Here is a 72,089-nt window from a genome sequence, read left to right on the forward strand (position 1 = left end):
GGTGGGCCAATACTCTATCAGGAGTATGCCCATTTGCCAGAAACCGCATTCAGAGCTTGTGAAGTAAATATATGACGATTTCAAGCTTTGGAACTCTAGTTTCTTAGGAGTTGAATATGAGCATATCTTCAAGACAGAATACACTAGCTGCTTCCAAATGAAATATGTATGATGGTGAGTGGTTCCATATCATATATCCCAAAGGTAGCCATCTGCTCCTTTAGGAGCTTTAGATATAGGCTTTATGAAACCTTTACCTTTTCCCCCATTCAGAAACAAAGTTTTTCAGAGTGCGCATTTTTTGAAAGTCAACACTCAAATTTCATCCAAAAGCAAAAGGTTTGATGGTGGGCCGATACTCTATCAGGGGTATGCCCATATACCAGAAACCGCATTCAGAGCTTGTGAAATAGATATATGACGATTTCAAGCTTTGGAACTCTAAGTTTCCTAGGAGTTGAATATGAGCATATCTTCAAGAGAGAATACACTAGCTGCTTCCAAATGAAATATGTATGATGGTGAGTGGTTCCATATCATATATCCCAAAGGTAGCCATGTGCTCCTTTAGGAGCTTTAGATATAGGCCTTATAAAAACTTTAACTTTTCCCGCATTCAGAAACAAAGTTTTTCAGAGTGCGCATTTTTTGAAAGTCAACACTCAAATTTCATCCAAAAGATAAGGTTTGATGGTGGGCCAATACTCTATCAGGAGTATGCCCATTTGCCAGAAACCGCATTCAGAGCTTGTGAAATAGATATATGACGATTTCAAGTTTTGGAACTCTAAGTTTCTTTGGAGTTGAATATGAGCATATCTTCAAGACAGAATACACTAGCTGCTTCCAAATGAAATATGTATGATGGTGAGTGGTTCCATATCATATATCCCAAAGGTAGCCATCTGCTCCTTTAGGAGCTTTAGATATAGGCTTTATGAAACCTTTATCTTTTCCCGCATTCAGAAACAAAGTTTTTCAAACTGTGCGTTTCTTGAAAGTCAACACTCAAATTTCATCCAAAAGGAAAAGGTTTGATGGTGGGCCGATACTCTATCAGGGGTATGCCCATATACCAGAAACCGCATTCAGAGCTTGTGAAATAGATATATGACGATTTCAAGCTTTGGAACTCTAAGTTTCTTAGGAGTTGAATATGAGCATATCTTCAAGAGAGAATACACTAGCTGCTTCCAAATGAAATATGTATGATGGTGAGTGGTTCCATATCATATATCCCAAAGGTAGCCATCTGCTCCTTTAGGAGCTTTAGATATAGGCTTTATGAAACCTTTATCTTTTCCCGCATTCAGAAACAAAGTTTTTCAAACTGTGCGTTTCTTGAAAATCAACACTCAAATTTCATCCAAAAGGAATAGGTTTGATGGTGGGCCGATACTTTATCAGGGGTATGCCCATATACCAGAAACCGCATTCAGAGCTTGTGAAATAGATATATGACGATTTCAAGCTTTGGAACTCTAAGTTTCTTTGGAGTTGAATATGAGCATATCTTCAAGACAGAATACACTAGCTGTTTCCAAATGAAATATGTATGATGGTGAGTGGTTCCATATCATATATCCCAAAGGTAGCCATGTGCTCCTTTAGGAGCTTTAGATATAGGCCTTATAAAAACTTTAACTTTTCCCGCATTCAGAAACAAAGTTTTTCAGAGAGCGCATTTTTTGAAAGTCAACACTCAAATTTCATCCAAAAGGAAAAGGTTTGATGGTGGGCCAATACTCTATCAGGAGTATGCCCATTTGCCAGAAACCGCATTCAGAGCTTGTGAAATAGATATATGACGATTTCAAGCTTTGGAACTCTAAGTTTCTTAGGAGTTGAATATGAGCATATCTTCAAGAGAGAATACACTAGCTGCTTCCAAATGAAATATGTATGATGGTGAGTGGTTCCATATCATATATCCCAAAGGTAGCCATGTGCTCCTTTAGGAGCTTTAGATATAGGCCTTATAAAAACTTTAACTTTTCCCGCATTCAGAAACAAAGTTTTTCAGAGTGCGCATTTTTTGAAAGTCAACACTCAAATTTCATCCAAAAGCAAAAGGTTTGATGGTGGGCCAATACTCTATCAGGAGTATGCCCATTTGCCAGAAACCGCATTCAGAGCTTGTGAAATAGATATATGACGATTTCAAGCTTTGGAACTCCTAGTTTCCTAGGAGTTGAATATGAGCATATCTTCAAGAGAGAATACACTAGCTGCTTCCAAATGAAATATGTATGATGGTGAGTGGTTCCATATCATATATCCCAAAGGTAGCCATGTGCTCCTTTAGGAGCTTTAGATATAGGCCTTATAAAAACTTTTACTTTTCCCGCATTCAGAAACAAAGTTTTTCAGAGTGCGCATTTTTTGAAAGTCAACACTCAAATTTCATCCAAAAGGAAAAGGTTTGATGGTGGGCCAATACTCTATCAGGAGTATGCCCATTTGCCAGAAACCGCATTCAGAGCTTGTGAAATAGATATATGACGATTTCAAGCTTTGGAACTCTAAGTTTCTTAGGAGTTGAATATGAGCATATCTTCAAGAGAGAATACACTAGCTGCTTCCAAATGAAATATGTATGATGGTGAGTGGTTCCATATCATATATCCCAAAGGTAGCCATGTGCTCCTTTAGGAGCTTTAGATATAGGCCTTATAAAAACTTTAACTTTTCCCGCATTCAGAAACAAAGTTTTTCAGAGTGCGCATTTTTTGAAAGTCAACACTCAAATTTCATCCAAAAGCAAAAGGTTTGATGGTGGGCCAATACTCTATCAGGAGTATGCCCATTTGCCAGAAACCGCATTCAGAGCTTGTGAAGTAAATATATGACGATTTCAAGCTTTGGAACTCTAAGTTTCTTAGGAGTTGAATATGAGCATATCTTCAAGAGAGAATACACTAGCTGCTTCCAAATGAAATATGTATGATGGTGAGTGGTTCCATATCATATATCCCAAAGGTAGCCATCTGCTCCTTTAGGAGCTTTAGATATAGGCTTTATGAAACCTTTATCTTTTCCCGCATCCAGAAACAAAGTTTTTCAAACTGTGCGTTTCTTGAAAGTCAACACTCAAATTTCATCCAAAAGGAAAAGGTTTGATGGTGGGCCGAAACTCTATCAGGGGTATGCCCATATACCAGAAACCGCATTCAGAGCTTGTGAAGTAAATATATGACGATTTCAAGCTTTGGAACTCTAAGTTTCTTAGGAGTTGAATATGAGCATATCTTCAAGAGAGAATACACTAGCTGCTCCCAAATGAAATATGTATGATGGTGAGTGGTTCCATATCATATATCCCAAAGGTAGCCATGTGCTCCATTAGGAGCTTTAGATATAGGCCTTATAAAAACTTTAACTTTTCCCGCATTCAGAAACAAAGTTTTTCAGAGTGCGCATTTTTTGAAAGTCAACACTCAAATTTCATCCAAAAGCAAAAGGTTTGATGGTGGGCCAATACTCTATCAGGAGTATGCCCATTTGCCAGAAACCGCATTCAGAGCTTGTGAAATAGATATATGACGATTTCAAGCTTTGGAACTCTAAGTTTCCTAGGAGTTGAATATGAGCATATCTTCAAGAGAGAATACACTAGCTGCTTCCAAATGAAATATGTATGATGGTGAGTGGTTCCATATCATATATCCCAAAGGTAGCCATGTGCTCCTTTAGGAGCTTTAGATATAGGCCTTATAAAAACTTTAACTTTTCCCGCATTCAGAAACAAAGTTTTTCAGAGTGCGCATTTTTTGAAAATCAACACTCAAATTTCATCCAAAAGCAAAAGGTTTGATGGTGGGCCAATACTCTATCAGGAGTATGCCCATTTGCCAGAAACCGCATTCAGAGCTTGTGAAATAGATATATGACGATTTCAAGCTTTGGAACTCTAAGTTTCTTAGGAGTTGAATATGAGCATATCTTCAAGAGAGAATACACTAGCTGCTTCCAAATGAAATGTGTATGATGGTGAGTGGTTCCATATCATATATCCCAAAGGTAGCCATGTGCTCCTTTAGGAGCTTTAGATATAGGCTTTATGAAACCTTTATCTTTTCCCGCATCCAGAAACAAAGTTTTTCAAACTGTGCGTTTCTTGAAAGTCAACACTCAAATTTCATCCAAAAGGAAAAGGTTTGATGGTGGGCCGAAACTCTATCAGGGGAATGCCCATATACCAGAAACCGCATTCAGAGCTTGTGAAGTAAATATATGACGATTTCAAGCTTTGGAACTCTAAGTTTCTTAGGAGTTGAATATGAGCATATCTTCAAGAGAGAATACACTAGCTGCTCCCAAATGAAATATGTATGATGGTGAGTGGTTCCATATCATATATCCCAAAGGTAGCCATGTGCTCCTTTAGGAGCTTTAGATATAGGCCTTATAAAAACTTTAACTTTTCCCGCATTCGGAAACAAAGTTTTTCAGAGTGCGCATTTTTTGAAAGTCAACACTCAAATTTCATCCAAAAGCAAAAGGTTTGATGGGGGGCCAATACTCTATCAGGAGTATGCCCATTTGCCAGAAACCGCATTCAGAGCTTGTGAAATAGATATATGACGATTTCAAGCTTTGGAACTCTAAGTTTCTTAGGAGTTGAATATGAGCATATCTTCAAGAGAGAATACACTAGCTGCTTCCAAATGAAATATGTATGATGGTGAGTGGTTCCATATCATATATCCCAAAGGTAGCCATGTGCTCCTTTAGGAGCTTTAGATATAGGCTTTATGAAACCTTTACCTATTCCCGCATTCAGAAACAAAGTTTTTCAGAGTGCGCATTTTTTGAAAGTCAACACTCAAATTTCATCCAAAAGCAAAAGGTTTGATGGTGGGCCAATACTCTATCAGGAGTATGCCCATTTGCCAGAAACCGCATTCAGAGCTTGTGAAATAGATATATGACGATTTCAAGCTTTGGAACTCTAAGTTTCTTAGGAGTTGAATATGAGCATATCTTCAAGAGAGAATACACTAGCTGCTTCCAAATGAAATATGTATGATGGTGAGTGGTTCCATATCATATATCCCAAAGGTAGCCATGTGCTCATTTAGGAGCTTTAGATATAGGCCTTATAAAAACTTTAACTTTTCCCGCATTCAGAAACAAAGTTTTTCAGAGTGCGCATTTTTTGAAAGTCAACACTCAAATTTCATCCAAAAGCAAAAGGTTTGATGGTGGGCCAATACTCTATCAGGAGTATGCCCATTTGCCAGAAACCGCATTCAGAGCTTGTGAAGTAAATATATGACGATTTCAAGCTTTGGAACTCTAAGTTTCTTAGGAGTTGAATATGAGCATATCTTCAAGAGAGAATACAGTAGCTGCTCCCAAATGAAATATGTATGATGGTGAGTGGTTCCATATCATATATCCCAAAGGTAGCCATCTGCTCCTTTAGGAGCTTTAGATATAGGCTTTATGAAACCTTTATCTTTTCCCGCATCCAGAAATAAAGTTTTTCAAACTGTGCGTTTCTTGAAAGTCAACACTCAAATTTCATCCAAAAGGAAAAGGTTTGATGGTGGGCCGAAACTCTATCAGGGGTATGCCCATATACCAGAAACCGCATTCAGAGCTTGTGAAGTAAATATATGACGATTTCAAGCTTTGGAACTCTAAGTTTCTTAGGAGTTGAATATGAGCATATCTTCAAGAGAGAATACACTAGCTGCTTCCAAATGAAATATGTATGATGGTGAGTGGTTCCATATCATATATCCCAAAGGTAGCCATGTGCTCCTTTAGGAGCTTTAGATATAGGCCTTATAAAAACTTTAACTTTTCCCGCATTCAGAAACAAAGTTTTTCAGAGTGCGCATTTTTTGAAAGTCAACACTCAAATTTCATCCAAAAGCAAAAGGTTTGATGGTGGGCCAATACTCTATCAGGAGTATGCCCATTTGACAGAAACCGCATTCAGAGCTTGTGAAGTAAATATATGACGATTTCAAGCTTTGGAACTCTAAGTTTCTTAGGAGTTGAATATGAGCATATCTTCAAGAGAGAATACACTAGCTGCTCCCAAATGAAATATGTATGATGGTGAGTGGTTCCATATCATATATCAGCAAAGGTAGCCATGTGCTCCTTTAGGAGCTTTAGATATAAGCCTAATAAAAACTTTAACTTTTCCCGCATTCAGAAACAAAGTTTTTCAGAGTGCGCATTTTTTGAAAGTCAACACTCAAATTTCATCCAAAAGCAAAAGGTTTGATGGTGGGCCAATACTCTATCAGGAGTATGCCCATTTGCCAGAAACCGCATTCAGAGCTTGTGAAGTAAATATATGACGATTTCAAGCTTTGGAACTCTAAGTTTCTTAGGAGTTGAATATGAGCATATCTTCAAGAGAGAATACACTAGCTGCTTCCAAATGAAATATGTATGATGGTGAGTGGTTCCATATCATATATCCCAAAGGTAGCCATCTGCTCCTTTAGGAGCTTTAGATATAGGCCTTATAAAAACTTTAACTTTTCCCGCATTCAGAAACAAAGTTTTTCAGAGTGCGCATTTTTGAAAGTCAACACTCAAATTTCATCCAAAAGGAAAAGGTTTGATGGTGGGCCAATACTCTATCAGGAGTATGCCCATTTGCCAGAAACCGCATTCAGAGCTTGTGAAGTAAATATATGACGATTTCAAGCTTTGGAACTCTAAGTTTCTTAGGAGTTGAATATGAGCATATCTTCAAGAGAGAATACACTAGCTGCTCCCAAATGAAATATGTATGATGGTGAGTGGTTCCATATCATATATCCCAAAGGTAGCCATGTGCTCCTTTAGGAGCTTTAGATATAGGCCTTATAAAAACTTTAACTTTTCCCGCATTCAGAAACAAAGTTTTTCAGAGTGCGCATTTTTTGAAAGTCAACACTCAAATTTCATCCAAAAGCAAAAGGTTTGATGGTGGGCCAATACTCTATCAGGAGTATGCCCATTTGCCAGAAACCGCATTCAGAGCTTGTGAAGTAAATATATGACGATTTCAAGCTTTGGAACTCTAAGTTTCTTAGGAGTTGAATATGAGCATATCTTCAAGAGAGAATACACTAGCTGCTTCCAAATGAAATATGTATGATGGTGAGTGGTTCCATATCATATTTCCCAAAGGTAGCCATCTGCTCCTTTAGGAGCTTTAGATATAGGCTTTATGAAACCTTTATCTTTTCCCGCATTCAGAAACAAAGTTTTTCAAACTGTGCGTTTCTTGAAAGTCAACACTCAAATTTCATCCAAAAGGAAAAGGTTTGATGGTGGGCCGATACTCTATCAGGGGTATGCCCATATACCAGAAACCGCATTCAGAGCTTGTGAAATAGATATATGACGATTTCAAGCTTTGGAACTCTAAGTTTCTTAGGAGTTGAATATGAGCATATCTTCAAGAGAGAATACACTAGCTGCTCCCAAATGAAATATGTATGATGGTGAGTGGTTCCATATCATATATCCCAAAGGTAGCCATGTGCTCCTTTAGGAGCTTTAGATATAGGCCTTATAAAAACTTTAACTTTTCCCGCATTCAGAAACAAAGTTTTTCAGAGTGCGCATTTTTTGAAAGTCAACACTCAAATTTCATCCAAAAGCAAAAGGTTTGATGGTGGGCCGATACTCTATCAGGGTTATGCCCATTTGCCAGAAACCGCATTCAGAGCTTGTGAAGTAAATATATGACGATTTCAAGCTTTGGAACTCTAAGTTTCTTAGGAGTTGAATATGAGCATATCTTCAAGAGAGAATACACTAGCTGCTCCCAAATGAAATATGTATGATGGTGAGTGGTTCCATATCATATATCCCAAAGGTAGCCATGTGCTCCTTTAGGAGCTTTAGATATAGGCCTTATGAAAACTTTAACTGTTCCCGCATTCAGAAACAAAGTTTTTCAGAGTGCGCATTTTTTGAAAGTCAACACTCAAATTTCATCCAAAAGCAAAAGGTTTGATGGTGGGCCAATACTCTATCAGGAGTATGCCCATTTGCCAGAAACCGCATTCAGAGCTTGTGAAGTAAATATATGACGATTTCAAGCTTTGGAACTCTAAGTTTCTTAGGAGTTGAATATGAGCATATCTTCAAGAGAGAATACACTAGCTGCTCCCAAATGAAATATGTATGATGGTGAGTGGTTCCATATCATATATCCCAAAGGTAGCCATGTGCTCCTTTAGGAGCTTTAGATATAGGCCTTATAAAAACTTTAACTTTTCCCGCATTCAGAAACAAAGTTTTTCAGAGTGCGCATTTTTTGAAAGTCAACACTCAAATTTCATCCAAAAGAAAAGGTTTGATGGTGGGCCAATACTCTATCAGGAGTATGCCCATTTGCCAGAAACCGCATTCAGAGCTTGTGAAGTAAAAATATGACGATTTCAAGCTTTGGAACTCTAAGTTTCTTAGGAGTTGAATATGAGCATATCTTCAAGAGAGAATACACTAGCTGCTTCCAAATGAAATATGTATGATGGTGAGTGGTTCCATATCACATATCCCAAAGGTAGCCATGTGCTCCTTTAGGAGCTTTAGATATAGGCTTTATGAAACCTTTACCTATTCCCGCATTCAGAAACAAAGTTTTTCAGAGTTCGCATTTTTTGAAAGTCAACACTCAAATTTCATCCAAAAGGAAAAGGTTTGATGGTGGGCCAATACTCTATCAGGAGTATGCCCATTTGCCAGAAACCGCATTCAGAGCTTGTGAAGTAAATATATGACGATTTCAAGCTTTGGAACTCTAAGTTTCTTAGGAGTTGAATATGAGCATATCTTCAAGACAGAATACACTAGCTGCTTCCAAATGAAATATGTATGATGGTGAGTGGTTCCATATCATATATCCCAAAGGTAGCCATCTGCTCCTTTAGGAGCTTTAGATATAGCCTTTATGAAACCTTTACCTTTTCCCCCATTCAGAAACAAAGTTTTTCAGAGTGCGCATTTTTTGAAAGTCAACACTCAAATTTCATCCAAAAGCAAAAGGTTTGATGGTGGGCCAATACTCTATCAGGAGTATGCCCATTTGCCAGAAACCGCATTCAGAGCTTGTGAAGTAAATATATGACGATTTCAAGCTTTGGAACTCTAGTTTCTTAGGAGTTGAATATGAGCATATCTTCAAGACAGAATACACTAGCTGCTTCCAAATGAAATATGTATGATGGTGAGTGGTTCCATATCATATATCCCAAAGGTAGCCATCTGCTCCTTTAGGAGCTTTAGATATAGGCTTTATGAAACCTTTACCTTTTCCCCCATTCAGAAACAAAGTTTTTCAGAGTGCGCATTTTTTGAAAGTCAACACTCAAATTTCATCCAAAAGCAAAAGGTTTGATGGTGGGCCGATACTCTATCAGGGGTATGCCCATATACCAGAAACCGCATTCAGAGCTTGTGAAATAGATATATGACGATTTCAAGCTTTGGAACTCTAAGTTTCCTAGGAGTTGAATATGAGCATATCTTCAAGAGAGAATACACTAGCTGCTTCCAAATGAAATATGTATGATGGTGAGTGGTTCCATATCATATATCCCAAAGGTAGCCATGTGCTCCTTTAGGAGCTTTAGATATAGGCCTTATAAAAACTTTAACTTTTCCCGCATTCAGAAACAAAGTTTTTCAGAGTGCGCATTTTTTGAAAGTCAACACTCAAATTTCATCCAAAAGAAAAGGTTTGATGGTGGGCCAATACTCTATCAGGAGTATGCCCATTTGCCAGAAACCGCATTCAGAGCTTGTGAAATAGATATATGACGATTTCAAGTTTTGGAACTCTAAGTTTCTTTGGAGTTGAATATGAGCATATCTTCAAGACAGAATACACTAGCTGCTTCCAAATGAAATATGTATGATGGTGAGTGGTTCCATATCATATATCCCAAAGGTAGCCATCTGCTCCTTTAGGAGCTTTAGATATAGGCTTTATGAAACCTTTATCTTTTCCCGCATTCAGAAACAAAGTTTTTCAAACTGTGCGTTTCTTGAAAGTCAACACTCAAATTTCATCCAAAAGGAAAAGGTTTGATGGTGGGCCGATACTCTATCAGGGGTATGCCCATATACCAGAAACCGCATTCAGAGCTTGTGAAATAGATATATGACGATTTCAAGCTTTGGAACTCTAAGTTTCTTAGGAGTTGAATATGAGCATATCTTCAAGAGAGAATACACTAGCTGCTTCCAAATGAAATATGTATGATGGTGAGTGGTTCCATATCATATATCCCAAAGGTAGCCATCTGCTCCTTTAGGAGCTTTAGATATAGGCTTTATGAAACCTTTATCTTTTCCCGCATTCAGAAACAAAGTTTTTCAAACTGTGCGTTTCTTGAAAATCAACACTCAAATTTCATCCAAAAGGAATAGGTTTGATGGTGGGCCGATACTTTATCAGGGGTATGCCCATATACCAGAAACCGCATTCAGAGCTTGTGAAATAGATATATGACGATTTCAAGCTTTGGAACTCTAAGTTTCTTTGGAGTTGAATATGAGCATATCTTCAAGACAGAATACACTAGCTGTTTCCAAATGAAATATGTATGATGGTGAGTGGTTCCATATCATATATCCCAAAGGTAGCCATGTGCTCCTTTAGGAGCTTTAGATATAGGCCTTATAAAAACTTTAACTTTTCCCGCATTCAGAAACAAAGTTTTTCAGAGAGCGCATTTTTTGAAAGTCAACACTCAAATTTCATCCAAAAGGAAAAGGTTTGATGGTGGGCCAATACTCTATCAGGAGTATGCCCATTTGCCAGAAACCGCATTCAGAGCTTGTGAAATAGATATATGACGATTTCAAGCTTTGGAACTCTAAGTTTCTTAGGAGTTGAATATGAGCATATCTTCAAGAGAGAATACACTAGCTGCTTCCAAATGAAATATGTATGATGGTGAGTGGTTCCATATCATATATCCCAAAGGTAGCCATGTGCTCCTTTAGGAGCTTTAGATATAGGCCTTATAAAAACTTTAACTTTTCCCGCATTCAGAAACAAAGTTTTTCAGAGTGCGCATTTTTTGAAAGTCAACACTCAAATTTCATCCAAAAGCAAAAGGTTTGATGGTGGGCCAATACTCTATCAGGAGTATGCCCATTTGCCAGAAACCGCATTCAGAGCTTGTGAAATAGATATATGACGATTTCAAGCTTTGGAACTCCTAGTTTCCTAGGAGTTGAATATGAGCATATCTTCAAGAGAGAATACACTAGCTGCTTCCAAATGAAATATGTATGATGGTGAGTGGTTCCATATCATATATCCCAAAGGTAGCCATGTGCTCCTTTAGGAGCTTTAGATATAGGCCTTATAAAAACTTTTACTTTTCCCGCATTCAGAAACAAAGTTTTTCAGAGTGCGCATTTTTTGAAAGTCAACACTCAAATTTCATCCAAAAGGAAAAGGTTTGATGGTGGGCCAATACTCTATCAGGAGTATGCCCATTTGCCAGAAACCGCATTCAGAGCTTGTGAAATAGATATATGACGATTTCAAGCTTTGGAACTCTAAGTTTCTTAGGAGTTGAATATGAGCATATCTTCAAGAGAGAATACACTAGCTGCTTCCAAATGAAATATGTATGATGGTGAGTGGTTCCATATCATATATCCCAAAGGTAGCCATGTGCTCCTTTAGGAGCTTTAGATATAGGCCTTATAAAAACTTTAACTTTTCCCGCATTCAGAAACAAAGTTTTTCAGAGTGCGCATTTTTTGAAAGTCAACACTCAAATTTCATCCAAAAGCAAAAGGTTTGATGGTGGGCCAATACTCTATCAGGAGTATGCCCATTTGCCAGAAACCGCATTCAGAGCTTGTGAAGTAAATATATGACGATTTCAAGCTTTGGAACTCTAAGTTTCTTAGGAGTTGAATATGAGCATATCTTCAAGAGAGAATACACTAGCTGCTTCCAAATGAAATATGTATGATGGTGAGTGGTTCCATATCATATATCCCAAAGGTAGCCATCTGCTCCTTTAGGAGCTTTAGATATAGGCTTTATGAAACCTTTATCTTTTCCCGCATCCAGAAACAAAGTTTTTCAAACTGTGCGTTTCTTGAAAGTCAACACTCAAATTTCATCCAAAAGGAAAAGGTTTGATGGTGGGCCGAAACTCTATCAGGGGTATGCCCATATACCAGAAACCGCATTCAGAGCTTGTGAAGTAAATATATGACGATTTCAAGCTTTGGAACTCTAAGTTTCTTAGGAGTTGAATATGAGCATATCTTCAAGAGAGAATACACTAGCTGCTCCCAAATGAAATATGTATGATGGTGAGTGGTTCCATATCATATATCCCAAAGGTAGCCATGTGCTCCATTAGGAGCTTTAGATATAGGCCTTATAAAAACTTTAACTTTTCCCGCATTCAGAAACAAAGTTTTTCAGAGTGCGCATTTTTTGAAAGTCAACACTCAAATTTCATCCAAAAGCAAAAGGTTTGATGGTGGGCCAATACTCTATCAGGAGTATGCCCATTTGCCAGAAACCGCATTCAGAGCTTGTGAAATAGATATATGACGATTTCAAGCTTTGGAACTCTAAGTTTCCTAGGAGTTGAATATGAGCATATCTTCAAGAGAGAATACACTAGCTGCTTCCAAATGAAATATGTATGATGGTGAGTGGTTCCATATCATATATCCCAAAGGTAGCCATGTGCTCCTTTAGGAGCTTTAGATATAGGCCTTATAAAAACTTTTACTTTTCCCGCATTCAGAAACAAAGTTTTTCAGAGTGCGCATTTTTTGAAAGTCAACACTCAAATTTCATCCAAAAGGAAAAGGTTTGATGGTGGGCCAATACTCTATCAGGAGTATGCCCATTTGCCAGAAACCGCATTCAGAGCTTGTGAAATAGATATATGACGATTTCAAGCTTTGGAACTCTAAGTTTCTTAGGAGTTGAATATGAGCATATCTTCAAGAGAGAATACACTAGCTGCTTCCAAATGAAATATGTATGATGGTGAGTGGTTCCATATCATATATCCCAAAGGTAGCCATGTGCTCCTTTAGGAGCTTTAGATATAGGCCTTATAAAAACTTTAACTTTTCCCGCATTCAGAAACAAAGTTTTTCAGAGTGCGCATTTTTTGAAAGTCAACACTCAAATTTCATCCAAAAGCAAAAGGTTTGATGGTGGGCCAATACTCTATCAGGAGTATGCCCATTTGCCAGAAACCGCATTCAGAGCTTGTGAAGTAAATATATGACGATTTCAAGCTTTGGAACTCTAAGTTTCTTAGGAGTTGAATATGAGCATATCTTCAAGAGAGAATACACTAGCTGCTTCCAAATGAAATATGTATGATGGTGAGTGGTTCCATATCATATATCCCAAAGGTAGCCATCTGCTCCTTTAGGAGCTTTAGATATAGGCTTTATGAAACCTTTATCTTTTCCCGCATCCAGAAACAAAGTTTTTCAAACTGTGCGTTTCTTGAAAGTCAACACTCAAATTTCATCCAAAAGGAAAAGGTTTGATGGTGGGCCGAAACTCTATCAGGGGTATGCCCATATACCAGAAACCGCATTCAGAGCTTGTGAAGTAAATATATGACGATTTCAAGCTTTGGAACTCTAAGTTTCTTAGGAGTTGAATATGAGCATATCTTCAAGAGAGAATACACTAGCTGCTCCCAAATGAAATATGTATGATGGTGAGTGGTTCCATATCATATATCCCAAAGGTAGCCATGTGCTCCATTAGGAGCTTTAGATATAGGCCTTATAAAAACTTTAACTTTTCCCGCATTCAGAAACAAAGTTTTTCAGAGTGCGCATTTTTTGAAAGTCAACACTCAAATTTCATCCAAAAGCAAAAGGTTTGATGGTGGGCCAATACTCTATCAGGAGTATGCCCATTTGCCAGAAACCGCATTCAGAGCTTGTGAAATAGATATATGACGATTTCAAGCTTTGGAACTCTAAGTTTCCTAGGAGTTGAATATGAGCATATCTTCAAGAGAGAATACACTAGCTGCTTCCAAATGAAATATGTATGATGGTGAGTGGTTCCATATCATATATCCCAAAGGTAGCCATGTGCTCCTTTAGGAGCTTTAGATATAGGCCTTATAAAAACTTTAACTTTTCCCGCATTCAGAAACAAAGTTTTTCAGAGTGCGCATTTTTTGAAAATCAACACTCAAATTTCATCCAAAAGCAAAAGGTTTGATGGTGGGCCAATACTCTATCAGGAGTATGCCCATTTGCCAGAAACCGCATTCAGAGCTTGTGAAATAGATATATGACGATTTCAAGCTTTGGAACTCTAAGTTTCTTAGGAGTTGAATATGAGCATATCTTCAAGAGAGAATACACTAGCTGCTTCCAAATGAAATGTGTATGATGGTGAGTGGTTCCATATCATATATCCCAAAGGTAGCCATGTGCTCCTTTAGGAGCTTTAGATATAGGCTTTATGAAACCTTTATCTTTTCCCGCATCCAGAAACAAAGTTTTTCAAACTGTGCGTTTCTTGAAAGTCAACACTCAAATTTCATCCAAAAGGAAAAGGTTTGATGGTGGGCCGAAACTCTATCAGGGGAATGCCCATATACCAGAAACCGCATTCAGAGCTTGTGAAGTAAATATATGACGATTTCAAGCTTTGGAACTCTAAGTTTCTTAGGAGTTGAATATGAGCATATCTTCAAGAGAGAATACACTAGCTGCTCCCAAATGAAATATGTATGATGGTGAGTGGTTCCATATCATATATCCCAAAGGTAGCCATGTGCTCCTTTAGGAGCTTTAGATATAGGCCTTATAAAAACTTTAACTTTTCCCGCATTCGGAAACAAAGTTTTTCAGAGTGCGCATTTTTTGAAAGTCAACACTCAAATTTCATCCAAAAGCAAAAGGTTTGATGGGGGGCCAATACTCTATCAGGAGTATGCCCATTTGCCAGAAACCGCATTCAGAGCTTGTGAAATAGATATATGACGATTTCAAGCTTTGGAACTCTAAGTTTCTTAGGAGTTGAATATGAGCATATCTTCAAGAGAGAATACACTAGCTGCTTCCAAATGAAATATGTATGATGGTGAGTGGTTCCATATCATATATCCCAAAGGTAGCCATGTGCTCCTTTAGGAGCTTTAGATATAGGCTTTATGAAACCTTTACCTATTCCCGCATTCAGAAACAAAGTTTTTCAGAGTGCGCATTTTTTGAAAGTCAACACTCAAATTTCATCCAAAAGCAAAAGGTTTGATGGTGGGCCAATACTCTATCAGGAGTATGCCCATTTGCCAGAAACCGCATTCAGAGCTTGTGAAATAGATATATGACGATTTCAAGCTTTGGAACTCTAAGTTTCTTAGGAGTTGAATATGAGCATATCTTCAAGAGAGAATACACTAGCTGCTTCCAAATGAAATATGTATGATGGTGAGTGGTTCCATATCATATATCCCAAAGGTAGCCATGTGCTCCTTTAGGAGCTTTAGATATAGGCCTTATAAAAACTTTAACTTTTCCCGCATTCAGAAACAAAGTTTTTCAGAGTGCGCATTTTTTGAAAGTCAACACTCAAATTTCATCCAAAAGCAAAAGGTTTGATGGTGGGCCAATACTCTATCAGGAGTATGCCCATTTGCCAGAAACCGCATTCAGAGCTTGTGAAGTAAATATATGACGATTTCAAGCTTTGGAACTCTAAGTTTCTTAGGAGTTGAATATGAGCATATCTTCAAGAGAGAATACAGTAGCTGCTCCCAAATGAAATATGTATGATGGTGAGTGGTTCCATATCATATATCCCAAAGGTAGCCATCTGCTCCTTTAGGAGCTTTAGATATAGGCTTTATGAAACCTTTATCTTTTCCCGCATCCAGAAATAAAGTTTTTCAAACTGTGCGTTTCTTGAAAGTCAACACTCAAATTTCATCCAAAAGGAAAAGGTTTGATGGTGGGCCGAAACTCTATCAGGGGTATGCCCATATACCAGAAACCGCATTCAGAGCTTGTGAAGTAAATATATGACGATTTCAAGCTTTGGAACTCTAAGTTTCTTAGGAGTTGAATATGAGCATATCTTCAAGAGAGAATACACTAGCTGCTTCCAAATGAAATATGTATGATGGTGAGTGGTTCCATATCATATATCCCAAAGGTAGCCATGTGCTCCTTTAGGAGCTTTAGATATAGGCCTTATAAAAACTTTAACTTTTCCCGCATTCAGAAACAAAGTTTTTCAGAGTGCGCATTTTTTGAAAGTCAACACTCAAATTTCATCCAAAAGCAAAAGGTTTGATGGTGGGCCAATACTCTATCAGGAGTATGCCCATTTGACAGAAACCGCATTCAGAGCTTGTGAAGTAAATATATGACGATTTCAAGCTTTGGAACTCTAAGTTTCTTAGGAGTTGAATATGAGCATATCTTCAAGAGAGAATACACTAGCTGCTCCCAAATGAAATATGTATGATGGTGAGTGGTTCCATATCATATATCAGCAAAGGTAGCCATGTGCTCCTTTAGGAGCTTTAGATATAAGCCTAATAAAAACTTTAACTTTTCCCGCATTCAGAAACAAAGTTTTTCAGAGTGCGCATTTTTTGAAAGTCAACACTCAAATTTCATCCAAAAGCAAAAGGTTTGATGGTGGGCCAATACTCTATCAGGAGTATGCCCATTTGCCAGAAACCGCATTCAGAGCTTGTGAAGTAAATATATGACGATTTCAAGCTTTGGAACTCTAAGTTTCTTAGGAGTTGAATATGAGCATATCTTCAAGAGAGAATACACTAGCTGCTTCCAAATGAAATATGTATGATGGTGAGTGGTTCCATATCATATATCCCAAAGGTAGCCATCTGCTCCTTTAGGAGCTTTAGATATAGGCCTTATAAAAACTTTAACTTTTCCCGCATTCAGAAACAAAGTTTTTCAGAGTGCGCATTTTTGAAAGTCAACACTCAAATTTCATCCAAAAGGAAAAGGTTTGATGGTGGGCCAATACTCTATCAGGAGTATGCCCATTTGCCAGAAACCGCATTCAGAGCTTGTGAAGTAAATATATGACGATTTCAAGCTTTGGAACTCTAAGTTTCTTAGGAGTTGAATATGAGCATATCTTCAAGAGAGAATACACTAGCTGCTCCCAAATGAAATATGTATGATGGTGAGTGGTTCCATATCATATATCCCAAAGGTAGCCATGTGCTCCTTTAGGAGCTTTAGATATAGGCCTTATAAAAACTTTAACTTTTCCCGCATTCAGAAACAAAGTTTTTCAGAGTGCGCATTTGTTGAAAGTCAACACTCAAATTTCATCCAAAAGCAAAAGGTTTGATGGTGGGCCAATACTCTATCAGGAGTATGCCCATTTGCCAGAAACCGCATTCAGAGCTTGTGAAGTAAATATATGACGATTTCAAGCTTTGGAACTCTAAGTTTCTTAGGAGTTGAATATGAGCATATCTTCAAGAGAGAATACACTAGCTGCTTCCAAATGAAATATGTATGATGGTGAGTGGTTCCATATCATATATCCCAAAGGTAGCCATCTGCTCCTTTAGGAGCTTTAGATATGGAGCTTTATGAAACCTTTACCTATTCCCGCATTCAGAAACAAAGTTTTTCAGAGTGCGCATTTTTTGAAAGTCAACACTCAAATTTCATCCAAAAGCAAAAGGGTTGATGGTGGGCCAATACTCTATCAGGAGTATGCCCATTTGCCAGAAACCGCATTCAGAGCTTGTGAAGTAAATATATGACGATTTCAAGCTTTGGAACTCTAAGTTTCTTAGGAGTTGAATATGAGCATATCTTCAAGAGAGAATACACTAGCTGCTCCCAAATGAAATATGTATGATGGTGAGTGGTTCCATATCATATATCCCAAAGGTAGCCATCTGCTCCTTTAGGAGCTTTAGATATAGGCTTTATGAAACCTTTATCTTTTCCCGCATCCAGAAATAAAGTTTTTCAAACTGTGCGTTTCTTGAAAGTCAACACTCAAATTTCATCCAAAAGGAAAAGGTTTGATGGTGGGCCGAAACTCTATCAGGGGTATGCCCATATACCAGAAACCGCATTCAGAGCTTGTGAAGTAAATATATGACGATTTCAAGCTTTGGAACTCTAAGTTTCTTAGGAGTTGAATATGAGCATATCTTCAAGAGAGAATACACTAGCTGCTCCCAAATGAAATATGTATGATGGTGAGTGGTTCCATATCATATATCCCAAAGGTAGCCATGTGCTCCTTTAGGAGCTTTAGATATAAGCCTTATAAAAACTTTAACTTTTCCCGCATTCAGAAACAAAGTTTTTCAGAGTGCGCATTTTTTGAAAGTCAACACTCAAATTTCATCCAAAAGCAAAAGGTTTGATGGTGGGCCAATACTCTATCAGGAGTATGCCCATTTGCCAGAAACCGCATTCAGAGCTTGTGAAGTAAATATATGACGATTTCAAGCTTTGGAACTCTAAGTTTCTTAGGAGTTGAATATGAGCATATCTTCAAGAGAGAATACACTAGCTGCTTCCAAATGAAATATGTATGATGGTGAGTGGTTCCATATCATATATCCCAAAGGTAGCCATCTGCTCCTTTAGGAGCTTTAGATATGGAGCTTTATGAAACCTTTACCTATTCCCGCATTCAGAAACAAAGTTTTTCAGAGTGCGCATTTTTTGAAAGTCAACACTCAAATTTCATCCAAAAGCAAAAGGGTTGATGGTGGGCCAATACTCTATCAGGAGTATGCCCATTTGCCAGAAACCGCATTCAGAGCTTGTGAAGTAAATATATGACGATTTCAAGCTTTGGAACTCTAAGTTTCTTAGGAGTTGAATATGAGCATATCTTCAAGAGAGAATACACTAGCTGCTCCCAAATGAAATATGTATGATGGTGAGTGGTTCCATATCATATATCCCAAAGGTAGCCATCTGCTCCTTTAGGAGCTTTAGATATAGGCTTTATGAAACCTTTATCTTTTCTCGCATCCAGAAATAAAGTTTTTCAAACTGTGCGTTTCTTGAAAGTCAACACTCAAATTTCATCCAAAAGGAAAAGGTTTGATGGTGGGCCGAAACTCTATCAGGGGTATGCCCATATACCAGAAACCGCATTCAGAGCTTGTGAAGTAAATATATGACGATTTCAAGCTTTGGAACTCTAAGTTTCTTAGGAGTTGAATATGAGCATATCTTCAAGAGAGAATACACTAGCTGCTCCCAAATGAAATATGTATGATGGTGAGTGGTTCCATATCATATATCCCAAAGGTAGCCATGTGCTCCTTTAGGAGCTTTAGATATAAGCCTTATAAAAACTTTAACTTTTCCCGCATTCAGAAACAAAGTTTTTCAGAGTGCGCATTTTTTGAAAGTCAACACTCAAATTTCATCCAAAAGCAAAAGGTTTGATGGTGGGCCAATACTCTATCAGGAGTATGCCCATTTGCCAGAAACCGCATTCAGAGCTTGTGAAGTAAATATATGACGATTTCAAGCTTTGGAACTCTAAGTTTCTTAGGAGTTGAATATGAGCATATCTTCAAGAGAGAATACACTAGCTGCTTCCAAATGAAATATGTATGATGGTGAGTGGTTCCATATCATATATCCCAAAGGTAGCCATCTGCTCCTTTAGGAGCTTTAGATATAGGCCTTATAAAAACTTTAACTTTTCCCGCATTCAGAAACAAAGTTTTTCAGAGTGCGCATTTTTGAAAGTCAACACTCAAATTTCATCCAAAAGGAAAAGGTTTGATGGTGGGCCAATACTCTATCAGGAGTATGCCCATTTGCCAGAAACCGCATTCAGAGCTTGTGAAGTAAATATATGACGATTTCAAGCTTTGGAACTCTAAGTTTCTTAGGAGTTGAATATGAGCATATCTTCAAGAGAGAATACACTACCTGCTCCCAAATGAAATATGTATGATGGTGAGTGGTTCCATATCATATATCCCAAAGGTAGCCATGTGCTCCTTTAGGAGCTTTAGATATAGGCCTTATAAAAACTTTAACTTTTCCCGCATTCAGAAACAAAGTTTTTCAGAGTGCGCATTTTTTGAAAGTCAACACTCAAATTTCATCCAAAAGCAAAAGGTTTGATGGTGGGCCAATACTCTATCAGGAGTATGCCCATTTGCCAGAAACCGCATTCAGAGCTTGTGAAGTAAATATATGACGATTTCAAGCTTTGGAACTCTAAGTTTCTTAGGAGTTGAATATGAGCATATCTTCAAGAGAGAATACACTAGCTGCTTCCAAATGAAATATGTATGATGGTGAGTGGTTCCATATCATATATCCCAAAGGTAGCCATCTGCTCCTTTAGGAGCTTTAGATATGGAGCTTTATGAAACCTTTACCTATTCCCGCATTCAGAAACAAAGTTTTTCAGAGTGCGCATTTTTTGAAAGTCAACACTCAAATTTCATCCAAAAGCAAAAGGTTTGATGGTGGGCCAATACTCTATCAGGAGTATGCCCATTTGCCAGAAACCGCATTCAGAGCTTGTGAAGTAAATATATGACGATTTCAAGCTTTGGAACTCTAAGTTTCTTAGGAGTTGAATATGAGCATATCTTCAAGACAGAATACACTAGCTGCTTCCAAATGAAATATGTATGATGGTGAGTGGTTCCATATCATATATCCCAAAGGTAGCCATCTGCTCCTTTAGGAGCTTTAGATATAGGCCTTATAAAAACTTTAACTTTTCCCGCATTCAGAAACAAAGTTTTTCAGAGTGCGCATTTTTTGAAAGTCAACACTCAAATTTCATCCAAAAGCAAAAGGTTTGATGGTGGGCCAATACTCTATCAGGAGTATGCCCATTTGCCAGAAACCGCATTCAGAGCTTGTGAAGTAAATATATGACGATTTCAAGCTTTGGAACTCTAAGTTTCTTAGGAGTTGAATATGAGCATATCTTCAAGAGAGAATACACTAGCTGCTCCAGAATGAAATATGTATGATGGTGAGTGGTTCCATATCATATATCCCAAAGGTAGCCATGTGCTCCTTTAGGAGCTTTAGATATAGGCCTTATAAAAACTTTAACTTTTCCCGCATTCAGAAACAAAGTTTTTCAGAGTGCGCATTTTTTGAAAGTCAACACTCAAATTTCATCCAAAAGCAAAAGGTTTGATGGTGGGCCAATACTCTATCAGGAGTATGCCCATTTGCCAGAAACCGCATTCAGAGCTTGTGAAGTAAATATATGACGATTTCAAGCTTTGGAACTCTAAGTTTCTTAGGAGTTGAATATGAGCATATCTTCAAGAGAGAATACACTAGCTGCTTCCAAATGAAATATGTATGATGGTGAGTGGTTCCATATCATATATCCCAAAGGTAGCCATCTGCTCCTTTAGGAGCTTTAGATATAGGCTTTATGAAACCTTTATCTTTTCCCGCATTCAGAAACAAAGTTTTTCAAACTGTGCGTTTCTTGAAAGTCAACACTCAAATTTCATCCAAAAGGAAAAGGTTTGATGGTGGGCCGATACTCTATCAGGGTATGCCCATATATCAGAAACCGCATTCAGAGCTTGTGAAATAGATATATGACGATTTCAAGCTTTGGAACTCTAAGTTTCTTAGGAGTTGAATATGAGCATATCTTCAAGAGAGAATACACTAGCTGCTCCCAAATGAAATATGTATGATGGTGAGTGGTTCCATATCATATATCCCAAAGGTAGCCATGTGCTCCTTTAGGAGATTTAGATATAGGCCTTATAAAAACTTTAACTTTTCCCGCATTCAGAAACAAAGTTTTTCAGAGTGCGCATTTTTTGAAAGTCAACACTCAAATTTCATCCAAAAGCAAAAGGTTTGATGGTGGGCCAATACTCTATCAGGAGTATGCCCATTTGCCAGAAACCGCATTCAGAGCTTGTGAAGTAAATATATGACGATTTCAAGCTTTGGAACTCTAAGTTTCTTAGGAGTTGAATATGAGCATATCTTCAAGAGAGAATACACTAGCTGCTCCCAAATGAAATATGTATGATGGTGAGTGGTTCCATATCATATATCCCAAAGGTAGCCATGTGCTCCTTTAGGAGCTTTAGATATAGGCCTTATAAAAACTTTAACTTTTCCCGCATTCAGAAACAAAGTTTTTCAGAGTGCGCATTTTTTGAAAGTCAACACTCAAATTTCATCCAAAAGGAAAAGGTTTGATGGTGGGCCAATACTCTATCAGGAGTATGCCCATTTGCCAGAAACCGCATTCAGAGCTTGTGAAGTAAATATATGACGATTTCAAGCTTTAGAACTCTAAGTTTCTTAGGAGTTGAATATGAGCATATCTTCAAGACAGAATACACTAGCTGCTTCCAAATGAAATATGTATGATGGTGAGTGGTTCCATATCATATATCCCAAAGGAAGCCATCTGCTCCTTTAGGAGCTTTAGATATAGGCTTTATGAAACCTTTATCTTTTCCCGCATTCAGAAACAAAGTTTTTCAAACTGTGCGTTTCTTGAAAGTCAACACTCAAATTTCATCCAAAAGCAAAAGGTTTGATGGTGGGCCGATACTCTATCAGGAGTATGCCCATTTGCCAGAAACCGCATTCAGAGCTTGTGAAATAGATATATGACGATTTCAAGCTTTGGAACTCTAAGTTTCCTAGGAGTTGAATATGAGCATATCTTCAAGAGAGAATACACTAGCTGCTTCCAAATGAAATATGTATGATGGTGAGTGGTTCCATATCATATATCCCAAAGGTAGCCATGTGCTCATTTAGGAGCTTTAGATATAGGCCTTATAAAAACTTTAACTTTTCCCGCATTCAGAAACAAAGTTTTTCAGAGTGCGCATTTTTTGAAAGTCAACACTCAAATTTCATCCAAAAGCAAAAGGTTTGATGGTGGGCCGATACTCTATCAGGAGTATGCCCATTTGTCAGAAACCGCATTCAGAGCTTGTGAAATAGATATATGACGATTTCAAGCTTTGGAACTCTAAGTTTCTTAGGAGTTGAATATGAGCATATCTTCAAGAGAGAATACACTAGCTGCTTCCAAATGAAATATGTATGATGGTGAGTGGTTCCATATCATATATCCCAAAGGTAGCCATGTGCTCCTTTAGGAGCTTTAGATATAGGCCTTATAAAAACTTTAACTTTTCCCGCATTCAGAAACAAAGTTTTTCAGAGTGCGCATTTTTTGAAAGTCAACACTCAAATTTCATCCAAAAGCAAAAGGTTTGATGGTGGGCCAATACTCTATCAGGAGTATGCCCATTTGCCAGAAACCGCATTCAGAGCTTGTGAAGTAAATATATGACGATTTCAAGCTTTGGAACTCTAAGTTTCTTAGGAGTTGAATATGAGCATATCTTCAAGAGAGAATACACTAGCTGCTTCCAAATGAAATATGTATGATGGTGAGTGGTTCCATATCACATATTCCAAAGGTAGCCATGTGCTCCTTTAGGAGCTTTAGATATAGGCTTTATGAAACCTTTACCTATTCCCGCATTCAGAATCAAAGTTTTTCAGAGTGCGCATTTTTTGAAAGTCAACACTCAAATTTCATCCAAAAGCAAATGGTTTGATGGTGGGCCAATACTCTATCAGGAGTATGCCCATTTGCCAGAAACCGCATTCAGAGCTTGTGAAGTAAATATATGACGATTTCAAGCTTTGGAACTCTAAGTTTCTTAGGAGTTGAATATGAGCATATCTTCAAGAGAGAATACACTAGCTGCTCCCAAATGAAATATGTATGATGGTGAGTGGTTCCATATCATATATCCCAAAGGTAGCCATGTGCTCCTTTAGGAGCTTTAGATATAGGCCTTATAAAAACTTTAACTTTTCCCGCATTCAGAAACAAAGTTTTTCAGAGTGCGCATTTTTTGAAAGTCAACACTCAAATTTCATCCAAAAGCAAAAGGTTTGATGGTGGGCCAATACTCTATCAGGAGTATGCCCATTTGCCAGAAACCGCATTCAGAGCTTGTGAAGTAAATATATGACGATTTCAAGCTTTGGAACTCTAAGTTTCTTAGGAGTTGAATATGAGCATATCTTCAAGACAGAATACACTAGCTGCTTCCAAATGAAATATGTATGATGGTGAGTGGTTCCATATCATATATCCCAAAGGTAGCCATCTGCTCCTTTAGGAGCTTTAGATATAGGCCTTATAAAAACTTTAACTTTTCCCGCATTCAGAAACAAAGTTTTTCAGAGTGCGCATTTTTTGAAAGTCAACACTCAAATTTCATCCAAAAGCAAAAGGTTTGATGGTGGGCCAATACTCTATCAGGAGTATGCCCATTAGCCAGAAACCGCATTCAGAGCTTGTGAAGTAAATATATGACGATTTCAAGCTTTGGAACTCTAAGTTTCTTAGGAGTTGAATATGAGCATATCTTCAAGAGAGAATACACTAGCTGCTCCCAAATGAAATATGTATGATGGTGAGTGGTTCCATATCATATATCCCAAAGGTAGCCATGTGCTCCTTTAGGAGCTTTAGATATAGGCCTTATAAAAACTTTAACTTTTCCCGCATTCAGAAACAAAGTTTTTCAGAGTGCGCATTTTTTGAAAGTCAACACTCAAATTTCATCCAAAAGCAAAAGGTTTGATGGTGGGCCAATACTCTATCAGGAGTATGCCCATTTGCCAGAAACCGCATTCAGAGCTTGTGAAGTAAATATATGACGATTTCAAGCTTTGGAACTCTAAGTTTCTTAGGAGTTGAATATGAGCATATCTTCAAGAGAGAATACACTAGCTGCTTCCAAATGAAATATGTATGATGGTGAGTGGTTCCATATCACATATTCCAAAGGTAGCCATGTGCTCCTTTAGGAGCTTTAGATATAGGCTTTATGAAACCTTTACCTATTCCCGCATTCAGAATCAAAGTTTTTCAGAGTTCGCATTTTTTGAAAGTCAACACTCAAATTTCATCCAAAAGCAAAAGGTTTGATGGTGGGCCAATACTCTATCAGGAGTATGCCCATTTGCCAGAAACCGCATTCAGAGCTTGTGAAGTAAATATATGACGATTTCAAGCTTTGGAACTCTAAGTTTCTTAGGAGTTGAATATGAGCATATCTTCAAGAGAGAATACACTAGCTGCTCCCAAATGAAATATGTATGATGGTGAGTGGTTCCATATCATATATCCCAAAGGTAGCCATGTGCTCCTTTAGGAGCTTTAGATATAGGCCTTATAAAAACTTTAACTTTTCCCGCATTCAGAAACAAAGTTTTTCAGAGTGCGCATTTTTTGAAAGTCAACACTCAAATTTCATCCAAAAGCAAAAGGTTTGATGGTGGGCCAATACTCTATCAGGAGTATGCCCATTTGCCAGAAACCGCATTCAGAGCTTGTGAAGTAAATATATGACGATTTCAAGCTTTGGAACTCTAAGTTTCTTAGGAGTTGAATATGAGCATATCTTCAAGAGAGAATACACTAGCTGCTTCCAAATGAAATATGTATGATGGTGAGTGGTTCCATATCACATATTCCAAAGGTAGCCATGTGCTCCTTTAGGAGCTTTAGATATAGGCTTTATGAAACCTTTACCTATTCCCGCATTCAGAATCAAAGTTTTTCAGAGTGCGCATTTTTTGAAAGTCAACACTCAAATTTCATCCAAAAGCAAATGGTTTGATGGTGGGCCAATACTCTATCAGGAGTATGCCCATTTGCCAGAAACCGCATTCAGAGCTTGTGAAGTAAATATATGACGATTTCAAGCTTTGGAACTCTAAGTTTCTTAGGAGTTGAATATGAGCATATCTTCAAGAGAGAATACACTAGCTGCTCCCAAATGAAATATGTATGATGGTGAGTGGTTCCATATCATATATCCCAAAGGTAGCCATGTGCTCCTTTAGGAGCTTTAGATATAGGCCTTATAAAAACTTTAACTTTTCCCGCATTCAGAAACAAAGTTTTTCAGAGTGCGCATTTTTTGAAAGTCAACACTCAAATTTCATCCAAAAGCAAAAGGTTTGATGGTGGGCCAATACTCTATCAGGAGTATGCCCATTTGCCAGAAACCGCATTCAGAGCTTGTGAAGTAAATATATGACGATTTCAAGCTTTGGAACTCTAAGTTTCTTAGGAGTTGAATATGAGCATATCTTCAAGACAGAATACACTAGCTGCTTCCAAATGAAATATGTATGATGGTGAGTGGTTCCATATCATATATCCCAAAGGTAGCCATCTGCTCCTTTAGGAGCTTTAGATATAGGCCTTATAAAAACTTTAACTTTTCCCGCATTCAGAAACAAAGTTTTTCAGAGTGCGCATTTTTTGAAAGTCAACACTCAAATTTCATCCAAAAGCAAAAGGTTTGATGGTGGGCCAATACTCTATCAGGAGTATGCCCATTAGCCAGAAACCGCATTCAGAGCTTGTGAAGTAAATATATGACGATTTCAAGCTTTGGAACTCTAAGTTTCTTAGGAGTTGAATATGAGCATATCTTCAAGAGAGAATACACTAGCTGCTCCCAAATGAAATATGTATGATGGTGAGTGGTTCCATATCATATATCCCAAAGGTAGCCATGTGCTCCTTTAGGAGCTTTAGATATAGGCCTTATAAAAACTTTAACTTTTCCCGCATTCAGAAACAAAGTTTTTCAGAGTGCGCATTTTTTGAAAGTCAACACTCAAATTTCATCCAAAAGCAAAAGGTTTGATGGTGGGCCAATACTCTATCAGGAGTATGCCCATTTGCCAGAAACCGCATTCAGAGCTTGTGAAGTAAATATATGACGATTTCAAGCTTTGGAACTCTAAGTTTCTTAGGAGTTGAATATGAGCATATCTTCAAGAGAGAATACACTAGCTGCTTCCAAATGAAATATGTATGATGGTGAGTGGTTCCATATCACATATTCCAAAGGTAGCCATGTGCTCCTTTAGGAGCTTTAGATATAGGCTTTATGAAACCTTTACCTATTCCCGCATTCAGAATCAAAGTTTTTCAGAGTTCGCATTTTTTGAAAGTCAACACTCAAATTTCATCCAAAAGCAAAAGGTTTGATGGTGGGCCAATACTCTATCAGGAGTATGCCCATTTGCCAGAAACCGCATTCAGAGCTTGTGAAGTAAATATATGACGATTTCAAGCTTTGGAACTCTAAGTTTCTTAGGAGTTGAATATGAGCATATCTTCAAGAGAGAATACACTAGCTGCTCCCAAATGAAATATGTATGATGGTGAGTGGTTCCATATCATATATCCCAAAGGTAGCCATGTGCTCCTTTAGGAGCTTTAGATATAGGCCTTATAAAAACTTTAACTTTTCCCGCATTCAGAAACAAAGTTTTTCAGAGTGCGCATTTTTTGAAAGTCAACACTCAAATTTCATCCAAAAGCAAAAGGTTTGATGGTGGGCCAATACTCTATCAGGAGTATGCCCATTTGCCAGAAACCGCATTCAGAGCTTGTGAAGTAAATATATGACGATTTCAAGCTTTGGAACTCTAAGTTTCTTAGGAGTTGAATATGAGCATATCTTCAAGACAGAATACACTAGCTGCTTCCAAATGAAATATGTATGATGGTGAGTGGTTCCATATCATATAACCCAAAGGTAGCCATCTGCTCCTTTAGGAGCTTTAGATATAGGCCTTATAAAAACTTTAACTTTTCCCGCATTCAGAAACAAAGTTTTTCAGAGTGCGCATTTTTTGAAAGTCAACACTCAAATTTCATCCAAAAGCAAAAGGTTTGATGGTGGGCCAATACTCTATCAGGAGTATGCCCATTTGCCAGAAACCGCATTCAGAGCTTGTGAAGTAAATATATGACGATTTCAAGCTTTGGAACTCTAAGTTTCTTAGGAGTTGAATATGAGCATATCTTCAAGACAGAATACACTAGCTGCTTCCAAATGAAATATGTATGATGGTGAGTGGTTCCATATCATATATCCCAAAGGAAGCCATCTGCTCCTTTAGGAGCTTTAGATATAGGCTTTATGAAACCTTTATCTTTTCCCGCATTCAGAAACAAAGTTTTTCAAACTGTGCGTTTCTTGAAAGTCAACACTCAAATTTCATCCAAAAGCAAAAGGTTTGATGGTGGGCCGATACTCTATCAGGAGTATGCCCATTTGCCAGAAACCGCATTCAGAGCTTGTGAAATAGATATATGACGATTTCAAGCTTTGGAACTCTAAGTTTCCAAGGAGTTGAATATGAGCATATCTTCAAGAGAGAATACACTAGCTGCTTCCAAATGAAATATGTATGATGGTGAGTGGTTCCATATCATATATCCCAAAGGTAGCCATGTGCTCCTTTAGGAGCTTTAGATATAGGCCTTATAAAAACTTTAACTTTTCCCGCATTCAGAAACAAAGTTTTTCAGAGTGCGCATTTTTTGAAAGTCAACACTCAAATTTCATCCAAAAGCAAAAGGTTTGATGGTGGGCCGATACTCTATCAGGAGTATGCCCATTTGTCAGAAACCGCATTCAGAGCTTGTGAAATAGATATATGACGATTTCAAGCTTTGGAACTCTAAGTTTCTTAGGAGTTGAATATGAGCATATCTTCAAGAGAGAATACACTAGCTGCTTCCAAATGAAATATGTATGATGGTGAGTGGTTCCATATCATATATCCCAAAGGTAGCCATGTGCTCCTTTAGGAGCTTTAGATATAGGCCTTATAAAAACTTTAACTTTTCCCGCATTCAGAAACAAAGTTTTTCAGAGTGCGCATTTTTTGAAAGTCAACACTCAAATTTCATCCAAAAGCAAAAGGTTTGATGGTGGGCCAATACTCTATCAGGAGTATGCCCATTTGCCAGAAACCGCATTCAGAGCTTGTGAAGTAAATATATGACGATTTCAAGCTTTGGAACTCTAAGTTTCTTAGGAGTTGAATATGAGCATATCTTCAAGAGAGAATACACTAGCTGCTTCCAAATGAAATATGTATGATGGTGAGTGGTTCCATATCACATATTCCAAAGGTAGCCATGTGCTCCTTTAGGAGCTTTAGATATAGGCTTTATGAAACCTTTACCTATTCCCGCATTCAGAATCAAAGTTTTTCAGAGTGCGCATTTTTTGAAAGTCAACACTCAAATTTCATCCAAAAGCAAATGGTTTGATGGTGGGCCAATACTCTATCAGGAGTATGCCCATTTGCCAGAAACCGCATTCAGAGCTTGTGAAGTAAATATATGACGATTTCAAGCTTTGGAACTCTAAGTTTCTTAGGAGTTGAATATGAGCATATCTTCAAGAGAGAATACACTAGCTGCTCCCAAATGAAATATGTATGATGGTGAGTGGTTCCATATCATATATCCCAAAGGTAGCCATGTGCTCCTTTAGGAGCTTTAGATATAGGCCTTATAAAAACTTTAACTTTTCCCGCATTCAGAAACAAAGTTTTTCAGAGTGCGCATTTTTTGAAAGTCAACACTCAAATTTCATCCAAAAGCAAAAGGTTTGATGGTGGGCCAATACTCTATCAGGAGTATGCCCATTTGCCAGAAACCGCATTCAGAGCTTGTGAAGTAAATATATGACGATTTCAAGCTTTGGAACTCTAAGTTTCTTAGGAGTTGAATATGAGCATATCTTCAAGACAGAATACACTAGCTGCTTCCAAATGAAATATGTATGATGGTGAGTGGTTCCATATCATATATCCCAAAGGTAGCCATCTGCTCCTTTAGGAGCTTTAGATATAGGCCTTATAAAAACTTTAACTTTTCCCGCATTCAGAAACAAAGTTTTTCAGAGTGCGCATTTTTTGAAAGTCAACACTCAAATTTCATCCAAAAGCAAAAGGTTTGATGGTGGGCCAATACTCTATCAGGAGTATGCCCATTAGCCAGAAACCGCATTCAGAGCTTGTGAAGTAAATATATGACGATTTCAAGCTTTGGAACTCTAAGTTTCTTAGGAGTTGAATATGAGCATATCTTCAAGAGAGAATACACTAGCTGCTCCCAAATGAAATATGTATGATGGTGAGTGGTTCCATATCATATATCCCAAAGGTAGCCATGTGCTCCTTTAGGAGCTTTAGATATAGGCCTTATAAAAACTTTAACTTTTCCCGCATTCAGAAACAAAGTTTTTCAGAGTGCGCATTTTTTGAAAGTCAACACTCAAATTTCATCCAAAAGCAAAAGGTTTGATGGTGGGCCAATACTCTATCAGGAGTATGCCCATTTGCCAGAAACCGCATTCAGAGCTTGTGAAGTAAATATATGACGATTTCAAGCTTTGGAACTCTAAGTTTCTTAGGAGTTGAATATGAGCATATCTTCAAGAGAGAATACACTAGCTGCTTCCAAATGAAATATGTATGATGGTGAGTGGTTCCATATCACATATTCCAAAGGTAGCCATGTGCTCCTTTAGGAGCTTTAGATATAGGCTTTATGAAACCTTTACCTATTCCCGCATTCAGAATCAAAGTTTTTCAGAGTTCGCATTTTTTGAAAGTCAACACTCAAATTTCATCCAAAAGCAAAAGGTTTGATGGTGGGCCAATACTCTATCAGGAGTATGCCCATTTGCCAGAAACCGCATTCAGAGCTTGTGAAGTAAATATATGACGATTTCAAGCTTTGGAACTCTAAGTTTCTTAGGAGTTGAATATGAGCATATCTTCAAGAGAGAATACACTAGCTGCTCCCAAATGAAATATGTATGATGGTGAGTGGTTCCATATCATATATCCCAAAGGTAGCCATGTGCTCCTTTAGGAGCTTTAGATATAGGCCTTATAAAAACTTTAACTTTTCCCGCATTCAGAAACAAAGTTTTTCAGAGTGCGCATTTTTTGAAAGTCAACACTCAAATTTCATCCAAAAGCAAAAGGTTTGATGGTGGGCCAATACTCTATCAGGAGTATGCCCATTTGCCAGAAACCGCATTCAGAGCTTGTGAAGTAAATATATGACGATTTCAAGCTTTGGAACTCTAAGTTTCTTAGGAGTTGAATATGAGCATATCTTCAAGACAGAATACACTAGCTGCTTCCAAATGAAATATGTATGATGGTGAGTGGTTCCATATCATATAACCCAAAGGTAGCCATCTGCTCCTTTAGGAGCTTTAGATATAGGCCTTATAAAAACTTTAACTTTTCCCGCATTCAGAAACAAAGTTTTTCAGAGTGCGCATTTTTTGAAAGTCAACACTCAAATTTCATCCAAAAGCAAAAGGTTTGATGGTGGGCCAATACTCTATCAGGAGTATGCCCATTTGCCAGAAACCGCATTCAGAGCTTGTGAAGTAAATATATGACGATTTCAAGCTTTGGAACTCTAAGTTTCTTAGGAGTTGAATATGAGCATATCTTCAAGAGAGAATACACTAGCTGCTCCCAAATGAAATATGTATGATGGTGAGTGGTTCCATATCATATATCCCAAAGGTAGCCATGTGCTCCTTTAGGAGCTTTAGATATAGGCCTTATAAAAACTTTAACTTTTCCCGCATTCAGAAACAAAGTTTTTCAGAGTGCGCATTTTTTGAAAGTCAACACTCAAATTTCATCCAAAAGCAAAAGGTTTGAGGGTGGGCCAATACTCTATCAGGAGTATGCCCATTTGCCAGAAACCGCATTCAGAGCTTGTGAAGTAAATATATGACGATTTCAAGCTTTGGAACTCTAAGTTTCTTAGGAGTTGAATATGAGCATATCTTCAAGAGAGAATACACTAGCTGCTTCCAAATGAAATATGTATGATGGTGAGTGGTTCCATATCATATATCCCAAAGGTAGCCATCTGCTCCTTTAGGAGCTTTAGATATAGGCTTTATGAAACCTTTATCTTTTCCCGCATTCAGAAACAAAGTTTTTCAAACTGTGCGTTTCTTGAAAGTCAACACTCAAATTTCATCCAAAAGGAAAAGGTTTGATGGTGGGCCGATACTCTATCAGGGGTATGCCCATATACCAGAAACCGCATTCAGAGCTTGTGAAATAGATATATGACGATTTCAAGCTTTGGAACTCTAAGTTTCTTAGGAGTTGAATATGAGCATATCTTCAAGAGAGAATACACTAGCTGCTCCCAAATGAAATATGTAAGATGGTGAGTGGTTCCATATCATATATCCCAAAGGTAGCCATGTGCTCCTTTAGGAGCTTTAGATATAGGCCTTATAAAAACTTTAACTTTTCCCGCATTCAGAAACAAAGTTTTTCAGAGTGCGCATTTTTTGAAAGTCAACACTCAAATTTCATCCAAAAGCAAAAGGTTTGATGGTGGGCCAATACTCTATCAGGAGTATGCCCATTTGCCAGAAACCGCATTCAGAGCTTGTGAAGTAAATATATGACGATTTCAAGCTTTGGAACTCTAAGTTTCTTAGGAGTTGAATATGAGCATATCTTCAAGAGAGAATACACTAGCTGCTTCCAAATGAAATATGTATGATGGTGAGTGGTTCCATATCATATATCCCAAAGGTAGCCATCTGCTCCTTTAGGAGCTTTAGATATAGGCTTTATGAAACCTTTATCTTTTCCCGCATTCAGAAACAAAGTTTTTCAAACTGTGCGTTTCTTGAAAGTCAACACTCAAATTTCATCCAAAAGGAAAAGGTTTGATGGTGGGCCGATACTCTATCAGGGGTATGCCCATATACCAGAAACCGCATTCAGAGCTTGTGAAATAGATATATGACGATTTCAAGCTTTGGAACTCTAAGTTTCTTAGGAGTTGAATATGAGCATATCTTCAAGAGAGAATACACTAGCTGCTCCCAAATGAAATATGTATGATGGTGAGTGGTTCCATATCATATATCCCAAAGGTAGCCATGTGCTCCTTTAGGAGCTTTAGATATAGGCCTTATAAAAACTTTAACTTTTCCCGCATTCAGAAACAAAGTTTTTCAGAGTGCGCATTTTTTGAAAGTCAACACTCAAATTTCATCCAAAAGCAAAAGGTTTGATGGTGGGCCAATACTCTATCAGGAGTATGCCCATTTGCCAGAAACCGCATTCAGAGCTTGTGAAGTAAATATATGACGATTTCAAGCTTTGGAACTCTAAGTTTCTTAGGAGTTGAATATGAGCATATCTTCAAGAGAGAATACACTAGCTGCTCCCAAATGAAATATGTATGATGGTGAGTGGTTCCATATCATGTATCCCAAAGGTAGCCATGTGCTCCTTTAGGAGCTTTAGATATAGGCCTTATAAAAACTTTAACTTTTCCCGCATTCAGAAACAAAGTTTTTCAGAGTGCGCATTTTTTGAAAGTCAACACTCAAATTTCATCCAAAAGCAAAAGGTTTGATGGTGGGCCAATACTCTATCAGGAGTATGCCCATTTGCCAGAAACCGCATTCAGAGCTTGTGAAGTAAATATATGACGATTTCAAGCTTTAGAACTCTAAGTTTCTTAGGAGTTGAATATGAGCATATCTTCAAGACAGAATACACTAGCTGCTTCCAAATGAAATATGTATGATGGTGAGTGGTTCCATATCATATATCCCAAAGGAAGCCATCTGCTCCTTTAGGAGCTTTAGATATAGGCTTTATGAAACCTTTACCTTTTCCCCCATTCAGAAACAAAGTTTTTCAGAGTGCGCATTTTTTGAAAGTCAACACTCAAATTTCATCCAAAAGCAAAAGGTTTGATGGTGGGCCAATACTCTATCAGGAGTATGCCCATTTGCCAGAAACCGCATTCAGAGCTTGTGAAGTAAATATATGACGATTTCAAGCTTTGGAACTCTAAGTTTCTTAGGAGTTGAATATGAGCATATCTTCAAGAGAGAATACACTAGCTGCTTCCAAATGAAATATGTATGATGGTGAGTGGTTCCATATCATATTTCCCAAAGGTAGCCATCTGCTCCTTTAGGAGCTTTAGATATAGGCTTTATGAAACCTTTATCTTTTCCCGCATTCAGAAACAAAGTTTTTCAAACTGTGCGTTTCTTGAAAGTCAACACTCAAATTTCATCCAAAAGCAAAAGGTTTGATGGTGGGCCGATACTCTATCAGGAGTATGCCCATTTGCCAGAAACCGCATTCAGAGCTTGTGAAATAGATATATGACGATTTCAAGCTTTGGAACTCTAAGTTTCCTAGGAGTTGAATATGAGCATATCTTCAAGAGAGAATACACTAGCTGCTTCCAAATGAAATATGTATGATGGTGAGTGGTTCCATATCATATATCCCAAAGGTAGCCATGTGCTCCTTTAGGAGCTTTAGATATAGGCCTTATAAAAACTTTAACTTTTCCCGCATTCAGAAACAAAGTTTTTCAGAGTGCGCATTTTTTGAAAGTCAACACTCAAATTTCATCCAAAAGCAAAAGGTTTGATGGTGGGCCGATACTCTATCAGGAGTATGCCCATTTGCCAGAAACCGCATTCAGAGCTTGTGAAATAGATATATGACGATTTCAAGCTTTGGAACTCTAAGTTTCTTAGGAGTTGAATATGAGCATATCTTCAAGAGAGAATACACTAGCTGCTTCCAAATGAAATATGTATGATGGTGAGTGGTTCCATATCATATATCCCAAAGGTAGCCATGTGCTCCTTTAGGAGCTTTAGATATAGGCCTTATAAAAACTTTAACTTTTCCCGCATTCAGAAACAAAGTTTTTCAGAGTGCGCATTTTTTGAAAGTCAACACTCAAATTTCATCCAAAAGCAAAAGGTTTGATGGTGGGCCAATACTCTATCAGGAGTATGCCCATTTGCCAGAAACCGCATTCAGAGCTTGTGAAGTAAATATATGACGATTTCAAGCTTTGGAACTCTAAGTTTCTTAGGAGTTGAATATGAGCATATCTTCAAGAGAGAATACACTAGCTGCTTCCAAATGAAATATGTATGATGGTGAGTGGTTCCATATCACATATTCCAAAGGTAGCCATGTGCTCCTTTAGGAGCTTTAGATATAGGCTTTATGAAACCTTTACCTATTCCCGCATTCAGAATCAAAGTTTTTCAGAGTGCGCATTTTTTGAAAGTCAACACTCAAATTTCATCCAAAAGCAAAAGGTTTGATGGTGGGCCAATACTCTATCAGGAGTATGCCCATTTGCCAGAAACCGCATTCAGAGCTTGTGAAGTAAATATATGACGATTTCAAGCTTTGGAACTCTAAGTTTCTTAGGAGTTGAATATGAGCATATCTTCAAGAGAGAATACACTAGCTGCTCCCAAATGAAATATGTATGATGGTGAGTGGTTCCATATCATATATCCCAAAGGTAGCCATGTGCTCCTTTAGGAGCTTTAGATATAGGCCTTATAAAAACTTTAACTTTTCCCGCATTCAGAAACAAAGTTTTTCAGAGTGCGCATTTTTTGAAAGTCAACACTCAAATTTCATCCAAAAGCAAAAGGTTTGATGGTGGGCCAATACTCTATCAGGAGTATGCCCATTTGCCAGAAACCGCATTCAGAGCTTGTGAAGTAAATATATGACGATTTCAAGCTTTGGAACTCTAAGTTTCTTAGGAGTTGAATATGAGCATATCTTCAAGACAGAATACACTAGCTGCTTCCAAATGAAATATGTATGATGGTGAGTGGTTCCATATCATATATCCCAAAGGTAGCCATCTGCTCCTTTAGGAGCTTTAGATATAGGCCTTATAAAAACTTTAACTTTTCCCGCATTCAGAAACAAAGTTTTTCAGAGTGCGCATTTTTTGAAAGTCAACACTCAAATTTCATCCAAAAGCAAAAGGTTTGATGGTGGGCCAATACTCTATCAGGAGTATGCCCATTTGCCAGAAACCGCATTCAGAGCTTGTGAAGTAAATATATGACGATTTCAAGCTTTGGAACTCTAAGTTTCTTAGGAGTTGAATATGAGCATATCTTCAAGAGAGAATACACTAGCTGCTCCCAAATGAAATATGTATGATGGTGAGTGGTTCCATATCATATATCCCAAAGGTAGCCATGTGCTCCTTTAGGAGCTTTAGATATAGGCTTTATGAAACCTTTATCTTTTCCCGCATTCAGAAACAAAGTTTTTCAAACTGTGCGTTTCTTGAAAGTCAACACTCAAATTTCATCCAAAAGCAAAAGGTTTGATGGTGGGCCGATACTCTATCAGGAGTATGCCCATTTGCCAGAAACCGCATTCAGAGCTTGTGAAATAGATATATGACGATTTCAAGCTTTGGAACTCTAAGTTTCTTAGGAGTTGAATATGAGCATATCTTCAAGAGAGAATACACTAGCTGCTTCCAAATGAAATATGTATGATGGTGAGTGGTTCCATATCATATATCCCAAAGGTAGCCATGTGCTCCTTTAGGAGCTTTAGATATAGGCCTTATAAAAACTTTAACTTTTCCCGCATTCAGAAACAAAGTTTTTCAGAGTGCGCATTTTTTGAAAGTCAACACTCAAATTTCATCCAAAAGCAAAAGGTTTGATGGTGGGCCAATACTCTATCAGGAGTATGCCCATTTGCCAGAAACCGCATTCAGAGCTTGTGAAGTAAATATATGACGATTTCAAGCTTTGGAACTCTAAGTTTCTTAGGAGTTGAATATGAGCATATCTTCAAGAGAGAATACACTAGCTGCTTCCAAATGAAATATGTATGATGGTGAGTGGTTCCATATCACATATTCCAAAGGTAGCCATGTGCTCCTTTAGGAGCTTTAGATATAGGCTTTATGAAACCTTTACCTATTCCCGCATTCAGAATCAAAGTTTTTCAGAGTGCGCATTTTTTGAAAGTCAACACTCAAATTTCATCCAAAAGCAAAAGGTTTGATGGTGGGCCAATACTCTATCAGGAGTATGCCCATTTGCCAGAAACCGCATTCAGAGCTTGTGAAGTAAATATATGACGATTTCAAGCTTTGGAACTCTAAGTTTCTTAGGAGTTGAATATGAGCATATCTTCAAGAGAGAATACACTAGCTGCTCCCAAATGAAATATGTATGATGGTGAGTGGTTCCATATCATATATCCCAAAGGTAGCCATGTGCTCCTTTAGGAGCTTTAGATATAGGCCTTATAAAAACTTTAACTTTTCCCGCATTCAGAAACAAAGTTTTTCAGAGTGCGCATTTTTTGAAAGTCAACACTCAAATTTCATCCAAAAGGAAAAGGTTTGATGGTGGGCCAATACTCTATCAGGAGTATGCCCATTTGCCAGAAACCGCATTCAGAGCTTGTGAAGTAAATATATGACGATTTCAAGCTTTGGAACTCTAAGTTTCTTAGGAGTTGAATATGAGCATATCTTCAAGACAGAATACACTAGCTGCTTCCAAATGAAATATGTATGATGGTGAGTGGTTCCATATCATATAACCCAAAGGTAGCCATCTGCTCCTTTAGGAGCTTTAGATATAGGCCTTATAAAAACTTTAACTTTTCCCGCATTCAGAAACAAAGTTTTTCAGAGTGCGCATTTTTTGAAAGTCAACACTCAAATTTCATCCAAAAGCAAAAGGTTTGATGGTGGGCCAATACTCTATCAGGAGTATGCCCATTTGCCAGAAACCGCATTCAGAGCTTGTGAAGTAAATATATGACGATTTCAAGCTTTGGAACTCTAAGTTTCTTAGGAGTTGAATATGAGCATATCTTCAAGAGAGAATACACTAGCTGCTCCCAAATGAAATATGTATGATGGTGAGTGGTTCCATATCATATATCCCAAAGGTAGCCATGTGCTCCTTTAGGAGCTTTAGATATAGGCCTTATAAAAACTTTAACTTTTCCCGCATTCAGAAACAAAGTTTTTCAGAGTGCGCATTTTTTGAAAGTCAACACTCAAATTTCATCCAAAAGCAAAAGGTTTGATGGTGGGCCAATACTCTATCAGGAGTATGCCCATTTGCCAGAAACCGCATTCAGAGCTTGTGAAGTAAATATATGACGATTTCAAGCTTTGGAACTCTAAGTTTCTTAGGAGTTGAATATGAGCATATCTTCAAGAGAGAATACACTAGCTGCTTCCAAATGAAATATGTATGATGGTGAGTGGTTCCATATCATATATCCCAAAGGTAGCCATCTGCTCCTTTAGGAGCTTTAGATATAGGCTTTATGAAACCTTTATCTTTTCCCGCATTCAGAAACAAAGTTTTTCAAACTGTGCGTTTCTTGAAAGTCAACACTCAAATTTCATCCAAAAGGAAAAGGTTTGATGGTGGGCCGATACTCTATCAGGGGTATGCCCATATACCAGAAACCGCATTCAGAGCTTGTGAAATAGATATATGACGATTTCAAGCTTTGGAACTCTAAGTTTCTTAGGAGTTGAATATGAGCATATCTTCAAGAGAGAATACACTAGCTGCTCCCAAATGAAATATGTAAGATGGTGAGTGGTTCCATATCATATATCCCAAAGGTAGCCATGTGCTCCTTTAGGAGCTTTAGATATAGGCCTTATAAAAACTTTAACTTTTCCCGCATTCAGAAACAAAGTTTTTCAGAGTGCGCATTTTTTGAAAGTCAACACTCAAATTTCATCCAAAAGCAAAAGGTTTGATGGTGGGCCAATACTCTATCAGGAGTATGCCCATTTGCCAGAAACCGCATTCAGAGCTTGTGAAGTAAATATATGACGATTTCAAGCTTTGGAACTCTAAGTTTCTTAGGAGTTGAATATGAGCATATCTTCAAGAGAGAATACACTAGCTGCTTCCAAATGAAATATGTATGATGGTGAGTGGTTCCATATCATATATCCCAAAGGTAGCCATCTGCTCCTTTAGGAGCTTTAGATATAGGCTTTATGAAACCTTTATCTTTTCCCGCATTCAGAAACAAAGTTTTTCAAACTGTGCGTTTCTTGAAAGTCAACACTCAAATTTCATCCAAAAGGAAAAGGTTTGATGGTGGGCCGATACTCTATCAGGGGTATGCCCATATACCAGAAACCGCATTCAGAGCTTGTGAAATAGATATATGACGATTTCAAGCTTTGGAACTCTAAGTTTCTTAGGAGTTGAATATGAGCATATCTTCAAGAGAGAATACACTAGCTGCTCCCAAATGAAATATGTAAGATGGTGAGTGGTTCCATATCATATATCCCAAAGGTAGCCATGTGCTCCTTTAGGAGCTTTAGATATAGGCCTTATAAAAACTTTAACTTTTCCCGCATTCAGAAACAAAGTTTTTCAGAGTGCGCATTTTTTGAAAGTCAACACTCAAATTTCATCCAAAAGCAAAAGGTTTGATGGTGGGCCAATACTCTATCAGGAGTATGCCCATTTGCCAGAAACCGCATTCAGAGCTTGTGAAGTAAATATATGACGATTTCAAGCTTTGGAACTCTAAGTTTCTTAGGAGTTGAATATGAGCATATCTTCAAGAGAGAATACACTAGCTGCTCCCAAATGAAATATGTATGATGGTGAGTGGTTCCATATCATATATCCCAAAGGTTGCCATGTGCTCCTTTAGGAGCTTTAGATATAGGCCTTATAAAAACTTTAACTTTTCCCGCATTCAGAAACAAAGTTTTTCAGAGTGCGCATTTTTTGAAAGTCAACACTCAAATTTCATCCAAAAGGAAAAGGTTTGATGGTGGGCCAATACTCTATCAGGAGTATGCCCATTTGCCAGAAACCGCATTCAGAGCTTGTGAAGTAAATATATGACGATTTCAAGCTTTAGAACTCTAAGTTTCTTAGGAGTTGAATATGAGCATATCTTCAAGACAGAATACACTAGCTGCTTCCAAATGAAATATGTATGATGGTGAGTGGTTCCATATCATATATCCCAAAGGTAGCCATGTGCTCCTTTAGGAGCTTTAGATATAGGCTTTATGAAACCTTTACCTTTTCCCCCATTCAGAAACAAAGTTTTTCAGAGTGCGCATTTTTTGAAAGTCAACACTCAAATTTCATCCAAAAGCAAAAGGTTTGATGGTGGGCCAATACTCTATCAGGAGTATGCCCATTTGCCAGAAACCGCATTCAGAGCTTGTGAAGTAAATATATGACGATTTCAAGCTTTGGAACTCTAAGTTTCTTAGGAGTTGAATATGAGCATATCTTCAAGAGAGAATACACTAGCTGCTTCCAAATGAAATATGTATGATGGTGAGTGGTTCCATATCATATTTCCCAAAGGTAGCCATCTGCTCCTTTAGGAGCTTTAGATATAGGCTTTATGAAACCTTTATCTTTTCCCGCATTCAGAAACAAAGTTTTTCAAACTGTGCGTTTCTTGAAAGTCAACACTCAAATTTCATCCAAAAGCAAAAGGTTTGATGGTGGGCCGATACTCTATCAGGAGTATGCCCATTTGCCAGAAACCGCATTCAGAGCTTGTGAAATAGATATATGACGATTTCAAGCTTTGGAACTCTAAGTTTCCTAGGAGTTGAATATGAGCATATCTTCAAGAGAGAATACACTAGCTGCTTCCAAATGAAATATGTATGATGGTGAGTGGTTCCATATCATATATCCCAAAGGTAGCCATGTGCTCCTTTAGGAGCTTTAGATATAGGCCTTATAAAAACTTTTACTTTTCCCGCATTCAGAAACAAAGTTTTTCAGAGTGCGCATTTTTTGAAAGTCAACACTCAAATTTCATCCAAAAGCAAAAGGTTTGATGGTGGGCCGATACTCTATCAGGAGTATGCCCATTTGCCAGAAACCGCATTCAGAGCTTGTGAAATAGATATATGACGATTTCAAGCTTTGGAACTCTAAGTTTCCTAGGAGTTGAATATGAGCATATCTTCAAGAGAGAATACACTAGCTGCTTCCTAATGAAATATGTATGATGGTGAGTGGTTCCATATCATATATCCCAAAGGTAGCCATGTGCTCCTTTAGGAGCTTTAGATATAGGCCTTATAAAAACTTTAACTTTTCCCGCATTCAGAAACAAAGTTTTTCAGAGTGCGCATTTTTTGAAAGTCAACACTCAAATTTCATCCAAAAGCAAAAGGTTTGATGGTGGGCCAATACTCTATCAGGAGTATGCCCATTTGCCAGAAACCGCATTCAGTGCTTGTGAAGTAAATATATGACGATTTCAAGCTTTGGAACTCTAAGTTTCTTAGGAGTTGAATATGAGCATATCTTCAAGAGAGAATACACTAGCTGCTTCCAAATGAAATATGTATGATGGTGAGTGGTTCCATATCACATATCCCAAAGGTAGCCATGTGCTCCTTTAGGAGCTTTAGATATAGGCTTTATGAAACCTTTACCTATTCCCGCATTCAGAAACAAAGTTTTTCAGAGTGCGCATTTTTTGAAAGTCAACACTCAAATTTCATCCAAAAGCAAAAGGTTTGATGGTGGGCCAATACTCTATCAGGAGTATGCCCATTTGCCAGAAACCGCATTCAGAGCTTGTGAAATAGATATATGACGATTTCAAGCTTTGGAACTCTAAGTTTCTTAGGAGTTGAATATGAGCATATCTTCAAGAGAGAATACACTAGCTGCTTCCAAATGAAATATGTATGATGGTGAGTGGTTCCATATCATATATCCCAAAGGTAGCCATGTGCTCCTTTAGGAGCTTTAGATATAGGCCTTATAAAAACTTTAACTTTTCCCGCATTCAGAAACAAAGTTTTTCAGAGTGCGCATTTTTTGAAAGTCAACACTCAAATTTCATCCAAAAGCAAAAGGTTTGATGGTGGGCCAATACTCTATCAGGAGTATGCCCATTTGCCAGAAACCGCATTCAGAGCTTGTGAAGTAAATATATGACGATTTCAAGCTTTGGAACTCTAAGTTTCTTAGGAGTTGAATATGAGCATATCTTCAAGAGAGAATACACTAGCTGCTTCCAAATGAAATATGTATGATGGTGAGTGGTTCCATATCATATATCCCAAAGGTAGCCATCTGCTCCTTTAGGAGCTTTAGATATAGGCTTTATGAAACCTTTATCTTTTCCCGCATTCAGAAACAAAGTTTTTCAAACTGTGCGTTTCTTGAAAGTCAACACTCAAATTTCATCCAAAAGGAAAAGGTTTGATGGTGGGCCGATACTCTATCAGGAGTATGCCCATTTGCCAGAAACCGCATTCAGAGCTTGTGAAATAGATATATGACGATTTCAAGCTTTGGAACTCTAAGTTTCTTAGGAGTTGAATATGAGCATATCTTCAAGAGAGAATACACTAGCTGCTCCCAAATGAAATATGTATGATGGTGAGTGGTTCCATATCATATATCCCAAAGGTAGCCATCTGCTCCTTTAGGAGCTTTAGATATAGGCCTTATAAAAACTTTAACTTTTCCCGCATTCAGAAACAAAGTTTTTCAGAGTGCGCATTTTTTGAAAGTCAACACTCAAATTTCATCCAAAAGCAAAAGGTTTGATGGTGGGCCAATACTCTATCAGGAGTATGCCCATTTGCCAGAAACCGCATTCAGAGCTTGTGAAGTAAATATATGACGATTTCAAGCTTTGGAACTCTAAGTTTCTTAGGAGTTGAATATGAGCATATCTTCAAGACAGAATACACTAGCTGCTTCCAAATGAAATATGTATGATGGTGAGTGGTTCCATATCATATATCCCAAAGGTAGCCATCTGCTCCTTTAGGAGCTTTAGATATAGGCTTTATGAAACCTTTATCTTTTCCCGCATTCTGAAACAAAGTTTTTCAAACTGTGCGTTTCTTGAAAGTCAACACTCAAATTTTATCCAAAACGAAAAGGTTTGATGGTGGGCCGATACTCTATCAGGGGTATGCCCATATACCAGAAACCGCATTCAGAGCTTGTGAAATAGATATATGACGATTTCAAGCTTTGGAACTCTAAGTTTCTTAGGAGTTGAATATGAGCATATCTTCAAGAGAGAATACACTAGCTGCTCCCAAATGAAATATGTATGATGGTGAGTGGTTCCATATCATATATCCCAAAGGTAGCCATGTGCTCCTTTAGGAGCTTTAGATATAGGCCTTATAAAAACTATAACTTTTCCCGCATTCAGAAACAAAGTTTTTCAGAGTGGGCATTTTTTGAAAGTCAACACTCAAATTTCATCCAAAAGGAAAAGGTTTGATGGTGGGCCAATACTCTATCAGGAGTATGCCCATTTGCCAGAAACCGCATTCAGAGCTTGTGAAGTAAATATATGACGATTTCAAGCTTTGGAACTCTAAGTTTCTTAGGAGTTGAATATGAGCATATCTTCAAGACAGAATACACTAGCTTCCAAATGAAATATGTATGATGGTGAGTGGTTCCATATCATATATCCCAAAGGTAGCCATCTGCTCCTTTAGGAGCTTTAGATATAGGCTTTATGAAACCATTACCTTTTCCCCCATTCAGAAACAAAGTTTTTCAGAGTGCGCATTTTTTGAAAGTCAACACTCAAATTTCATCCAAAAGCAAAAGGTTTGATGGTGGGCCAATACTCTATCAGGAGTATGCCCATTTGCCAGAAACCGCATTCAGAGCTGGTGAAATAGATATATGACGATTTCAAGCTTTGGAACTCTAAGTTTCTTAGGAGTTGAATATGAGCATATCTTCAAGAGAGAATACACTAGCTGCTTCCAAATGAAATATGTATGATGGTGAGTGGTTCCATATCATATATCCCAAAGGTAGCCATGTGCTCCTTTAGGAGCTTTAGATATAGGCCTTATAAAAACTTTAACTTTTCCCGCATTCAGAAACAAAGTTTTTCAGAGTGCGCATTTTTTGAAAGTCAACACTCAAATTTCATCCAAAAGCAAAAGGTTTGATGGTGGGCCAATACTCTATCAGGAATATGCCCATTTGCCAGAAACCGCATTCAGAGCTTGTGAAGTAAATATATGACGATTTCAAGCTTTGGAACTCTAAGTTTCTTAGGAGTTGAATATGAGCATATCTTCAAGAGAGAAAACACTAGCTGCTTCCAAATGAAATATGTATGATGGTGAGTGGTTCCATATCATATATCCCAAAGGTAGCCATCTGCTCCTTTAGGAGCTTTAGATATAGGCTTTATGAAACCTTTATCTTTTCCCGCATTCAGAAACAAAGTTTTTCAAACTGTGCGTTTCTTGAAAGTCAACACTCAAATTTCATCCAAAAGGAAAAGGTTTGATGGTGGGCCGATACTCTATCAGGGGTATGCCAATATACCAGAAACCGCATTCGGAGCTTGTGAAATAGATATATGACGATTTCAAGCTTGGGAACTCTAAGTTTCTTAGGAGTTGAATATGAGCATATCTTCAAGAGAGAATACACTAGCTGCTCCCAAATTAAATATGTATGATGGTGAGTGGTTCCATATCATATATCCCAAAGGTAGCCATGTGCTCCTTTAGGAGCTTTAGATATAGGCCTTATAAAAACTTTAACTTTTCCCGCATTCAGAAACAAAGTTTTTCAGAGTGCGCATTTTTTGAAAGTCAACACTCAAATTTCATCCAAAAGCAAAAGGTTTGATGGTGGGCCAATACTCTATCAGGAGTATGCCCATTTGCCAGAAACCGCATTCAGAGCTTGTGAAGTAAATATATGACGATTTCAAGCTTTGGAACTCTAAGTTTCTTAGGAGTTGAATATGAGCATATCTTCAAGAGAGAATACACTAGCTGCTCCCAAATGAAATATGTATGATGGTGAGTGGTTCCATATCATATATCCCAAAGGTAGCCATGTGCTCCTTTAGGAGCTTTAGATATAGGCCTTATAAAAACTATAACTTTTCCCGCATTCAGAAACAAAGTTTTTCAGAGTGCGCATTTTTTGAAAGTCAACACTCAAATTTCATCCAAAAGGAAAAGGTTTGATGGTGGGCCAATACTCTATCAGGAGTATGCCCATTTGCCAGAAACCGCATTCAGAGCTTGTGAAGTAAATATATGACGATTTCAAGCTTTGGAACTCTAAGTTTCTTAGGAGTTGAATATGAGCATATCTTCAAGACAGAATACACTAGCTTCCAAATGAAATATGTATGATGGTGAGTGGTTCCATATCATATATCCCAAAGGTAGCCATCTGCTCCTTTAGGAGCTTTAGATATAGGCTTTATGAAACCTTTACCTTTTCCCCCATTCAGAAACAAAGTTTTTCAGAGTGCGCATTTTTTGAAAGTCAACACTCAAATTTCATCCAAAAGCAAAAGGTTTGATGGTGGGCCAATACTCTATCAGGAGTATGCCCATTTGCCAGAAACCGCATTCAGAGCTTGTGAAATAGATATATGACGATTTCAAGCTTTGGAACTCTAAGTTTCTTAGGAGTTGAATATGAGCATATCTTCAAGAGAGAATACACTAGCTGCTTCCAAATGAAATATGTATGATGGTGAGTGGTTCCATATCATATATCCCAAAGGTAGCCATGTGCTCCTTTAGGAGCTTTAGATATAGGCCTTATAAAAACTTTAACTTTTCCCGCATTCAGAAACAAAGTTTTTCAGAGTGCGCATTTTTTGAAAGTCAACACTCAAATTTCATCCAAAAGCAAAAGGTTTGATGGTGGGCCAATACTCTATCAGGAATATGCCCATTTGCCAGAAACCGCATTCAGAGCTTGTGAAGTAAATATATGACGATTTCAAGCTTTGGAACTCTAAGTTTCTTAGGAGTTGAATATGAGCATATCTTCAAGAGAGAATACACTAGCTGCTTCCAAATGAAATATGTATGATGGTGAGTGGTTCCATATCATATATCCCAAAGGTAGCCATCTGCTCCTTTAGGAGCTTTAGATATAGGCTTTATGAAACCTTTATCTTTTCCCGCATTCAGAAACAAAGTTTTTCAAACTGTGCGTTTCTTGAAAGTCAACACTCAAATTTCATCCAAAAGGAAAAGGTTTGATGGTGGGCCGATACTCTATCAGGGGTAGGCCCATATACCAGAAACCGAATTCGGAGCTTGTGAAATAGATATATGACGATTTCAAGCTTTGGAACTCTAAGTTTCTTAGGAGTTGAATATGAGCATATCTTCAAGAGAGAATACACTAGCTGCTCCAGAATGAAATATGTATGATGGTGAGTGGTTCCATATCATATATCCCAAAGGTAGCCATGTGCTCCTTTAGGAGCTTTAGATATAGGCCTTATAAAAACTTTAACTTTTCCCGCATTCAGAAACAAAGTTTTTCAGAGTGCGCATTTTTTGAAAGTCAACACTCAAATTTCATCCAAAAGCAAAAGGTTTGATGGTGGGCCAAAACTCTATCAGGAGTATGCCCATTTGCAAGAAACCGCATTCAGAGCTTGTGAAGTAAATATATGACGATTTCAAGCTTTGGAACTCTAGTTTCTTAGGAGTTGAATATGAGCATATCTTCAAGACAGAATACACTAGCTGCTTCCAAATGAAATATGTATGATGGTGAGTGGTTCCATATCATATATCCCAAAGGTAGCCATCTGCTCCTTTAGGAGCTTTAGATATAGGCTTTATGAAACCTTTACCTTTTCCCCCATTCAGAAACAAAGTTTTTCAGAGTGCGCATTTTTTGAAAATCAACACTCAAATTTCATCCAAAAGCAAAAGGTTTGATGGTGGGCCAATACTCTATCAGGAGTATGCCCATTTGCCAGAAACCGCATTCAGAGCTTGTGAAATAGATATATGACGATTTCAAGCTTTGGAACTCTAAGTTTCTTAGGAGTTGAATATGAGCATATCTTCAAGAGAGAATACACTAGCTGCTTCCAAATGAAATATGTATGATGGTGAGTGGTTCCATATCATATATCCCAAAGGTAGCCATGTGCTCCTTTAGGAGCTTTAGATATAGGCCTTATAAAAACTTTAACTTTTCCCGCATTCAGAAACAAAGTTTTTCAGAGTGCGCATTTTTTGAAAGTCAACACTCAAATTTCATCCAAAAGCAAAAGGTTTGATGGTGGGCCAATACTCTATCAGGAATATGCCCATTTGCCAGAAACCGCATTCAGAGCTTGTGAAGTAAATATATGACGATTTCAAGCTTTGGAACTCTAAGTTTCTTAGGAGTTGAATATGAGCATATCTTCAAGAGAGAATACACTAGCTGCTTCCAAATGAAATATGTATGATGGTGAGTGGTTCCATATCATATATCCCAAAGGTAGCCATCTGCTCCTTTAGGAGCTTTAGATATAGGCTTTATGAAACCTTTATCTTTTCCCGCATTCAGAAACAAAGTTTTTCAAACTGTGCGTTTCTTGAAAGTCAACACTCAAATTTCATCCAAAAGGAAAAGGTTTGATGGTGGGCCGATACTCTATCAGGGGTATGCCCATATACCAGAAACCGCATTCGGAGCTTGTGAAATAGATATATGACGATTTCAAGCTTTGGAACTCTAAGTTTCTTAGGAGTTGAATATGAGCATATCTTCAAGAGAGAATACACTAGCTGCTCCAGAATGAAATATGTATGATGGTGAGTGGTTCCATATCATATATCCCAAAGGTAGCCATGTGCTCCTTTAGGAGCTTTAGATATAGGCCTTATAAAAACTTTAACTTTTCCCGCATTCAGAAACAAAGTTTTTCAGAGTGCGCATTTTTTGAAAGTCAACACTCAAATTTCATCCAAAAGCAAAAGGTTTGATGGTGGGCCAATACTCTATCAGGAGTATGCCCATTTGCAAGAAACCGCATTCAGAGCTTGTGAAGTAAATATATGACGATTTCAAGCTTTGGAACTCTAGTTTCTTAGGAGTTGAATATGAGCATATCTTCAAGACAGAATACACTAGCTGCATCCAAATGAAATATGTATGATGGTGAGTGGTTCCATATCATATATCCCAAAGGTAGCCATCTGCTCCTTTAGGAGCTTTAGATATAGGCTTTATGAAACCTTTACCTTTTCCCCCATTCAGAAACAAAGTTTTTCAGAGTGCGCATTTTTTGAAAATCAACACTCAAATTTCATCCAAAAGCAAAAGGTTTGATGGTGGGCCAATACTCTATCAGGAGTATGCCCATTTGCCAGAAACCGCATTCAGAGCTTGTGAAATAGATATATGACGATTTCAAGCTTTGGAACTCTAAGTTTCTTAGGAGTTGAATATGAGCATATCTTCAAGAGAGAATACACTAGCTGCTTCCAAATGAAATATGTATGATGGTGAGTGGTTCCATATCATATATCCCAAAGGTAGCCATGTGCTCCTTTAGGAGCTTTAGATATAGGCCTTATAAAAACTTTAACTTTTCCCGCATTCAGAAACAAAGTTTTTCAGAGTGCGCATTTTTTGAAAGTCAACACTCAAATTTCATCCAAAAGCAAAAGGTTTGATGGTGGGCCAATACTCTATCAGGAGTATGCCCATTTGACAGAAACCGCATTCAGAGCTTGTGAAGTAAATATATGACGATTTCAAGCTTTGGAACTCTAAGTTTCTTAGGAGTTGAATATGAGCATATCTTCAAGAGAGAATACACTAGCTGCTTCCAAATGAAATATGTATGATGGTGAGTGGTTCCATATCATATATCCCAAAGGTAGCCATCTGCTCCTTTAGGAGCTTTAGATATAGGCTTTATGAAACCTTTATCTTTTCCCGCATTCAGAAACAAAGTTTTTCAAACTGTGCGTTTCTTGAAAGTCAACACTCAAATTTCATCCAAAAGGAAAAGGTTTGATGGTGGGCCGATACTCTATCAGGGGTATGCCCATATACCAGAAACCGCATTCGGAGCTTGTGAAATAGATATATGACGATTTCAAGCTTTGGAACTCTAAGTTTCTTAGGAGTTGAATATGAGCATATCTTCAAGAGAGAATACACTAGCTGCTCCCAAATGAAATATGTATGATGGTGAGTGGTTCCATATCATATATCCCAAAGGTAGCCATCTGCTCCTTTAGGAGCTTTAGATATAGGCTTTATGAAACCTTTATCTTTTCCCGCATTCAGAAACAAAGTTTTTCAAACTGTGCGTTTCTTGAAAGTCAACACTCAAATTTCATCCAAAAGGAAAAGGTTTGATGGTGGGCCGATACTCTATCAGGGGTATGCCCATATACCAGAAACCGCATTCGGAGCTTGTGAAATAGATATATGACGATTTCAAGCTTTGGAACTCTAAGTTTCTTAGTAGTTGAATATGAGCATATCTTCAAGAGAGAATACACTAGCTGCTCCCAAATGAAATATGTATGATGGTGAGTGGTTCCATATCATATATCCCAAAGGTAGCCATGTGCTCCTTTAGGAGCTTTAGATATAGGCCTTATAAAAACTTTAACTTTTCCCGCATTCAGAAACAAAGTTTTTCAGAGTGCGCATTTTTTGAAAGTCAACACTCAAATTTCATCCAAAAGCAAAAGGTTTGATGGTGGGCCAATACTCTATCAGGAGTATGCCCATTTGCAAGAAACCGCATTCAGAGCTTGTGAAGTAAATATATGACGATTTCAAGCTTTGGAACTCTAGTTTCTTAGGAGTTGAATATGAGCATATCTTCAAGACAGAATACACTAGCTGCTTCCAAATGAAATATGTATGATGGTGAGTGGTTCCATATCATATATCCCAAAGGTAGCCATCTGCTCCTTTAGGAGCTTTAGATATAGGCTTTATGAAACCTTTACCTTTTCCCCCATTCAGAAACAAAGTTTTTCAGAGTGCGCATTTTTTGAAAGTCAACACTCAAATTTCATCCAAAAGCAAAAGGTTTGATGGTGGGCCAATACTCTATCAGGAGTATGCCCATTTGCCAGAAACCGCATTCAGAGCTTGTGAAATAGATATATGACGATTTCAAGCTTTGGAACTCTAAGTTTCTTAGGAGTTGAATATGAGCATATCTTCAAGAGAGAATACACTAGCTGCTTCCAAATGAAATATGTATGATGGTGAGTGGTTCCATATCATATATCCCAAAGGTAGCCATGTGCTCCTTTAGGAGCTTTAGATATAGGCCTTATAAAAACTTTAACTTTTCCCGCATTCTGAAACAAAGTTTTTCAGAGTGCGCATTTTTTGAAAGTCAACACTCAAATTTCATCCAAAAGCAAAAGGTTTGATGGTGGGCCAATACTCTATCAGGAGTATGCCCATTTGACAGAAACCGCATTCAGAGCTTGTGAAGTAAATATATGACGATTTCAAGCTTTGGAACTCTAAGTTTCTTAGGAGTTGAATATGAGCATATCTTCAAGAGAGAATACACTAGCTGCTTCCAAATGAAATATGTATGATGGTGAGTGGTTCCATATCATATATCCCAAAGGTAGCCATCTGCTCCTTTAGGAGCTTTAGATATAGGCTTTATGAAACCTTTATCTTTTCCCGCATTCAGAAACAAAGTTTTTCAAACTGTGCGTTTCTTGAAAGTCAACACTCAAATTTCATCCAAAAGGAAAAGGTTTGATGGTGGGCCGATACTCTATCAGGGGTATGCCCATATACCAGAAACCGCATTCAGAGCTTGTGAAATAGATATATGACGATTTCAAGCTTTGGAACTCTAAGTTTCTTAGGAGTTGAATATGAGCATATCTTCAAGAGAGAATACACTAGCTGCTCCCAAATGAAATATGTATGATGGTGAGTGGTTCCATATCATATATCCCAAAGGTAGCCATGTGCTCCTTTAGGAGCTTTAGATTTAGGCCTTATAAAAACTTTAACTTTTCCCGCATTCAGAAACAAAGTTTTTCAGAGTGCGCATTTTTTGAAAGTCAACACTCAAATTTCATCCAAAAGCAAAAGGTTTGATGGTGGGCCAATACTCTATCAGGTGTATTCCCATTTCCAGAAACCGCATTCAGAGCTTGTGAAATAGATATATGACGATTTCAAGCTTTGGAACTCTAAGTTTCTTAGGAGTTGAATATGAGCATATCTTCAAGAGAGAATACACTAGCTGCTTCCAAATGAAATATGTATGATGGTGAGTGGTTCCATATCATATATCCCAAAGGTAGCCATGTGCTCCTTTAGGAGCTTTAGATATAGGCCTTATAAAAACTTTAACTTTTCCCGCATTCAGAAACAAAGTTTTTCAGAGTGCGCATTTTTTGAAAGTCAACACTCAAATTTCATCCAAAAGCAAAAGGTTTGATGGTGGGCCAATACTCTATCAGGAGTATGCCCATTTGCCAGAAACCGCATTCAGAGCTTGTGAAGTAAATATATGACGATTTCAAGCTTTGGAACTCTAAGTTTCTTAGGAGTTGAATATGAGCATATCTTCAAGAGAGAATACACTAGCTGCTTCCAAATGAAATATGTATGATGGTGAGTGGTTCCATATCATATATCCCAAAGGTAGCCATCTGCTCCTTTAGGAGCTTTAGATATAGGCTTTATGAAACCTTTATCTTTTCCCGCATTCAGAAACAAAGTTTTTCAAACTGTGCGTTTCTTGAAAGTCAACACTCAAATTTCATCCAAAAGGAAAAGGTTTGATGGTGGGCCGATACTCTATCAGGGGTATGCCCATATACCAGAAACCGCATTCAGAGCTTGTGAAATAGATATATGACGATTTCAAGCTTTGGAACTCTAAGTTTCTTAGGAGTTGAATATGAGCATATCTTCAAGACAGAATACACTAGCTGCTTCCAAATGAAATATGTATGATGGTGAGTGGTTCCATATCATATATCCCAAAGGTAGCCATCTGCTCCTTTAGGAGCTTTAGATATAGGCTTTATGAAACCTTTATCTTTTCCCGCATTCAGAAACAAAGTTTTTCAAACTGTGCGTTTCTTGAAAGTCAACACTCAAATTTCATCCAAAAGGAAAAGGTTTGATGGTGGGCCGATACTCTATCAGGGGTATGCCCATATACCAGAAACCGCATTCAGAGCTTGTGAAATAGATATATGACGATTTCAAGCTTTGGAACTCTAAGTTTCTTAGGAGTTGAATATGAGCATATCTTCAAGAGAGAATACACTAGCTGCTCCCAAATGAAATATGTATGATGGTGAGTGGTTCCATATCATATATCCCAAAGGTAGCCATGTGCTCCTTTAGGAGCTTTAGATATAGGCCTTATAAAAACTTTAACTTTTCCCGCATTCAGAAACAAAGTTTTTCAGAGTGCGCATTTTTTGAAAGTCAACACTCAAATTTCATCCAAAAGCAAAAGGTTTGATGGTGGGCCAATACTCTATCAGGAGTATGCCCATTTGCCAGAAACCGCATTCAGAGCTTGTGAAGTAAATATATGACGATTTCAAGCTTTGGAACTCTAAGTTTCTTAGGAGTTGAATATGAGCATATCTTGAAGAGAGAATACACTAGCTGCTACCAAATGAAATATGTATGATGGTGAGTGGTTCCATATCATATATCCCAAAGGTAGCCATGTGCTCCTTTAGGAGCTTTAGATATAGGCCTTATAAAAACTTTAACTTTTCCCGCATTCAGAAACAAAGTTTTTCAGAGTGCGCATTTCTTGAAAGTCAAAACTCACATTTCATCCAAAACCAAAAGGTTTGATGGTGGGGCGAAAATCTATCAGGTGTATGCCCATTTGCCAGAAGCCGAATTCAGAGCTTGTGAAATCCCCAAAATGACGATTTCAAGCTTTGGCACTCTAAGTTTCATAGTTGGTGAAAAAGAGCATATCTTGAAGAGAGAATACACTAGCTGCTCCCAAATGAAATATGTATGATGGTGAGTGGTTCCATATCATATATCCCAAAGGTAGCCATGTGCTCCTTCAGGAGCTTTAGATATAGGCCTTATAAAAACTTTAACTTTTCCCGCATTCAGAAACAAAGTTTGTCAGAGTGCGCATTTCTTGAAAGTCAAAACTCGCATTTCATCCAAAACCAAAAGGTTTGATGGTGGGGCGAAAATCTATCAGGTGTATGCCCATTCGCCAGAAACCGCATTCAGAGCTTGTGAAATCCCCAAAATGACGATTTCAAGCTTTGGCACTCTGTTTCATAGTTGGTGAAAAAGAGCATATCTTGAAGAGAGAATACACTAGCTGCTCCCAAATGAAATATGTATGATGGTGAGTGGTTCCATATCATATATCCCAAAGGTAGCCATGTGCTCCTTCAGGAGCTTTAGATATAGGCCTTATAAAAACTTTAACTTTTCCCGCATTCAGAAACAAAGTTTGTCAGAGTGCGCATTTCTTGAAAGTCAAAACTCGCATTTAATCCAAAACCAAAAGGTTTGATGGTGGGGCGAAAATCTATCAGGTGTATGCCCATTTGCCAGAAACCGCATTCAGAGCTTGTGAAATCCCCAAAATGACGATTTCAAGCTTTGGCACTCTAAGTTTCATAGTTGGTGAAAAAGAGCATATCTTGAAGAGAGAATACACTAGCTGCTCCCAAATGAAATATGTATGATGGTGAGTGGTTCCATATCATATATCCCAAAGGTAGCCATGTGCTCCTTTAGGAGCTTTAGATATAGGCCTTATAAAAACTTTAACTTTTCCCGCATTCAGAAACAAAGTTTTTCAGAGTGCGCATTTCTTGAAAGTCAAAACTCGCATTTCATCCAAAACCAAAAGGTTTGATGGTGGGGCGAAAATCTATCAGGTGTATGCCCATTTGCCAGAAACCGCATTCAGAGCTTGTGAAATCCCCAAAATGACGATTTCAAGCTTTGGCACTCTGTTTCATAGTTGGTGAAAAAGAGCATATCTTGAAGAGAGAATACACTAGCTGCTCCCAAATGAAATATGTATGATGGTGAGTGGTTCCATATCATATATCCCAAAGGTAGCCATGTGCTCCTTCAGGAGCTTTAGATATAGGCCTTATAAAAACTTTAACTTTTCCCGCATTCAGAAACAAAGTTTTTCAGAGTGCGCATTTCTTGAAAGTCAAAACTCGCATTTAATCCAAAACCAAAAGGTTTGATGGTGGGGCGAAAATCTATCAGGTGTATGCCCATTTTCCAGAAACCGCATTCAGAGCTTGTGAAATCCCCAAAATGACGATTTCAAGCTTTGGCACTCTAAGTTTCATAGTTGGTGAAAAAGAGCATATCTTGAAGAGAGAATACACTAGCTGCTCCCAAATGAAATATGTATGATGGTGAGTGGTTCCATATCATATATCCCAAAGGTAGCCATGTGCTCCTTCAGGAGCTTTAGACATAGGCCTTATGAAAATTTTAACTTTTCCCGCATTCAGAAACAAAGTTTGTCAGAGTGCGCATTTCTTGAAAGTCAAAACTCGCATTTCATCCAAAACCAAAAGGTTTGATGGTGGGGCGAAAATCTATCAGGTGTATGCCCATTTGCCAGACACCGCATTCAGAGCTTGTGAAATCCCCAAAATGACGATTTCAAGCTTTGGCACTCTAAGTTTCATAGTTGGTGAAAAAGAGCATATCTTGAAGAGAGAATAGACTAACTGCTCCCAAATGAAATATGTATGATGGTGAGTGGTTCCATATCATATATCCCAAAGGTAGCCATGTGCTCCTTTAGGAGCTTTAGATATAGGCCTTATAAAAACTTTAACTTTTCCCGCATTCAGAAACAAAGTTTTTCAGAGTGCGCATTTCTTGAAAGTCAAAACTCGCCTTTCATCCAAAACCAAAAGGTTTGATGGTGGGGCGAAAATCTATCAGGTGTATGCCCATTTGCCAGAAACCGCATTCAGAGCTTGTGAAATCCCCAAAATGACGATTTCAAGCTTTGGCACTCTGTTTCATAGTTGGTGAAAAAGAGCATATCTTGAAGAGAGAATACACTAGCTGCTCCCAAATGAAATATGTATGATGGTGAGTGGTTCCATATCATATATCCCAAAGGTAGCCATGTGCTCCTTCAGGAGCTTTAGATATAGGCCTTATAAAAACTTTAACTTTTCCCGCATTCAGAAACAAAGTTTGTCAGAGTGCGCATTTCTTGAAAGTCAAAACTCGCATTTAATCCAAAACCAAAAGGTTTGATGGTGGGGCGAAAATCTATCAGGTGTATGCCCATTTGCCAGAAACCGCATTCAGAGCTTGTGAAATCCCCAAAATGACGATTTCAAGCTTTGGCACTCTAAGTTTCATAGTTGGTGAAAAAGAGCATATCTTGAAGAGAGAATAGACTAACTGCTCCCAAATGAAATATGTATGATGGTGAGTGGTTCCATATCATATATCCCAAAGGTAGCCATGTGCTCCTTCAGGAGCTTTAGATATAGGCCTTATAAAAACTTTAACTTTTCCCGCATTCAGAAACAATGTTTGTCAGAGTGCGCATTTCTTGAAAGTCAAAACTCGCATTTCATCCAAAACCAAAAGGTTTGATGGTGGGGCGAAAATCTATCAGGTGTATGCCCATTTGCCAGAAACCGCATTCAGAGCTTGTGAAATCCCCAAAATGACGATTTCAAGCTTTGGCACTCTGTTTCATAGTTGGTGAAAAAGAGCATATCTTGAAGAGAGAATACACTAGCTGCTCCCAAATGAAATATGTATGATGGTGAGTGGTTCCATATCATATATCCCAAAGGTAGCCATGTGCTCCTTCAGGAGCTTTAGATATAGGCCTTATAAAAACTTTAACTTTTCCCGCATTCAGAAACAAAGTTTGTCAGAGTGCGCATTTCTTGAAAGTCAAAACTCGCATTTAATCCAAAACCAAAAGGTTTGATGGTGGGGCGAAAATCTATCAGGTGTATGCCCATTTGCCAGAAACCGCATTCAGAGCTTGTGAAATCCCCAAAATGACGATTTCAAGCTTTGGCACTCTAAGTTTCATAGTTGGTGAAAAAGAGCATATCTTGAAGAGAGAATACACTAGCTGCTCCCAAATGAAATATGTATGATGGTGAGTGGTTCCATATCATATATCCCAAAGGTAGCCATGTGCTCCTTTAGGAGCTTTAGATATAGGCCTTATAAAAACTTTAACTTTTCCCGCATTCAGAAACAAAGTTTTTCAGATTGCGCATTTCTTGAAAGTCAAAACTCGCATTTAATCCAAAACCAAAAGGTTTGATGGTGGGGCGAAAATCTATCAGGTGTATGCCCATTTGCCAGAAACCGCATTCAGAGCTTGTGAAATCCCCAAAATGACGATTTCAAGCTTTGGCACTCTAAGTTTCATAGTTGGTGAAAAAGAGCATATCTTGAAGAGAGAATACACTAGCTGCTCCCAAATGAAATATGTATGATGGTGAGTGGTTCCATATCATATATCCCAAAGGTAGCCATGTGCTCCTTTAGGAGCTTTAGATATAGGCCTTATAAAAACTTTAACTTTTCCCGCATTCAGAAACAAAGTTTTTCAGATTGCGCATTTCTTGAAAGTCAAAACTCACATTTCATCCAAAACCAAAAGGTTTGATGGTGGGGCGAAAATCTATCAGGTGTATGCCCATTTTCCAGAAACCGCATTCAGAGCTTGTGAAATCCCCAAAATGACGATTTCAAGCTTTGGCACTCTAAGTTTCATAGTTGGTGAAAAAGAGCATATCTTGAAGAGAGAATACACTAGCTGCTCCCAAATGAAATATGTATGATGGTGAGTGGTTCCATATCATATATCCCAAAGGTAGCCATGTGCTCCTTCAGGAGCTTTAGACATAGGCCTTATGAAAATTTTAACTTTTCCCGCATTCAGAAACAAAGTTTGTCAGAGTGCGCATTTCTTGAAAGTCAAAACTCGCATTTCATCCAAAACCAAAAGGTTTGATGGTGGGGCGAAAATCTATCAGGTGTATGCCCATTTGCCAGAAACCGCATTCAGAGCTTGTGAAATCCCCAAAATGACGATTTCAAGCTTTGGCACTCTAAGTTTCATAGTTGGTGAAAAAGAGCATATCTTGAAGAGAGAATAGACTAACTGCTCCCAAATGAAATATGTATGATGGTGAGTGGTTCCATATCATATATCCCAAAGGTAGCCATGTGCTCCTTTAGGAGCTTTAGATATAGGCCTTATAAAAACTTTAACTTTTCCCGCATTCAGAAACAAAGTTTTTCAGAGTGCGCATTTCTTGAAAGTCAAAACTCACATTTCATCCAAAACCAAAAGGTTTGATGGTGGGGCGAAAATCTATCAGGTGTATGCCCATTTGCCAGAAACCGCATTCAGAGCTTGTGAAATCCCCAAAATGACGATTTCAAGCTTTGGCACTCTGTTTCATAGTTGGTGAAAAAGAGCATATCTTGAAGAGAGAATACACTAGCTGCTCCCAAATGAAATATGTATGATGGTGAGTGGTTCCATATCATATATCCCAAAGGTAGCCATGTGCTCCTTCAGGAGCTTTAGATATAGGCCTTATAAAAACATTAACTTTTCCCGCATTCAGAAACAAAGTTTTTGAGAGTGCGCATTTCTTGAAAGTCAAAACTCACATTTCATCCAAAACCAAAAGGTTTGATGGTGGGGCGAAAATCTATCAGGTGTATGCACATTTGCCAGAAACCGCATTCAGAGCTTGTGAAATCCCCAAAATGACGATTTCAAGCTTTGGCACTCTAAGTTTCATAGTTGGTGAAAAAGAGCATATCTTGAAGAGAGAATACACTAGCTGCTCCCAAATGAAATATGTATGATGGTGAGTGGTTCCATATCATATATCCCAAAGGTAGCCATGTGCTTCTTCAGGAGCTTTAGATATAGGCCTTATAAAAACTTTAACTTTTCCCGCATTCAGAAACAAAGTTTTTCAGATTGCGCATTTCTTGAAAGTCAAAACTCACATTTCATCCAAAACCAAAAGGTTTGATGGTGGGGCGAAAATCTATCAGGTGTATGCCCATTTGCCAGAAACCGCATTCAGAGCTTGTGAAATCCCCAAAATGACGATTTCAAGCTTTGGCACTCTAAGTTTCATAGTTGGTGAAAAAGAGCATATCTTGAAGAGAGAATACACTAGCTGCTCCCAAATGAAATATGTATGATGGTGAGTGGTTCCATATCATATATCCCAAAGGTAGCCATGTGCTCCTTTAGGAGCTTTAGATATAGGCCTTATAAAAACTTTAACTTTTCCCGCATTCAGAAACAAAGTTTTTCAGAGTGCGCATTTCTTGAAAGTCAAAACTCACATTTCATCCAAAACCAAAAGGTTTGATGGTGGGGCGAAAATCTATCAGGTGTATGCCCATTTGCCAGAAACCGCATTCAGAGCTTGTGAAATCCCCAAAATGACGATTTCAAGCTTTGGCACTCTGTTTCATAGTTGGTGAAAAAGAGCATATCTTGAAGAGAGAATACACTAGCTGCTCCCAAATGAAATATGTATGATGGTGAGTGGTTCCATATCATATATTCCAAAGGTAGCCATGTGCTCCTTCAGGAGCTTTAGATATAGGCCTTATAAAAACTTTAACTTTTCCCGCATTCAGAAACAAAGTTTGTCAGAGTGCGAATTTCTTGAAAGTCAAAACTCGCATTTCATCCAAAACCAAAAGGTTTGATGGTGGGGCGAAAATCTATCAGGTGTATGCCCATTTGCCAGAAACCGCATTCAGAGCTTGTGAAATCCCCAAAATGACGATTTCAAGCTTTGGCACTCTAAGTTTCATAGTTGGTGAAAAAGAGCATATCTTGAAGAGAGAATACACTAGCTGCTCCCAAATGAAATATGTATGATGGTGAGTGGTTCCATATCATATATCCCAAAGGTAGCCATGTGCTCCTTTAGGAGCTTTAGATATAGGCCTTATAAAAACTTTAACTTTTCCCGCATTCAGAAACAAAGTTTGTCAGAGTGCGCATTTCTTGAAAGTCAAAACTCGCATTTCATCCAAAACCAAAAGGTTTGATGGTGGGGCGAAAATCTATCAGGTGTATGCCCATTTGCCAGAAACCGCATTCAGAGCTTGTGAAATCCCCAAAATGACGATTTCAAGCTTTGGCACTCTGTTTCATAGTTGGTGAAAAAGAGCATATCTTGAAGAGAGAATACACTAGCTGCTCCCAAATGAAATATGTATGATGGTGAGTGGTTCCATATCATATATCCCAAAGGTAGCCATGTGCTCCTTCAGGAGCTTTAGATATAGGCCTTATAAAAACTTTAACTTTTCCCGCATTCAGAAACAAAGTTTTTCAGAGTGCGCATTTCTTGAAAGTCAAAACTCGCATTTAATCCAAAACCAAAAGGTTTGATGGTGGGGCGAAAATCTATCAGGTGTATGCCCATTTTCCAGAAACCGCATTCAGAGCTTGTGAAATCCCCAAAATGACGATTTCAAGCTTTGGCACTCTAAGTTTCATAGTTGGTGAAAAAGAGCATATCTTGAAGAGAGAATACACTAGCTGCTCCCAAATGAAATATGTATGATGGTGAGTGGTTCCATATCATATATCCCAAAGGTAGCCATGTGCTCCTTCAGGAGCTTTAGACATAGGCCTTATGAAAATTTTAACTTTTCCCGCATTCAGAAACAAAGTTTGTCAGAGTGCGCATTTCTTGAAAGTCAAAACTCGCATTTCATCCAAAACCAAAAGGTTTGATGGTGGGGCGAAAATCTATCAGGTGTATGCCCATTTGCCAGACACCGCATTCAGAGCTTGTGAAATCCCCAAAATGACGATTTCAAGCTTTGGCACTCTAAGTTTCATAGTTGGTGAAAAAGAGCATATCTTGAAGAGAGAATAGACTAACTGCTCCCAAATGAAATATGTATGATGGTGAGTGGTTCCATATCATATATCCCAAAGGTAGCCATGTGCTCCTTTAGGAGCTTTAGATATAGGCCTTATAAAAACTTTAACTTTTCCCGCATTCAGAAACAAAGTTTTTCAGAGTGCGCATTTCTTGAAAGTCAAAACTCGCATTTCATCCAAAACCAAAAGGTTTGATGGTGGGGCGAAAATCTATCAGGTGTATGCCCATTTGCCAGAAACCGCATTCAGAGCTTGTGAAATCCCCAAAATGACGATTTCAAGCTTTGGCACTCTGTTTCATAGTTGGTGAAAAAGAGCATATCTTGAAGAGAGAATACACTAGCTGCTCCCAAATGAAATATGTATGATGGTGAGTGGTTCCATATCATATATCCCAAAGGTAGCCATGTGCTCCTTCAGGAGCTTTAGATATAGGCCTTATAAAAACTTTAACTTTTCCCGCATTCAGAAACAAAGTTTGTCAGAGTGCGCATTTCTTGAAAGTCAAAACTCGCATTTAATCCAAAACCAAAAGGTTTGATGGTGGGGCGAAAATCTATCAGGTGTATGCCCATTTGCCAGAAACCGCATTCAGAGCTTGTGAAATCCCCAAAATGACGATTTCAAGCTTTGGCACTCTAAGTTTCATAGTTGGTGAAAAAGAGCATATCTTGAAGAGAGAATAGACTAACTGCTCCAAATGAAATATGTATGATGGTGAGTGGTTCCATATCATATATCCCAAAGGTAGCCATGTGCTCCTTCAGGAGCTTTAGATATAGGCCTTATAAAAACTTTAACTTTTCCCGCATTCAGAAACAATGTTTGTCAGAGTGCGCATTTCTTGAAAGTCAAAACTCGCATTTCATCCAAAACCAAAAGGTTTGATGGTGGGGCGAAAATCTATCAGGTGTATGCCCATTTGCCAGAAACCGCATTCAGAGCTTGTGAAATCCCCAAAATGACGATTTCAAGCTTTGGCACTCTGTTTCATAGTTGGTGAAAAAGAGCATATCTTGAAGAGAGAATACACTAGCTGCTCCCAAATGAAATATGTATGATGGTGAGTGGTTCCATATCATATATCCCAAAGGTAGCCATGTGCTCCTTCAGGAGCTTTAGATATAGGCCTTATAAAAACTTTAACTTTTCCCGCATTCAGAAACAAAGTTTGTCAGAGTGCGCATTTCTTGAAAGTCAAAACTCGCATTTAATCCAAAACCAAAAGGTTTGATGGTGGGGCGAAAATCTATCAGGTGTATGCCCATTTGCCAGAAACCGCATTCAGAGCTTGTGAAATCCCCAAAATGACGATTTCAAGCTTTGGCACTCTAAGTTTCATAGTTGGTGAAAAAGAGCATATCTTGAAGAGAGAATACACTAGCTGCTCCCAAATGAAATATGTATGATGGTGAGTGGTTCCATATCATATATCCCAAAGGTAGCCATGTGCTCCTTTAGGAGCTTTAGATATAGGCCTTATAAAAACTTTAACTTTTCCCGCATTCAGAAACAAAGTTTTTCAGATTGCGCATTTCTTGAAAGTCAAAACTCGCATTTAATCCAAAACCAAAAGGTTTGATGGTGGGGCGAAAATCTATCAGGTGTATGCCCATTTGCCAGAAACCGCATTCAGAGCTTGTGAAATCCCCAAAATGACGATTTCAAGCTTTGGCACTCTAAGTTTCATAGTTGGTGAAAAAGAGCATATCTTGAAGAGAGAATACACTAGCTGCTCCCAAATGAAATATGTATGATGGTGAGTGGTTCCATATCATATATCCCAAAGGTAGCCATGTGCTCCTTTAGGAGCTTTAGATATAGGCCTTATAAAAACTTTAACTTTTCCCGCATTCAGAAACAAAGTTTTTCAGATTGCGCATTTCTTGAAAGTCAAAACTCACATTTCATCCAAAACCAAAAGGTTTGATGGTGGGGCGAAAATCTATCAGGTGTATGCCCATTTGCCAGAAACCGCATTCAGAGCTTGTGAAATCCCCAAAATGACGATTTCAAGCTTTGGCACTCTAAGTTTCATAGTTGGTGAAAAAGAGCATATCTTGAAGAGAGAATACACTAGCTGCTCCCAAATGAAATATGTATGATGGTGAGTGGTTCCATATCATATATCCCAAAGGTAGCCATGTGCTCCTTTAGGAGCTTTAGATATAGGCCTTATAAAAACTTTAACTTTTCCCGCATTCAGAAACAAAGTTTTTCAGATTGCGCATTTCTTGAAAGTCAAAACTCACATTTCATCCAAAACCAAAAGGTTTGATGGTGGGGCGAAAATCTATCAGGTGTATGCCCATTTGCCAGAAACCGCATTCAGAGCTTGTGAAATCCCCAAAATGACGATTTCAAGCTTTGGCACTCTAAGTTTCATAGTTGGTGAAAAAGAGCATATCTTGAAGAGAGAATACACTAGCTGCTCCCAAATGAAATATGTATGATGGTGAGTGGTTCCATATCATATATCCCAAAGGTAGCCATGTGCTCCTTCAGGAGCTTTAGATATAGGCCTTATAAAAACATTAACTTTTCCCGCATTCAGAAACAAAGTTTTTCAGAGTGCGCATTTCTTGAAAGTCAAAACTCACATTTCATCCAAAACCAAAAGGTTTGATGGTGGGGCGAAAATCTATCAGGTGTATGCCCATTTTCCAGAAACCGCATTCAGAGCTTGTGAAATCCCCAAAATGACGATTTCAAGCTTTGGCACTCTAAGTTTCATAGTTGGTGAAAAAGAGCATATCTTGAAGAGAGAATACACTAGCTGCTCCCAAATGAAATATGTATGATGGTGAGTGGTTCCATATCATATATCCCAAAGGTAGCCATGTGCTCCTTCAGGAGCTTTAGACATAGGCCTTATGAAAATTTTAACTTTTCCCGCATTCAGAAACAAAGTTTGTCAGAGTGCGCATTTCTTGAAAGTCAAAACTCGCATTTCATCCAAAACCAAAAGGTTTGATGGTGGGGCGAAAATCTATCAGGTGTATGCCCATTTGCCAGAAACCGCATTCAGAGCTTGTGAAATCCCCAAAATGACGATTTCAAGCTTTGGCACTCTAAGTTTCATAGTTGGTGAAAAAGAGCATATCTTGAAGAGAGAATAGACTAACTGCTCCCAAATGAAATATGTATGATGGTGAGTGGTTCCATATCATATATCCCAAAGGTAGCCATGTGCTCCTTTAGGAGCTTTAGATATAGGCCTTATAAAAACTTTAACTTTTCCCGCATTCAGAAACAAAGTTTTTCAGAGTGCGCATTTCTTGAAAGTCAAAACTCACATTTCATCCAAAACCAAAAGGTTTGATGGTGGGGCGAAAATCTATCAGGTGTATGCCCATTTGCCAGAAACCGCATTCAGAGCTTGTGAAATCCCCAAAATGACGATTTCAAGCTTTGGCACTCTGTTTCATAGTTGGTGAAAAAGAGCATATCTTGAAGAGAGAATACACTAGCTGCTCCCAAATGAAATATGTATGATGGTGAGTGGTTCCATATCATATATCCCAAAGGTAGCCATGTGCTCCTTCAGGAGCTTTAGATATAGGCCTTATAAAAACATTAACTTTTCCCGCATTCAGAAACAAAGTTTTTGAGAGTGCGCATTTCTTGAAAGTCAAAACTCACATTTCATCCAAAACCAAAAGGTTTGATGGTGGGGCGAAAATCTATCAGGTGTATGCACATTTGCCAGAAACCGCATTCAGAGCTTGTGAAATCCCCAAAATGACGATTTCAAGCTTTGGCACTCTAAGTTTCATAGTTGGTGAAAAAGAGCATATCTTGAAGAGAGAATACACTAGCTGCTCCCAAATGAAATATGTATGATGGTGAGTGGTTCCATATCATATATCCCAAAGGTAGCCATGTGCTTCTTCAGGAGCTTTAGATATAGGCCTTATAAAAACTTTAACTTTTCCCGCATTCAGAAACAAAGTTTTTCAGATTGCGCATTTCTTGAAAGTCAAAACTCACATTTCATCCAAAACCAAAAGGTTTGATGGTGGGGCGAAAATCTATCAGGTGTATGCCCATTTGCCAGAAACCGCATTCAGAGCTTGTGAAATCCCCAAAATGACGATTTCAAGCTTTGGCACTCTAAGTTTCATAGTTGGTGAAAAAGAGCATATCTTGAAGAGAGAATACACTAGCTGCTCCCAAATGAAATATGTATGATGGTGAGTGGTTCCATATCATATATCCCAAAGGTAGCCATGTGCTCCTTTAGGAGCTTTAGATATAGGCCTTATAAAAACTTTAACTTTTCCCGCATTCAGAAACAAAGTTTTTCAGAGTGCGCATTTCTTGAAAGTCAAAACTCACATTTCATCCAAAACCAAAAGGTTTGATGGTGGGGCGAAAATCTATCAGGTGTATGCCCATTTGCCAGAAACCGCATTCAGAGCTTGTGAAATCCCCAAAATGACGATTTCAAGCTTTGGCACTCTGTTTCATAGTTGGTGAAAAAGAGCATATCTTGAAGAGAGAATACACTAGCTGCTCCCAAATGAAATATGTATGATGGTGAGTGGTTCCATATCATATATCCCAAAGGTAGCCATGTGCTCCTTCAGGAGCTTTAGATATAGGCCTTATAAAAACTTTAACTTTTCCCGCATTCAGAAACAAAGTTTGTCAGAGTGCGAATTTCTTGAAAGTCAAAACTCGCATTTCATCCAAAACCAAAAGGTTTGATGGTGGGGCGAAAATCTATCAGGTGTATGCCCATTTGCCAGAAACTGCATTCAGAGCTTGTGAAATCCCCAAAATGACGATTTCAAGCTTTGGCACTCTGTTTCATAGTTGGTGAAAAAGAGCATATCTTGAAGAGAGAATACACTAGCTGCTCCCAAATGAAATATGTATGATGGTGAGTGGTTCCATATCATATATCCCAAAGGTAGCCATGTGCTCCTTCAGGAGCTTTAGATATAGGCCTTATAAAAACTTTAACTTTTCCCGCATTCAGAAACAAAGTTTTTCAGATTGCGCATTTCTTGAAAGTCAAAACTCACATTTCATCCAAAACCAAAAGGTTTGATGGTGGGGCGAAAATCTATCAGGTGTATGCCCATTTGCCAGAAACCGCATTCAGAGCTTGTGAAATCCCCAAAATGACGATTTCAAGCTTTGGCACTCTAAGTTTCATAGTTGGTGAAAAAGAGCATATCTTGAAGAGAGAATACACTAGCTGCTCCCAAATGAAATATGTATGATGGTGAGTGGTTCCATATCATATATCCCAAAGGTAGCCATGTGCTTCTTCAGGAGCTTTAGATATAGGCCTTATAAAAACTTTAACTTTTCCCGCATTCAGAAACAAAGTTTTTCAGATTGCGCATTTCTTGAAAGTCAAAACTCGCATTTCATCCAAAACCAAAAGGTTTGATGGTGGGGCGAAAATCTATCAGGTGTATGCCCATTTGCCAGAAACTGCATTCAGAGCTTGTGAAATCCCCAAAATGACGATTTCAAGCTTTGGCACTCTGTTTCATAGTTGGTGAAAAAGAGCATATCTTGAAGAGAGAATACACTAGCTGCTCCCAAATGAAATATGTATGATGGTGAGTGGTTCCATATCATATATCCCAAAGGTAGCCATGTGCTCCTTCAGGAGCTTTAGATATAGGCCTTATAAAAACTTTAACTTTTCCCGCATTCAGAAACAAAGTTTTTCAGATTGCGCATTTCTTGAAAGTCAAAACTCACATTTCATCCAAAACCAAAAGGTTTGATGGTGGGGCGAAAATCTATCAGGTGTATGCCCATTTGCCAGAAACCGCATTCAGAGCTTGTGAAATCCCCAAAATGACGATTTCAAGCTTTGGCACTCTAAGTTTCATAGTTGGTGAAAAAGAGCATATCTTGAAGAGAGAATACACTAGCTGCTCCCAAATGAAATATGTATGATGGTGAGTGGTTCCATATCATATATCCCAAAGGTAGCCATGTGCTTCTTCAGGAGCTTTAGATATAGGCCTTATAAAAACTTTAACTTTTCCCGCATTCAGAAACAAAGTTTTTCAGATTGCGCATTTCTTGAAAGTCAAAACTCACATTTCATCCAAAACCAAAAGGTTTGATGGTGGGGCGAAAATCTATCAGGTGTATGCCCATTTGCCAGAAACCGCATTCAGAGCTTGTGAAATCCCCAAAATGACGATTTCAAGCTTTGGCACTCTAAGTTTCATAGTTGGTGAAAAAGAGCATATCTTGAAGAGAGAATACACTAGCTGCTCCCAAATGAAATATGTATGATGGTGAGTGGTTCCATATCATATATCCCAAAGGTAGCCATGTGCTCCTTCAGGAGCTTTAGATATAGGCCTTATAAAAACATTAACTTTTCCCGCATTCAGAAACAAAGTTTTTCAGAGTGCGCATTTCTTGAAAGTCAAAACTCACATTTCATCCAAAACCAAAAGGTTTGATGGTGGGGCGAAAATCTATCAGGTGTATGCCCATTTGCCAGAAACCGCATTCAGAGCTTGTGAAATCCCCAAAATGACGATTTCAAGCTTTGGCACTCTAAGTTTCATAGTTGGTGAAAAAGAGCATATCTTGAAGAGAGAATAGACTAACTGCTCCCAAATGAAATATGTATGATGGTGAGTGGTTCCATATCATATATCCCAAAGGTAGCCATGTGCTCCTTTAGGAGCTTTAGATATAGGCCTTATAAAAACTTTAACTTTTCCCGCATTCAGAAACAAAGTTTTTCAGAGTGCGCATTTCTTGAAAGTCAAAACTCACATTTCATCCAAAACCAAAAGGTTTGATGGTGGGGCGAAAATCTATCAGGTGTATGCCCATTTGCCAGAAACCGCATTCAGAGCTTGTGAAATCCCCAAAATGACGATTTCAAGCTTTGGCACTCTGTTTCATAGTTGGTGAAAAAGAGCATATCTTGAAGAGAGAATACACTAGCTGCTCCCAAATGAAATATGTATGATGGTGAGTGGTTCCATATCATATATCCCAAAGGTAGCCATGTGCTCCTTCAGGAGCTTTAGATATAGGCCTTATAAAAACTTTAACTTTTCCCGCATTCAGAAACAAAGTTTGTCAGAGTGCGAATTTCTTGAAAGTCAAAACTCGCATTTCATCCAAAACCAAAAGGTTTGATGGTGGGGCGAAAATCTATCAGGTGTATGCCCATTTTCCAGAAACCGCATTCAGAGCTTGTGAAATCCCCAAAATGACGATTTCAAGCTTTGGCACTCTAAGTTTCATAGTTGGTGAAAAAGAGCATATCTTGAAGAGAGAATACACTAGCTGCTCCCAAATGAAATATGTATGATGGTGAGTGGTTCCATATCATATATCCCAAAGGTAGCCATGTGCTCCTTCAGGAGCTTTAGATATAGGCCTTATAAAAACTTTAACTTTTCCCGCATTCAGAAACAAAGTTTTTCAGATTGCGCATTTCTTGAAAGTCAAAACTCACATTTCATCCAAAACCAAAAGGTTTGATGGTGGGGCGAAAATCTATCAGGTGTATGCCCATTTGCCAGAAACCGCATTCAGAGCTTGTGAAATCCCCAAAATGACGATTTCAAGCTTTGGCACTCTAAGTTTCATAGTTGGTGAAAAAGAACATATCTTGAAGAGAGAATACACTAGCTGCTCCCAAATGAAATATGTATGATGGTGAGTGGTTCCATATCATATATCCCAAAGGTAGCCATGTGCTCCTTCAGGAGCTTTAGATATAGGCCTTATAAAAACATTAACTTTTCCCGCATTCAGAAACAAAGTTTTTCAGAGTGCGCATTTCTTGAAAGTCAAAACTCACATTTCATCCAAAACCAAAAGGTTTGATGGTGGGGCGAAAATCTATCAGGTGTATGCCCATTTTCCAGAAACCGCATTCAGAGCTTGTGAAATCCCCAAAATGACGATTTCAAGCTTTGGCACTCTAAGTTTCATAGTTGGTGAAAAAGAGCATATCTTGAAGAGAGAATACACTAGCTGCTCCAAAATGAAATATGTATGATGGTGAGTGGTTCCATATCATATATCCCAAAGGTAGCCATGTGCTCCTTCAGGAGCTTTAGATATAGGCCTTATAAAAACTTTAACTTTTCCCGCATTCAGAAACAAAGTTTGTCAGAGTGCGCATTTCTTGAAAGTCAAAACTCGCATTTAATCCAAAACCAAAAGGTTTGATGGTGGGGCGAAAATCTATCAGGTGTATGCCCATTTGCCAGAAACCGCATTCAGAGCTAGTGAAATCCCCAAAATGACGATTTCAAGCTTTGGCACTCTAAGTTTCATAGTTGGTGAAAAAGAGCATATCTTGAAGAGAGAATACACTAGCTGCTCCCAAATGAAATATGTATGATGGTGAGTGGTTCCATATCATATATCCCAAAGGTAGCCATGTGCTCCTTCAGGAGCTTTAGACATAGGCCTTATGAAAATTTTAACTTTTCCCGCATTCAGAAACAAAGTTTGTCAGAGTGCGCATTTCTTGAAAGTCAAAACTCGCATTTCATCCAAAACCAAAAGGTTTGATGGTGGGGCGAAAATCTATCAGGTGTATGCCCATTTGCCAGAAACCGCATTCAGAGCTTGTGAAATCCCCAAAATGACGATTTCAAGCTTTGGCACTCTAAGTTTCATAGTTGGTGAAAAAGAGCATATCTTGAAGAGAGAATAGACTAACTGCTCCCAAATGAAATATGTATGATGGTGAGTGGTTCCATATCATATATCCCAAAGGTAGCCATGTGCTCCTTTAGGAGCTTTAGATATAGGCCTTATAAAAACTTTAACTTTTCCCGCATTCAGAAACAAAGTTTTTCAGAGTGCGCATTTCTTGAAAGTCAAAACTCACATTTCATCCAAAACCAAAAGGTTTGATGGTGGGGCGAAAATCTATCAGGTGTATGCCCATTTGCCAGAAACCGCATTCAGAGCTTGTGAAATCCCCAAAATGACGATTTCAAGCTTTGGCACTCTGTTTCATAGTTGGTGAAAAAGAGCATATCTTGAAGAGAGAATACACTAGCTGCTCCCAAATGAAATATGTATGATGGTGAGTGGTTCCATATCATATATCCCAAAGGTAGCCATGTGCTCCTTCAGGAGCTTTAGATATAGGCCTTATAAAAACATTAACTTTTCCCGCATTCAGAAACAAAGTTTTTGAGAGTGCGCATTTCTTGAAAGTCAAAACTCACATTTCATCCAAAACCAAAAGGTTTGATGGTGGGGCGAAAATCTATCAGGTGTATGCACATTTGCCAGAAACCGCATTCAGAGCTTGTGAAATCCCCAAAATGACGATTTCAAGCTTTGGCACTCTAAGTTTCATAGTTGGTGAAAAAGAGCATATCTTGAAGAGAGAATACACTAGCTGCTCCCAAATGAAATATGTATGATGGTGAGTGGTTCCATATCATATATCCCAAAGGTAGCCATGTGCTCCTTCAGGAGCTTTAGATATAGGCCTTATAAAAACTTTAACTTTTCCCGCATTCAGAAACAAAGTTTTTCAGATTGCGCATTTCTTGAAAGTCAAAACTCACATTTCATCCAAAACCAAAAGGTTTGATGGTGGGGCGAAAATCTATCAGGTGTATGCCCATTTGCCAGAAACCGCATTCAGAGCTTGTGAAATCCCCAAAATGACGATTTCAAGCTTTGGCACTCTAAGTTTCATAGTTGGTGAAAAAGAGCATATCTTGAAGAGAGAATACACTAGCTGCTCCCAAATGAAATATGTATGATGGTGAGTGGTTCCATATCATATATCCCAAAGGTAGCCATGTGCTCCTTCAGGAGCTTTAGACATTGGCCTTATGAAAATTTTAACTTTTCCCGCATTCAGAAACAAAGTTTGTCAGAGTGCGCATTTCTTGAAAGTCAAAACTCGCATTTCATCCAAAACCAAAAGGTTTGATGGTGGGGCGAAAATCTATCAGGTGTATGCCCATTTGCCAGAAACCGCATTCAGAGCTTGTGAAATCCCCAAAATGACGATTTCAAGCTTTGGCACTCTAAGTTTCATAGTTGGTGAAAAAGAGCATATCTTGAAGAGAGAATAGACTAACTGCTCCCAAATGAAATATGTATGATGGTGAGTGGTTCCATATCATATATCCCAAAGGTAGCCATGTGCTCCTTCAGGAGCTTTAGATATAGGCCTTATAAAAACTTTAACTTTTCCCGCATTCAGAAACAAAGTTTTTCAGAGTGCGCATTTCTTGAAAGTCAAAACTCACATTTCATCCAAAACCAAAAGGTTTGATGGTGGGGCGAAAATCTATCAGGTGTATGCCCATTTGCCAGAAACCGCATTCAGAGCTTGTGAAATCCCCAAAATGACGATTTCAAGCTTTGGCACTCTGTTTCATAGTTGGTGAAAAAGAGCATATTTTGAAGAGAGAATACACTAGCTGCTCCCAAATGAAATATGTATGATGGTGAGTGGTTCCATATCATATATCCCAAAGGTAGCCATGTGCTCCTTCAGGAGCTTTAGATATAGGCCTTATAAAAACATTAACTTTTCCCGCATTCAGAAACAAAGTTTTTCAGAGTGCGCATTTCTTGAAAGTCAAAACTCACATTTCATCCAAAACCAAAAGGTTTGATGGTGGGGCGAAAATCTATCAGGTGTATGCCCATTTTCCAGAAACCGCATTCAGAGCTTGTGAAATCCCCAAAATGACGATTTCAAGCTTTGGCACTCTAAGTTTCATAGTTGGTGAAAAAGAGCATATCTTGAAGAGAGAATACACTAGCTGCTCCCAAATGAAATATGTATGATGGTGAGTGGTTCCATATCATATATCCCAAAGGTAGCCATGTGCTCCTTCAGGAGCTTTAGACATAGGCCTTATGAAAATTTTAACTTTTCCCGCATTCAGAAACAAAGTTTGTCAGAGTGCGCATTTCTTGAAAGTCAAAACTCGCATTTCATCCAAAACCAAAAGGTTTGATGGTGGGGCGAAAATCTATCAGGTGTATGCCCATTTGCCAGAAACCGCATTCAGAGCTTGTGAAATCCCCAAAATGACGATTTCAAGCTTTGGCACTCTAAGTTTCATAGTTGGTGAAAAAGAGCATATCTTGAAGAGAGAATAGACTAACTGCTCCCAAATGAAATATGTATGATGGTGAGTGGTTCCATATCATATATCCCAAAGGTAGCCATGTGCTCCTTTAGGAGCTTTAGATATAGGCCTTATAAAAACTTTAACTTTTCCCGCATTCAGAAACAAAGTTTTTCAGAGTGCGCATTTCTTGAAAGTCAAAACTCACATTTCATCCAAAACCAAAAGGTTTGATGGTGGGGCGAAAATCTATCAGGTGTATGCCCATTTGCCAGAAACCGCATTCAGAGCTTGTGAAATCCCCAAAATGACGATTTCAAGCTTTGGCACTCTGTTTCATAGTTGGTGAAAAAGAGCATATCTTGAAGAGAGAATACACTAGCTGCTCCCAAATGAAATATGTATGATGGTGAGTGGTTCCATATCATATATCCCAAAGGTAGCCATGTGCTCCTTCAGGAGCTTTAGATATAGGCCTTATAAAAACATTAACTTTTCCCGCATTCAGAAACAAAGTTTTTGAGAGTGCGCATTTCTTGAAAGTCAAAACTCACATTTCATCCAAAACCAAAAGGTTTGATGGTGGGGCGAAAATCTATCAGGTGTATGCACATTTGCCAGAAACCGCATTCAGAGCTTGTGAAATCCCCAAAATGACGATTTCAAGCTTTGGCACTCTAAGTTTCATAGTTGGTGAAAAAGAGCATATCTTGAAGAGAGAATACACTAGCTGCTCCCAAATGAAATATGTATGATGGTGAGTGGTTCCATATCATATATCCCAAAGGTAGCCATGTGCTCCTTCAGGAGCTTTAGATATAGGCCTTATAAAAACTTTAACTTTTCCCGCATTCAGAAACAAAGTTTTTCAGATTGCGCATTTCTTGAAAGTCAAAACTCACATTTCATCCAAAACCAAAAGGTTTGATGGTGGGGCGAAAATCTATCAGGTGTATGCCCATTTGCCAGAAACCGCATTCAGAGCTTGTGAAATCCCCAAAATGACGATTTCAAGCTTTGGCACTCTAAGTTTCATAGTTGGTGAAAAAGAGCATATCTTGAAGAGAGAATACACTAGCTGCTCCCAAATGAAATATGTATGATGGTGAGTGGTTCCATATCATATATCCCAAAGGTAGCCATGTGCTCCTTCAGGAGCTTTAGACATTGGCCTTATGAAAATTTTAACTTTTCCCGCATTCAGAAACAAAGTTTGTCAGAGTGCGCATTTCTTGAAAGTCAAAACTCGCATTTCATCCAAAACCAAAAGGTTTGATGGTGGGGCGAAAATCTATCAGGTGTATGCCCATTTGCCAGAAACCGCATTCAGAGCTTGTGAAATCCCCAAAATGACGATTTCAAGCTTTGGCACTCTAAGTTTCATAGTTGGTGAAAAAGAGCATATCTTGAAGAGAGAATAGACTAACTGCTCCCAAATGAAATATGTATGATGGTGAGTGGTTCCATATCATATATCCCAAAGGTAGCCATGTGCTCCTTCAGGAGCTTTAGATATAGGCCTTATAAAAA

The sequence above is a fragment of the Conger conger genome, chromosome 14, assembly GCF_963514075.1.
Source record: "Conger conger chromosome 14, fConCon1.1, whole genome shotgun sequence".
In the NCBI taxonomy this organism is placed as follows: Eukaryota; Metazoa; Chordata; class Actinopteri; order Anguilliformes; family Congridae; genus Conger; species Conger conger.